A 71063-nucleotide genomic window follows, 5' to 3' on the forward strand; every position below is an offset into this window, starting at 1 on the left:
TTTGTTTTCTGGGTATGTCAAAGCAAGGCAATCCGAGCCTGTATTTGCACTTTTTAGTGATTTTATGGCTAAGGGAGCAATGGTTTTCGAACCTCCGATTCTTTTCAGTGTGCTTGGCGCCTGTGCGCTACAAGCTGCCCTGAATCCTGGAATGGAGATACATGCTTATATGTTGAGAATGGGTCTTGAGATGGATGAGAAATTGATTAGCACGGTAGTTGACATGTATTCCAAATGTGGGAATCTGACATATGCAGAAACAGTTTTCCAAAGTGTTGCTGAACGTGACACAATCCTGTACAATGTAATGATATCTGGTTATGCTCACCATGGGCATGAAATCAAAGCTATTCAGTTGTTTGAGGAAATGTTAGGAAACAGAATCAAACCTAATATGGTTACATTTCTTGCAATCCTATCGGCTTGTCGTCACTGTGGTTTGGTAGAATTGGGTGAAAAGTATTTTAATTCCATGACAGTAGATTACAACATTTTGCCCGAGATAGACCATTATGCATGTATGATTGATCTGTATGGAAGGGCAAATCAGCTGGAGAAGGCCATGGGGTTCATGAAAAGGATTCCCATAGAACAGGATCCAGTAATCTCGGGGGTAATTTTGAATGCGTGTAGGCTAAGTAAGAATGCAAAACTTGCTAGAGAGGTAGAGGAGAAAATTCTCAGGAGTGAAGGAGGTGATGGGGCTCGTTTATGTGCAGTTGGCTAATGTCTATGCAGCAGAGGGAAACTGAGCTGATATGGGGAGGGTAAGGAAGCAAATGAGAGGGAAGGTGAAGAAATTTCCTGGTTGCAGCTGGATGTTTGTGGAAAATGGAGTTCATATGTTTACCTCTTGTGATAGATCCCACTCCAAAACAGAAGCGATAGAATTGTGCTTGATAATAATTTTATTCACTTGAGCTTTTGACCCTGTTCTCTGCAATTCTACATTATTGACATGATATTACTAGCTGAATAACACTATGGGGGTGTTTGGTTGGGGGCTATGTAGGATTACTGTGGTTAAGTCATCTTATATTACTTGATTATCATGTTTGGTTATCAAATAATATAAGATACCGGTAATCTTCAAATACCAATAGTGGTTACTATTGGTAATTTTGGAGGTAATCTGATTATCTCCATTTTCTTAGGTATTCTAAGATTATTAGGGTTATCTTTTTTTGTAATAATTTTATCCCTTATTAATAAAATTTTTGACAATAGTGCCCCTATTTTAAAATAAATTTACATTAGTATCCTATTTCAATTTTACCCTTGTTTAATTAAATTTTTTGACAATAATGCCTTAATATTTAAAACAATTTACAGACCACCAGCTGCCACCCAACCACCACCATCGACAGCAAGCCAACCACCACGGACCGCCGTCGGAAAGTTGTCGGAGTCCTAAAAAAGAACGAGATTCGGTGGGAGGCTCCGAGAGGCTTCGATATGGTCGGAATAGATTTAGCCGTCTCGCCCAGATCTGGCAGATAATGGCCAGATCTGGCCGTTAACGGCCAGATCTAGCCTGATATGGCCGTTTTCGACCATCAAATGGCCAGAAACGGCATATCGAAGCCTCTTGGTCACGGTGAGATACTCACAGGGACTTTCGGAGACTTTTTGCGGCAGTTTGCAGTGGCTGCAGGGGGTGAGGGTGATTTCGTCATAAATTAAAGTTTATAAAGCGGGGTGTTTTAGTTAAATCTGAAATATGGGGGTTAAAAGAGATTATTCAAAATAATAATAAATAATATTATATAGTATTTAAAAGGGGACAATTTATGTTTAAATAACATACCTACCAATTTATTCCCCATAAACCAAACATAATATAACATACCAATCACTAACCAAACACATTTCCTAAAGATTTCCAGTAATTTCAAGATAATCTATCTTTTCAGCAATCCAACATTCCCAATAATCTAACATTCCTTGAACTAAACGCTCTCTATGAATGCGTTATTTCAAGGAATGTTGGATTATTGAAATCTTATATTACCTTGAAAATTAGAGAATCTTAAGAAAAAATGTTTGGTTAGTTGGAATAAATGGGTGGGTATGTTATGCTCTAAAGGAGGACTGAACTCCATGAAGATCGGTGTGGAGAGAACCATCAATATGGATTCAGTAGAAAGTTATATGATATTGTAAATTCAGGCTCTCCTTCAAGTTGGTATTCTGATGCTATGCACCTAAAAGGAGGCTCTCAGTTTTTTGCCATGCATATTCCTGCACTTCCTGCTTCGGTTGTGAGGCTTACTGGAGTCTGTATTCTTGGTTGGTGGGACACTTGCTTCTGTTTGTGCAGGTTTAGATGTTATTCAGAGTGTGGCGGAATTGCAGCAGCCAATGCTGCTGTTGAGGCAGAGACCAATGTGCCTTCTGAATTTAGTTTGACAGCAATTGCAGGTATGCCTGAGTTTATTGACAGTTTACATGAATGTATAACAGCTCCAGAGTAAAAACTCACTGAAAGAGAAACAGATTAGAGGGTATGGGATGCCTATGAATAGAGATATAATATTGTTAATTATAGCATTTGGAGGGTACAAACTTTTGGATAGCATTGAGACCTTGTTTTTTCCCATAGGATCACTGTAGTCGGTTGAACTCAACCCTTGAACAAAGAAGAGTATACCAACTCAGTGGCTTTTGTAATGGAGGTCCCATTTGATGTGTAATTTGGAGTAGAACAAAACTGAGTTGATCTATCTCAAAATAACTGTGTCATCACCAAAATGTTACCTTGTCAGTAATTGGGCACTTAGCATATAATCATCAAAATAAGTGTTAATTACACTGGCAAACCCTTGATCCAAATGGAAGAGAAACGGCACAGACATTTCACATGCTATGAATTGCGCATTTACGCCTGATAATAGTTTTGACCCAATTCTCTGCAATTCTACATTACTGACATATATTACTAGCTGACTAACATATATTATTTTGTGAATCCTTTGTGCGATGATGCAAGGACGGGTATGCCGGTGAACAAGGTGAACTGGACTAGTATATTGTTCCAATTATTAGACTTGACAGGAGAATGAAAAAACCCTCCAAGGCTCGTCTTTGTTTTCTGGTCATCATTTTTCAGATTGGAGTTGTAGAACATGCATGGTAGTTTTATCTGCTTCGTGCATAAATTGATACACCCTTTTGTGCTTGAACTACGTAGAATTATACAGCAATATTTTCTCAACTTTTCTGAAACTGATTTGTCTCCTTGAGTTCCATTCTTATTCATGACCATGGCTTACATTTGCCTAAAAAAAATGAGCTTCTCTAATGTGAAGCCTAATAGATTAACTAGTAGAGTCTTCTTACTAGTATTATGTTTATATTGTGTTATTATTTAGAGTTCATTTGTTTCATTATCTGATACTTTTTAGAATAATATTTTGAAAAAAGTTAAATTGGATAGGTATTATGATGTAAGATTTAAAAATTAACAAAAATATCTCCTATGTTTGTTTATTTCTAAACACTCCTATAATAAATATTAAAGTTAACAAAAAACACCATATCCACCATTATACAGACAGCCGGCCACCACCGCAGGAGGGTGGCGAGAAGCCGTATCAACGCATGATTGGTGGATCTTGTGGTCGTAGTCGATATGGCCTTTTTGGCCAGATCCACGGTGGATCTAGCCGAAAAAGTCCAGATCTACAGCTAGATCTAGCCATTGAGATCAGATCTGGCCGCATTGGTCGTCAACACGACCAAAGATACGCCGTTGTTGATGGTCAACGATAACCATATCTTGACCATTGTTGAGACTGGCTACGGCTAGATCGGTGCACTATCTGCCAGATTCAGTCGGTAGTGTCAATTATACCAGATTCCAGCCAGCTTCCGGTAGTGGTGGCCGGAATCTGGTAAATGTGGGTTGTTGTGGTTTTTTGCAATTCTAAAAAAAAATCGGATGTTTAGTTAAATTAACAATTAGGGGGTTTTAAAAATAAAATTGAATAATATTTTGAGAATAAGCCATTTTACTGTTTAACTTTATTAGAAAACAGAATAATTTTGGAAGAGTGTATCAAACGGAGCCTTATATTTTGAGATATTATTGTATGAAGTTTTGATACAACCTCATTTTACAATAAAAAAATGAGCTTCTCCATGTGAAGCCAGTAGATAACAAGTAGAGTCTTCTTACTTAGTTATTATGTTTATAGTGTGTTATCATTTATATTTGGTGATATATATGAGAAGTTTTGGTACAAACTCATTATACAAACTGATTTCATTATACATAATGAACACTCTTCATTATAACATATTTGAATAATTTAAAGTAAAGTAAATTGTCAAATATTGTCGGAATAGTTTCTATATTCTTATATTCATTATCAATTCAACAATACACTAAATATTTTTGTTTTCTTATACTTTTAAATCACTTTTTTTTTTTTTTTTTTTAAAACCAAGCTGTTTGAGTCAATTTACGTGCATCTCGACTAATCTTGAGGGATATGGTGTAATAACTACTCTCACAATCCCCCACTTAAATCGCTAATAGTGATATAGGGAATCAACTTGGATAGTGCATCTACCAACACTATCTTCAATTCGTCTTAACCATCTAGACTACTCAGATGAGTCTTTTGTTTTTTTATAATACTACAAATTTGTTTTATAATTACAATAAGAGCTTGAATTATATAATTTTATTATAGGGAGATATTATATTAATGGAATAAAAATTACCTTAATATACTAGAATGTGAGAAATGTGTTTGATTGGTTCGAAAAATTGGTGAATAATATGTTTGGTTGGGAGGATAAATGGGTGGTATGTTATGTCGATTACTAAATTGCCCTCTTTTTGAATATTATATAAATATTATTTTTATTATTATTTTTTGAATAATTTTTAACCCCTACTTTTCAGATTTAGCAAAAACACGTAGCAACCAAAAACTTTAACTTAACAAAAGCACCCTACCCACCCCAAGCCACTGCCGACAACCAGCCACCACCGTCAAGCCCACTATATGCCACAGATCTGCTGTGAAACAACCATAGATCTAGTCGTTTTCGACCATGGTAATCCATGGTCGGAAAAGGCCTCACCGCACAACCGGTCATACGCCATTATAGCAACTTTTATGCCTCCGACGACGTTGACGGTGGCTGGCGATGGTGGCTAGTTCTGGGTAAATGAGATTTTTTAAATAATGAAATAACAAGGGCAATTCGTCCCAACTTTAAAAAGTGAAGACAAAAGATCTGCATGAGTGAATTGGTGTTTTAAATCTTAATAAATATAACTAATTTGAACAAAATGCTTAACTATTAGAGCAATATGACACAAAATTGGATTACCTTGAGTAAGTTTTAATACAGCACCCCAAGGTTAATATTTCATGCAACTTACCTTCCAAATGCCACTATTTTCATAAAAGATTTCGAGAATAATTTTTATAAATCAACCAACATCTTTGTCTACTCAATTTATTAAAAATATTACCCCAATTACCAATATTAATCTCATCCAAACGGCAATAGACTTAAAAGAGTATCAGTGATTAAACATTACTTGAATAGAAATTTACCGTACTTCACGTCTTGTGTATTCTCTCTTTTGCGCTGCGGACTTGGGTTTCGAAGCTAAAGCTTTATTAATACAAGCATATATGAATATGAGGTCGTTGAGAGATGCTCTAGGGTACCATGTACAGCCATTAAAGCCGGTTTCACGCTACCCACTTTCACCACAACCAGCTCATGCATGTCTACTCGAACCACAACTTTTTACATGAATCTCAAAAACTGTTCGATGATGCCTGAACGAGATGTCTCCTCATGGAACGCAATGATTTCAGCCCATGTAAAAACCCAGAACTTAAAACAAGCCGCGGAATTATTTGACTCCGCTCCTCACAGGGATTTGGTAACTTATAATTCAATGTTATCTGGTTATGCGAGTGCGATGGGTATGAAGCTGATGCCTTAATTTGTTTCGAGAAATGCAAAATGAGTGTGAAGTATGAAAATTGATGAGTTACTGTTACTAAATGCTTATTTGTGTGCCAAGTTGTTGAATGTAGGTTATGGAAGACAGTTGCAGTTTTATGGTGAAGACGGGCGCTGATGTTAGTGGGATTACCGTGGGTTCTCTTATTATAGTATTCAAAGTGTGCATGTTTTGAGGACGCGTATAGGGTTTTCAATCGGAGTTATGAAGTGGTTATTTGGTACCAAAAACTCAATGGTGGCAGCAGTTTGTAGAGCAGTGGATGGAAATGGCTTTGAAGATCTTTTGGAGGGTCCTGAGTTGAATGATGTGTTTTCTTGATACTTTGATTTCGGGTTATGTACAGAATGTTATATGGAAGAGGGTTTAAAGTTGTTTTTTGTATGGAGAGGTGGAGTTAGATGGAATGAGCGTACTTGCAGTGTTTTGAAAGCTTGTTCTGGTTTGAGAAGTTTGAAGGTGGGAAGAAGTTCATGCGTGTGTCTTGAGAATGGATTGATTCAAATAATTCTTAATATGGCATTTTTAATGTGTACTACAAATGTGAAATATGAAGTTCTGGTTGATTATTGATGAGAGAGTTGAGAACTCATTTTCAATTATAATTAATTCTGGGGTATTCATCCAAGGCAACATGGTGGAAGCTAGGAGTTTTTTGATTCATTAGCAAGAGGATGGGTTGTTTGGACAGCTTGTTTTCTGGGTATGTCAAAGCAAGGCAATACGAGGCTGTATTGAACTTTTAGTGATTTGTCTAAGGAAGCAATGGTTTCTGAACCTCTGATTCTTGTCAGTGTGTTGGCGCCTGTGCGCTACAGGCTGCCCTGAATCCTGGAATGGAGATACATGCTTACATGTTGAAATGGGTCTTGATATAGAAATTGATTAGCCGTGTTATATGTATCACAATGTGGAAATCTACATATGCAGAAACAGTTTTCCAAAGTGTTGTTACGTGACACAATCCTGTACAATGTAATGATATCGGGTTAGCTCACCATGGGCATGAAATCAAAGCTATTCAGTTGTTTGAGGAAATGTTGAGAAACAAAAAAACCTAATATGGTTACGTTTCTTGAAATCCTATCGGCATGTCGTCACTGTGGTTTGGTAGAATTGGGTGAAAAGTATTTTAATTCCTGACAGTAGATTACAACATTTTGCCCGAGAGACCATTATGCATGTATGATTGATCTGTAGGAAGGCAAATCAGCTGGAGAAGGCCATGGGTTCATGAAAAGGATTCCCATAGAACAGGATCCAGTAATCTCGGGGGTAATTTTGAATGCGTGTAGGCTAAGTAAGAATGCAAACTTGCTAGAGAGGTAGAGGAGAAAATCTTAGGAGTGAAGGAGGTGATGGGGCTCGTTTATGTGCATGTGGCTATGTGTCATGCAGCAGAGGGAAACTGAGCTGACATGGGAGGGTAGGAAGCAAATGAGGGAAGGTGAAGAAATTTCCTGGTTGCAGTGGATGTTTGTGGAAAATGGAGTTCATATGTTTACCCTGGTGGTAGATCCCACTCCAAACAGAAGCGATATTTCCTGAATTGGCTTGAATAATTTTATTCACTTCACTTTGACCTGTTCTCTGCAATTCTACATTATTGACATGATATTACTAGCTGAATAACACATGAGGCGTTTGGATTCTCGAATGTTAATTATTGAAATATTTATTACATTAAAAATTGCTGGAAATCTTTAAGAAAAATGTTTGGTTGTTTTAATAAATGGGTGGGTATGTTAATAATATGTTTGGTTAGGAGAACAAATTAGTGGGTAGTTATTTAAAGAGAAATGCTGTATTATCGAAGAATGCACACCGATTCATGCACCGAATGATGTAACTCATCTTGTTTCTTAAAAAAGAAATTCAAATTAATGACTGTAGGATGTGTGCGTCATTCGTGCATGAATTCGTACGTATTCTTCGGTAACTGTTATTTCCTTGTTGACTACAAATTGCTCTCTTTTAAATATTATATATATTATTTTTATTATTATTTTTGAATTTTTTTTAACCCCAATTTTCAGATTTAGCTAAAACACCCCTGCTTATATAAACTTTGATTTTAAACAAAATCACCCCCACCACTGCAAACCACCATCGAAATTGCCTTGAGTAGTCCACTGTGATCGGAGGCTCCGTATGGTTGTTTCTGGCCATATTGATGGTCGAAAACGGTCATATCAGACTAGATCTTGTCGGAAATGGCCAGATCTAGTTTGATATGGCCGTTTCGGCCATCAATATGGCTAGAAAGGTCATATCAAAGCCTCCCGAAGCCTCCAGCGACTCGTCATTTTTAGCGACTCACGACTTTCGGACGACGGTCTGCAGTGTTTGGCCTGCTGTTGGCATGGAGGTTTGTAATCGGGATAATGGAATAGATGCACAGTCTCAAGTTCGATTTCTCTGAGTCTATGTAGTCTCCCATAAGAATTAATCAAGATGGCATAAATTGGTTAGTTAAAAAAAAAAAAAAAAACAAAAACAAAAAACAAAAACAGATCTAAGGATTTTTTATACAAACTAATTTTATTATAACATAATAAAACTCAATTAACATATTTGAATAATTTAAAAGTAATGATAAACGAAATAAAAGGGAATATATTTCAAATATTGTCGGAATAATTTATATACTCTATATTCTATTCAATTCAACAATACACTAAAATACAATTTTTTTCTTATATAGTTTAAATCTAGTTTGTTTTTTATTTAACACCGTGATTAGAACGTTAAAACTGAGGTACAAATTTACGGTCTCTTGTGTGCTTCGGATTTGGGTCTTGAAGCCAAGCTTTTAATACCACAGCATATTGTATGATGAGTCGTTAGAGAGATGCTCTAGTGTACCATGTACAACCATTAAAGCCGGTTTCACGCTACCCACTTTCCCACAAACCAGCTCATTCATGTCTACTCGAAACACAACTTTTTATGTGAATCTCAAAAACTGTTCGATGAAATGCTGAGAGAAATGTCGTCTCATGGAACACGATGATTTCAGCCCATATAAATCCCAGAACTTAAAACAAGCGCGGGCATTATTGACTCCGCTCCTCCCAAGGATTTGGTAACTTATAATTCAATGTTATCTGGTTTAGTGAGTGCAGATGGGTATAAGCTGAGTCGCTAATTTGTTTCAAGAAATGCAAAATGATGTGAAAATATAAAGATGATGAGTTTACTGCTACATAATGCTTAACTTGTGTGCCAATTTATTGAATGTAGGTTATGGAAGACAGTTGCATACGTTTATGGTGAGACGAGCGAGGATGTTAGTGGTTCGCTGTGAGTTCTCTTATTGATATGTATTCAAAGTGTGCAGTTTTTGAGGATGCGTATGGTTTTCAATAGGAGTGATGGCGTGGGTTAATTTGGTTTGCAAAAACCATGGTGGCAGCATGTTGAGAGAAGGCGAGATGGAAATGGCTTTGAAGATCTTTCAGACGGCACCTGAGTTGAATAATGTGGTTTCTTGGAATACTTTGATTTGGGTTATGTACAGAATGGTTAAGGAAGAGGGTTTAAGTTGTTTGTTAGTATGACAGAGAATGGGGTTGGATGGAATGAGCATACATTTGCAAGTGTTTGTGAGTGTTCTGGTTTGAGAAGTTTGAAGTGTGGAAGAGTTCATGCCTGGGCCTTGAAGAATCGATTTATTTCAAATCCATTCATTACTAGTGGCATTGTTGATGTGTACTGCAAGTGTGAAAACATGAAGTATGCGTGATTGATACATTTGATGAGTGGAGTTGAGAACCCATTTTCAATCACTTCATTAATTCTGGGGTATTCATCGCAAGGCAACATGGTGGAAGCTAGGAGGTTTTTTGATTCATTAGCAGAGAAAATGTGGTTGTTTGGACAGCTTGTTTTTCTGGGTATGTCAAGCAAGGCAATCCGAGCCTGTATTTGCACTTTTTAGTGATTTATGTCTAGGAGCAATGGTTTTCGAACCTCCGATTCTTTTCGTGTGCTGGGCCCTGTGCGCTACAAGCTGCCCTGAATCCTGGAATGGAGATACATGCTTATAGTTGAGAATGGGTCTTGAGATGATGAGAAATTGATTAGCACGGTGTTGACATTTATTCAAATGGGGAATCTGACATATGCAGAAACAGTTTTCCAAAGTGTTGCTGAACTGACACAATCCTGTACAATGTAATGATATCTGGTTATGCTCACCATGGGCATGAAATCAAAGCTATTCAGTTGTTTGAGGAAATGTTAGGAACGGAATCAAACCTATATGGTTACATTTCTTGCAATCCTATCGGCTTGTCGTCACTGTGGTTTGGTAGAATTGGGTGAAAAGTATTTAATTCCATGACAGTAGATTACAACATTTTGCCCAGATAGACCATTATGCATGTTTGATCTGTTATGGAAGGGCAAATCAGCTGAGAGGCCTAGAATTCATAAAGATACCCATAGAACAGGATCCAGTAATCTTGGGGTAATTTTGAATGTGTGTAGCTAAATAAGAATGCAAAACCTGCTAGAGAGTAGAGGAAAATTCTTAGGATGGAAGGGGGTAATGGGGCTCGGTATGCAGTTGGCTAATGCCATGCGGCAGAGAAAATTGGGCTGACATGAAGGATAAGGAAGCAAATGAGGGAAGGGAAGAAATTTCCTGGTTGCAGCTGGATGTTTGTGGAAAATGTAATTCATATATTTACCTCTGGTGATAGATCTCACTCCAAAACAGACAATATTTTCAATGTTAGCCAGTTGACTGCAGAACTATATGAAACTGTTGAACATTATTTATGAACAACTTGGCATGTAACACCTGTGACAGTCACATTTGCTTGGGAAGTTTGTGTGATTTGTACTGCAGTGAGGTTGGATCTGCCATCAATATTATGTTGTTTATTCAAGTTAGGATGTAACAACTGCTGAAAACTAATAAAATGCATGCACATTTCAATAGAAAATTGGGCCCAAAGTTTTCTTTTCATTATAATTCATATGTCTTTTATACACAAAGAGTACTGTTTACAAAAGATTCATTTTTAAAAGACAAAACAGGGGAAACAGTGTAGCTATTGCTCCTCGCTTGCCGATGCCCCTCCGACTGCATCAACACCAGACCTGCATCCACAAAGGAAAATAACGGGGTGAGCACAAATAATGTCAGTAAGTAAAACCCTCTATCTGTCTTCCCCGATGTAAACGCTTAATTCTTTCTTATACTATTTCGTTTCTATTTCGTTTCCACTAAACATCATGGCCTCATCTTACCGGAGGTACGGCCGGATGGTGTTCACACAGCACCATCTCACTCTCCATGACTATCGGGTGGAATTCACACTACCAACCCGTTCTTAGTGACTACCGAATGAGGATCACAAAGCACCACTCAGTTTTCTTAACTATCGGGTGGAGACCACCTAGCATCTACCCGCTTCTCATGACTTGGCGTAACGATCACCAAGCATTAACCCTCTCTAGTCACTGTCGGGTGCTGATCCAAAGCATCAACCCACTCTACTAAATGTCGGATGATGATCACAAAGCATCAACCTACTTATCTAATAACTAACCGGTGGTGGTCACAAAGCATCCATCCGTTTCTATTACTTATCGGGTGACGCACAAAGCATCAACCCCATCTCTAATGGCTATTCGGGGGGTGATCACAGAGCATCAACCCGATTCCCATGACTGTCGGGTGATGATCACAAAGCATCAACCCAACTATACTACTCTTCTAATTCACTCATTCTAACATTTTTCAATTCTCTCTACCCTTAGAGTAGTTGTACCCACCAAGCTCTCTACTCATGGGGGATTGCATACAAAATTTTCCTACACTTTCTTAGGTCACTTTTAATGCACAATTAGTGCCTATGGATGGTTCATCACTACTAATGCACTTATGAAATGCCAACAGCAATGTTGCAAGAATTAAGGTTCACTACTCATACTCAAACCTCTACTAGGCATTTCTCAAACAACTCAAGTGCATCATAAAACTCTACTATAGCAATGATTTAAGTCTTTCTCTAACCATCCAAAATGGGAAAAAAACCCCTCACATAACCATAAAACCTGTCAAAGAAAGCACTTCCAAAAAGGGATCCATGACACCCCTTCAATTCCCTCAAACTACCTTTCCAACCCAACAACTCATTCCTCATATTGCAAGATATGAACAATCACAAGGCATAGGAACTCTATTTAAACCTCCTACATGGCATATCACATGTAATCACATACATACATCATTTCTATCAAAACCCTAATCAAGAAAATTCTTAAATCCAACTTGGTTGGGGTTTACTTACCTTGTTATGGAGAGACTTCACCAATCTTCTCTTTCACTTGGTTTGCTTGACTTTTCTCTACTCACCAAAGAACAAAAACCCTTAACTTCAATATAGCTAAAACTCACAAAGTTACACAACCAAAGTAAGAATCCTTACCTTAGGAAGCCTTAGGTTGATTTTCTACCCCAAATCACTTCAAAAACCCCTTGGAACTCCTTGATCAAAGAAAAGAGAAGTTGAGAGGAACAAGAATAGAGAGCTGCGTTTTAGAAGAAGAATGAGGGGTTTGCTAACTCTTAATTCCTTTTAATGAAATTTATACCAAAGCATTCCCATTTTGCCCTTACTCTTCTTTAGGAATTCCATCTATATTCTTTGATTCATTACAAACTCACCCCATATCAACATAATCTCCATGAAAAATCCTACAATTAACTCCCCTTTTCCTGCTAATTAGGGTAGAATGGTCAATAGCCCTTAGGAAGAAAATATCTAAAACTTACAAACATTTTAATCGGCCTGTCGCCGCGCGAGAGAACTTCTGTCGCGCGGCAAAACTGTCCAGCAGCTTCCCCGTGCTTCAACACCTCTTCGCCGCGGCGAGATTCTTCTTCGCCCCGGCGAAGACTGAAACACTAAACTTCTTCTATTTTCAACCAATTTCAGGGCAAGCATTCGACACACCTCAATCAAACAATATTACCAAAACCAACTCAAATAAGAGCGAAAGAGGAAACAATAACTACGTACCTCAGGTGGGGCGTTACATAGGATACAGAAAGTAATCATATCTTCCTAAGTAGGCCCTTGTATCCCCCTTTATTTGTGCTTCAATATATTTTCAATTTTAAGGTCAAGCCTTCAAGGCATTGATATTTGTTTTTTTTTTTTGTTGCCAATGGTTTCGTGTGCAATAATTCAAGCATGCAGTTTAGGAATTTAGACTTTGCATTTGGCGGTACTGAGTGCCAGGTCAGGATGGGGATTTTCTTTTTCTACATAAATACGATTTCTTGAAGCAACAATGTCTTTGGGACAAACTCTCTAGCAGATGTATTTGCCCACTATATGTATCAAAGGCATCAGCATTTCCTGGCATATATGGATTTTTATCTTTCTTCTCCTTTTAATATTTTACTTGAAAACCATAGACTTCAGCAATCAATACACTTTCTACAGAAATTTTTAATCTATATTTATATTCTCTGTACATATCCTTCCTAATGTATTCATTTGTGCTGCTTTCATTAGAAGCTTGGAGGAGACAATCAACATGTAAAAGCAGCAAAATGAGACAAAGATAACTCAATGAGGCTGCAATATCTACATCCTGCTTCTGCTGTTGGAGACAGAGGACATACACATAGGATGTCCCTCCACTGTAAGTACATGTCTCATTTCTGGAACACTTTCTCTTTTCATGGCGCACACCACATGCACAAAAATGTCCTAGTTTCTGACTGTGCTCTGTCTAACAACGTTTTCTATTCTCAAAATGAGACCAAGATAACTCAATGAGGCTGCAATATCTACATCCTGCTTCTGCTGTTGGAGAGAGAGGACATACACATAGGATGTCCCTCCACTACTTCTCTTTGCATGGCGCACAACACATGCACAAAAATGTCCTAGCTTCTGACTGTGCTCTGTCTAACAAAGTTTTCTATTCTCAATTGTGATCTCTGATCATCATACTATTATTTATTTAGTCATGACAAAATATATCTCAAATGACTATTAGATATATCAATAAAAGGAGTGTATTTTTCATGATGAAACAGGAGGCGAGACTGGCAAGAGTTTCGGTAAGAAAGGCTGTTGAAGGCCTAGCAAACACTTAACAACAACACAAGGGTACTACCAAACTCCCTGTCTCCTAAGAAGATGCTAGTGCTTCCACTGGAATTCGGATTGGTTTGGAATGACAACTCCTTCAGAAAACAGATTGCTTTTCTTGCTTGGAATATATGCACCCAATGCCCAGGTTCAGCTCTCCCAAACAGTCAGCATTTTGCTCCACTTTCCCAGTTATACTGATATGTGGCTATGGATTGAGGAACAAACCAAGACTTATCCAGACATAGTAAAACATGCTACATCGAGGAGCTCGATTCCCAGATTCCATAAGTTGTAATTTATTTTCATAACTTCAACAATTGTTTAACACTTGATTCTGTGGCTATGCATCTCTGTCAAGGTCTTAAAGACCCTTATGAATGATGAAAAATGATACAACTGGGTATTGTTATTGTTTTCATTATGCTTTTTTACCTTTACATTTGACAATACTAATCACTTAAATTAGTTTAACACACCAACCATCTACAAGACTCAGCCATGCTGAAATTTGACAGGTTTAATTGGTGATAATAACTTGATTTCCCCTAAAGATTTTAATAACCTACCCACCCCAGACATTTCATAAACTTTTCAAAATACACCCTGTTAGAGTGTTAGTTAATTTTCTTTAACAAGAAGTAAACAATATTATTATCAGAAAAAAAAATAAAAACCCTGAACTAAGACAGTCAAAGGCATGACATAAACAAAAAAACACATTAAAAAACAAACCCCAACTTGCCTGCAGCCAGAGTTAACTTAAGCTTGAAAGTTGGTGTGTGGTTTTGTTCATTGGGTTTTATTGTTGTGATGTTTGTTACTGTTTCATGAGGTTGCTATTCTGAATAAGACTCAAATTAACATCTTTAATTTTATGGTTAGTGTTGTTTGCATTTGTTGATGCAGTTTTTACATTAACGAGAAATACGTAAATTTCTTGGCGAAATCTATGTAAAGGGTTTGTAGTAAACTAGTATTTTAATGTTAAATCAGTCTAAAAATAAAAAATAAAATAACCTTTAAAATGGTTCGGATACAAAATGCAAATCATACGTCCACTATTATTGTATTACTTTTCTTATGTGTTTTTCGTGTACAAGAAAAGTTCTTTCTCAATCTGAATCAGACAGTTTAGAATAGGGTAAGAAGATCCCCCAATTAAGGTGAGAGATCAATATATATATTATTGCACAAATAAACTTACTAGTGAAGTAAACCTCTGATAGAATGACACATGGCATAATAGATTTTCAAAACCTCTGATAGAGTGATACATGACATGAGTACACTTATAGTCTTGGGACACGTGACGTGAATTCATGCTGCATGGATTTACTGCCTAACAGCATTGTTATTGTTTGTGTTCATTTGTTAATGTTCTTATTGAAGTGACGTTTGTGTTCATTTGTTAATGTTCTTATTGAAGTTTGCTGACGTCTGTATCTCTATGTATGTGGGTTATGGAATAGTTTGTATTTGCCGAATGTATGTGTGTTAAAGAATAATGCTATACATTCTAAGTGATATCCCAAGATTATCGTCTTCGAATATGTGGTATTGACGTACAAATGAAAGTGATATGTTAACGTGACTTGAGACGAGGCAATATTTAAGATGAGAAATTTATTTTTTCAGTTTGGATGTGTAACATTACGTTAATTACACTGTCATGATCATCCACTTATGTTAGCTCATTTAACACATTTGATATACAGGGCCATGGGCAATGAAATGGATTGTATTAGCTTCGAGGGTGGTCTTTTAACAAGTTTTTAAAACATGGGGTGACTAAATGACATCCCAATTTAATTTATGTATGTGATTGATATTTTCTGAAAACTCAGGATTGGTTGTTGAAAGGAACCCTCTCTGTTGTCACCTTGTTATCTCCTTCTTATTTGAAAAAAAGGGACTCTCTCTCAGTCTCTGGGTCCAATTCCAGTTATTACGTGCAAATGGAACTGCCAAGAGAGGTCAGTAATTCTTATTCTATCTCTAATGCTTAATTTTCTTTTAATCTCGGATTAGGGTTTTACTATTGTTTTGTTTGCAATGAATCATTTTAAAGCATGATTGAAATAGAAATCCTGAGTTATTGATAGTTCTTTTAATCCAAACAGGTGGGTTTGGGATTGCTTCTAAGTCCAATTAGCTCCAATATTGTTATGCGTACAGCATGGTAAGAAGTAAAATGTTGTTAGTTAAATGAAATGGAGATGGGTTTATGAATTGAAAGCGTTTATAATAAATGGATTTTGTTGGTGCAGTTGTGGTGTGGGGACTGTTTTACCCGCTTATTCAACGTTTAAAGCTATTGAGAACGATAATCGCGATGAACAACGAAGGTGGCTACTTTATTGGACTGGTATATACCCATTACTGTCACTTTTTTTTTTCCTTTTTTTTCTTTTTTTCATTCTCTTTTTTAAAGTTCCTTTGGTACTTATATCACTAATTTAGTTATATGTGGAGAGCGAAGACTATAAAACTAAGCACGGTGAGAATCACTTTATAATTTAAAAGTATAGTGTTGCAGTGAGCTTTTTGGTTTTTTTTTTTTTTTTTTTGTTTAAATTCTTCTTCTAAATGTATTGCTTTGTGCAGCACTTTTAAGCTGTTTAAATGGTTTGCTAACTTGCTTTATCTTAAATTTGTTTATCTTATAAGTAGGATGGGGTAATACATTTTTTAATGGATGTAGTTGCAGAAATTAAGATTTAGAGTGACTGGGTAAGGGTTTGAGAGGAAGGATCTAATAAATAATTCATTATGTGTTTGATTGATTGTTATGCTCCATGTTCGTTGGAGTGCATGAGCTTCTTTATTATTTTTTTTTACTTAACATTGGACCTTGGACTACTTGCAGTATATGGATCTTTTAGGGCTGCAGAAGTGTTTGCAGACAAGATTCTATACTGGTAAAGTTTTTTGTCCCCCTTTTTTTCTGTCATTTTTATACTGGAAAATAAGGTTTTAATGATTTTGCAAATTAAACCAGCTGTACCTCTATGTCATTGTTAGATGATTAAAACAAATTATAGCACAAAGAGATGAGTATTGGTTTTTCATAGAACTTGAGAAATTTAAAGAAGCAAATGACAAAAACAGGGTTGTGCATTCTTATGAAGATTATTGTGCCATATGGACCAACATCCTGCTTAGGGCTAAGGTCTTAAAGATTTTACATAAATGAAATTGTTGAGTTAAACTCGTTTCTGTTTCTGTAATCTCTGTGAATTTAATGTGGTAAAATATTTGTCCTTCATTGTTTGAAGATCTGCTGTAAATTGTATGACATTTATAATTTCTTTAATTTCTCTGTGTTCAGTTTGAATTCAACTTGCCAGTTGGGTTTCATGATCTGTGTAGCCTTTTCCATTTAAAGCTTTGGGAAACTGAATTCTACTTTAGATTCCAGGATATGATGTAAAGTTCTATTTGCTTACTTATCTCATGTGTACTATTATTTTTAGAATGTTGAGCTTGATCGTTCGTCGAGAGAGAAGTCCCATCCTTAATTCTAGGTTTTACATCTTTATGCATTTAGTGTGTAATTGCAATCTAAACGAGCTACTGTTGAACTGTTTCATCAGGTTTCCACTCTACTATCATGTGAAGTTTGCATTTCTAGTTTGGCTACAACTTCCACCTGGCAATGTAAGTTTGACTTGGTTTTTAATATGCAGAGGATTTTTACTTGTTACTTAATCTTGCATAATTTACCATTTGGAGGATCTTTATGATTGCTTGGACTGAACATATACACTTTTGCCATCATATGAAATTGATTTTTGTTAAAAGTTGGCTAGTACCCCTAGTTTGGCTGATTTTTTTTCTTCTTTTACATATATTTAGATTAGCAAATGCTAGCATTTCCCCAAATAGCCGAAATAAACTAAGTTTGATAAATTCTGACTACTGCTTTTTGATTGATTACCGCTTGATGACTGCTTGGCATTTAACAGGGAGCAAGGCATATGTATATGAGCCATCTCCGCCCATTTCTGTTGAGACACCAAGCTAGACTTGATCAGATTGTGAACTTTATATATCGTCAAATGGTAAGAATTTGTGCAATTTCATATCATGGTGGAAGAAATGGATCTTTCATGCCACTCAATTGCTAATTCAGATTTGAGTTCAAATATATAAATCTGATAGATTACTGAACCTGCAGAGTAACTTTGTCAGTGCGCACCAACCAGAATTTCAATTTGTGGGGGCAGTATTTATGGAAATTATGTCACTAGGTGAGAATTCAGACCAACGTGGGTTTTCTCCAGATTTAATACCGAACTTCAACATTGCATTTTACAAGGAGTTTTGTCGTACATCTATCATTTTTGGCATTTTTATGATCGATTTAAATTCTAATTACAATATTCATTTTCTATGACTGCATGATCCCATCTAATAGCCATATAAATATGATACGCTGAAGGCTATTTAGTGAATATTTGTAACTTGTGAAACAACTAAGCTCAAGTGTGCTCACATTTTCTTTTTGTGTCTGCATTTATACAGAAACTGCATTTAATTTAGATTCCATTATCTCCTTAATTGTTTGAATTTAATATACCTAATTTATTTTCTTTCCTTTCCAGTGAACCAAACATTTAAGGATGTCATTCATCCCATGCCAAGGCAGGGGAATCATGCTATTGAAGGCCCAACTGCACAAATTCCGGATCCACATCCAGATCAAGGCACTGAACGTCTAACTGCCCAAATTCCAGATCCCCAACCAAACGATGAAGATTGACATTTTCCTACTGACAAGTCAATCTTTCACTCATCAGGTCAAACTTTTGTCTCATCTCAGATTAGGCAGTGGTAGCCTTTGTTTTTGCACCAGAAATGGCCTAAAAAGTATAAACAAATTTTCTACTGTAAATGTGCTGTTGGTATATAGAAGTTTTGGATTGCAAACTGAACTAGAGATCTTAATGGAAAGTGAATGGAAGATCCCAGCTGTAAATTTTAAACAGTTCATATATTAGTAGTTTCTTATAGCTTTAATTTCTTTTTCCATTTTATGAGCATTGAACATATTACCAGAATGCTTCATAAAAACTCAAGAGTGAATTTCCCAGGCCTTAAGAACACTTACTAAAACTTGCACAATGTTTCTGCCAATGGTATATATCGTATAAGAACCAATTTTGTTTTTCAGTTACATTATATAAAATTTAAGATCTGCATAAAGTGACTTTTTCTTTTATTTACAACTATGAATCAAGAATTAGCATAGGCCTTCGGAAAAATTTTAGTCTGGAGTTGCTTCAATCTTTCGAGTTTGACGGCGATGAATCTGAACTCTGATGAGGTGTTGAGTATTCTAGGCTTGGAATAAGTTTGCTTATATTGATTTCACCATTCAGTAACTGTAGGAACTGTGAAAATGCATCTGGCTTATCCATCTGTTTTATCTCTACCTGTCACGTAGCCAAAAGAAACAAAATTCAACGGCAGAGACAAAATTAACAGTAAAGAATAAAGGGTTTAGGGAACAAACCATTAAGGATTTGTTTTCATCTTTGAGTTTTTCACATTCCTCAGCAAGACTCAATAGCTTATCCTTGAGCATGGAACTCTGAGCTTTAACCTCCTGCATTTGTGCTTCTAATATTTTGATTTCTTCCTGGAATCCGAAACTTGAATTAGAGTCGAGCCATGAATGAATCGACTGAACCTTTTTTACCGATATTTTGACAACTTTACAACATCCAAGCATTATAAAAAACACAGCTCTCTTAATAGGGAATGGTTTGTTCCTAATAACTATAAGAGTAATACTACACTAACAACTTTTTCTCACAAATTTTTTTTCACAACACTGACGTGGCAACTCACAATTAGTCAGTTCGCAATTAATTAGTTGGATTTATGCAAGACTCATGTGAGACCCGTTGTGAACTGACTAATTGCGAGCTGTCACATCAAGGTTGTGAGAGAAAGTTTGTGAGAGAGGGTTGTTGGTGTAGTAGTATTCCAACTATAAAACAAGAAATATGATCAGAAATGGAGAAAGTTATATTTCCCAATTAACATCATTTTTCAGAATATAGCAAGATAAGCTGTTACCGGCAAGAAGTTTAGCAGAAACTGTTACACGAAGGAATGCAAATATTTTATGAACATACCTGTTTGCGCATTCTTGACCTCTTTGCTGACTCCCTATTAGATTGCCTCTTCCTTTCTTTTCTCAATTCAAGTATCTCCTGTCCAAGGAACGGAAAGAAAGTCAGCAGATACAATCGAAAGTAAATTCAGAGAACAACCAACCAATAGAGCAGGACTTTCACCACTGCATGGATAAGCTCACACTAACCCGTCAATTTGGGATCCAATTCGGGATTTTTCTTGAGAGGTATTGGGAAGGAATTGGAATAGAATAATATCGATTGATATAGATATAGAAGAAAAGGTTCTTTATTGATTCAAATGTTGTATTTATGGGATAGAGAGAGGAAAAAAGGCAAACTTGGAGTTGTTTTTACCTTTTTTTCTGCAGATTCCGGCAACTGCAAATCCGGATTTGCGATACTATGCTGGACAGTGAAATTTTTCTGTGAAAAACAAAAGAGAGAGACCTGGAATATGAGTAAAACCACCATATTTCACACAATATTAGAAGCATTAAAGTAGTTTGCTAAACTGTTCAACAAGAAGATCAAAGACTATTACATACTTGGTCATTGTCTTCACTTTCATCTAAGAAACCCTGATCACTTACATTTGCAGCACTATATAGAAACAAAATCAAATACAAAATGCTTCAAGTTCAACAATTGAACAAAGCAATTCAAAAATGTACCCCAAAGGAATATGACATGAAAGAAGATCATCATAAAGAAGGGAAAAAGCAGTACCCTTTAAAATCTGAAGCTGCCTTTATAATTTCACCTGTTGTATTAGCATTACTCAACAACATTTCTCAGAGTTGTTCTTGCAGTTTCTCACCAAATTGATGCTCTTTTCGTGAGGAACCCTTTCTTCTCTCCTGGAATGTCAATGGGGCATCCTGAGCATAACCCATTAATCTTCAATTCAAAACTCGCACGTTCAAAAACCACAAATTCAGTAATTGAAATCGAAAAACGAATTACCCCAACAAATTAGGAGACGCATCAACCGCTCGGATGACACTGATCAGGACTCTCAAATGGCTGCTGCTGCTGCTGCATTGCTTCAAACTAACGCTACAATGAACAAGATGATTTTGTGAGAATGCTTAATGGGAATTTATTATCATAATTTATAATAATCGTTCTTAATTAGTACAATAAAAATATTAAGAAACCAATTGTAGTCAATTCTGAGTTGCTTTCCCATGTTGCAGCAGGATCAAGCAAAACTACTTTAGCAATAATAAACTTACATTGAATCGATTTATTACCTAATCAAGATTCTAATTTGAAGCATACCCAAACTCTTACTCTGTTTGTTTTATCGACAACCTCGGGTCTAAAGTTTAATCGAGTAAATCTTCTAATGATCACTTTTATTAGGCTACTAACAATTCAGAAGAATCAAACCAAGATTTCTTGAATAATACATCAAAATCTTTAACGCTCTACTCGTCCAGTAAGAGATAATGGTTCCAAGCTCTTTCGATAACCTCAATAGTATTCTAATTGCTTTTAAGAGAAAATGTGGTCAACAGGGAAAATGGTGAACTGTAATAAAGAAACAGTGAATTCATGCTTACATGGCATGGGTGTTTGGCATTCATGAAACTTTTGAGAAGAAAAAATTATTAAAATCATCACGCTTCTCCAGATTCGAGGACCAAACTTTTTTGTATTTCTTTATGCATATAAGATCAGAGAAGAAGATCTCCATGCTTTCTCTCTTCACGACATTTGCATATGCTGACAAACACTCCACTCATACTCAAATAATACAATTCATTTCAATTATTTCCCCCTCTTCCATCCAAAACTCATTTAATCATAGCCTTAAAAAATACCAATCAGTATATAGAATTATCATATCCCCATTATATTTATATAAATTCATATTGAATCAAACAGAATTGGGTATCCTGATTTAATTATACATTATCTATTTTAGAGGGTTTTTTGTATAATGATGTGTCAATAAAATATGCATGATAAACTTCATCAGGTGATCGATGATAAATGAGCAATAGAGTCCAGCATGAATTCTTAAATTCGAGTCTTTATAAGCCCTAATAAGAGTGATCATCGAAAAATTTATCCGATCGTTAATTGAGATACGTATAAATTGACCCGAACATCTCATGCCTACAAAATATATATATATATATTATGAGTTAATGTATATTTATGAGTTTCTTGCATTTAATAGAGTATAAAATTATAAGTAATAAATGTAAACTCATTATTGTTTCTTAACAGTAATCATAAATTTTCCACAAGCAAGTCAGTCAATGGGATTACTTTTTCACCTTTAGGTAGATACTAATTTCAGAGAAAGATTTTTTATGTTTATTCTTTAAGTTTTCATTTCTCTTTATTTATTCTTCTCTTTCCTTATTGGACTCTCAGAAAAGGACAGTAATTTCAGCACTCCTTCCAGCTTTAATTTTTTGTTTTTGTTTTTGTTTTCTTTATTTTTTGGTACCAGACAAGACCAAACCAACAGAAACATAACTTAACATACATGCCATAAGCAAAATCAATGTGAGTTTCAGTTTCAGACAAGGCAACTCAAACACTTTCCTCCACTTTCAGGTGCTCTTATTTTGCTTTACTAATGGCTGCCTTGCATTTTTGGTGTTGACATTATCTTCTTCCTGCTGTAATGAAGTCTTGTCTTGAATCTCCTCTTTAACAAGGTAAGTGGATCTCTTTGATTCTCATTTTTTTCGTAATGGGTTTGTTTTATTTTTGCATTTTCCCTTTGATTTGCTGCTTTTCTTTGATGGGTTTAGCTTGTTTTCCCATTTTCTGGATTTCTTGATTTGTTTTTTCATGCTTCTCTACTTTATTTATGTTGCTTATCATGGTTTGGATAATTTTAGTATGAGATGGTCTCTCTTTACAATTTTTGTCCTTTTGTTTCTGGATTTACCTATGAATTTGATTTGCTTCATTGAGTGGTTCATTTTGTCATTGTGTGTAATGTTTTCTCATTTTCTCATACATCTTTTTTTTCTTTTTTCTTTCTTTTCTTTGTTCAATTTTACTGTTGACTGTGAGTCTGTGGCCTTGTTTTCTAATCTAAACAATAGATGCTGAAAATCCAATTACTCCACAGACAAAAAATCTCGACTCTGGCTGCTTTTATAGTTTTATGCTATCCTAACATCTATTAACTCAAAAAAAAAAAAAAGCAATTTTGCTATGGGATCTGGAGCTTACTGTGATGAATTGTGAATCTCTTCATCTTTGCCTCGTGGGTTAACCATATTTAGGATCAGGACTCAACATGTTTTTAGGATTGTGAATCTCAAATATCTTGTTTCCCCAATTATGAACATTATCGTTACTGTTCCCAGTTTACCTATTGGCTATTGGCAAAACGAGGAGGGAAATATGGGCATATGGCAAATTGGCAATTTGCATCCTAATTAAGTTATTTTGTGTAGACTTTTAAGTCTCTGGTATTTGTGCCTACTGTTTATCTGAGCAATGTATCATTTCACTTACCATTGAAAAGGATGCCCACCACATTGATATAATTGAAGTTGATGCATGTCCCAATAGAAAAATGCTATCCTTACAAAGACCTATACAAAGAGGGCTACAAAGAGAAGAAAAAAACAAAGAAAGAACGGAAAAAGAGGGAGAGAGAGAGAGAGAGAGAAATCATGAAGATCAAGGGTAACAATTGTCTTTGTATGCCTCCTTTGTATTTGTCTTTGTAAGACTAGCACTTCTCGTCCCAATATGGTAGAGGTGGTTCCCTGAGCTACTGACCTAGGGAAAGTCAGCTGATATGAACTATTCATCTGGCTCTAAATCCAATAATTAGAAAAATTTGCAAAGAAGAATGTGAGGCAAAAAGAGGTTTGTGATTGAACAGGAGATGTGGCCCTGCAATATAGTGAATCAGTGAAATAGAAAATTGAGATGTTATGTTGTGAAAATTAACTTGACAACTTGAAGTTTTTGCATTAGGAAGTTTTTGACTGTGCAAAGACAAGGTGGCTCCCACTGTATGTGATAGATTGTACCTTTAATTTCAAAAGGTAGGAATACAAGGTGAGGTTGAAATGCTGTCTAATATATTATTACTTGGCAATAATGATAGTGGTGGTGAATTGTTGACGAAAATAGTTTAGGTTTATTGATAATTCTTATTAAATTTATTCCTTTTGGATTTTATTTCATGAGTGCTCCTTGTCATGGTTTTTGTGCCTGCAACCAAATTTTTTTTTTTTTTTTTTTTTTTTTAGCTTTTCATAGTTATACTTTCTTGCAGGTTGGAACTGGTATCGATTGATTCCTGGTTTCACTCACAAACATGAAGTTGGCACTCAAGAATGGATGGAACTCTGTTGCACCTCTCCGTTTACGAGGCAGTTCGGCCACCCGTTTTTGCATGTTCCCAAAAGTGAAGTCAGCAGGCTTTAGTCCAGGAAACACGCCTGTCTATTTGAATGTTTATGACTTGACACCAATCAATGGCTATGTCTACTGGGCAGGCGTTGGTATTTTTCACACTGGGGTAGAAGGTTAGCTTACACTCTTTTCTAGACCTCAAAGTTGGTTTCAAAATTGTTTTGTTGTAATTAGAATATTCTCTTGTTAGTCCAAGATCATCCATCATTAGATGCTTCACATTATCACTGGGTTTGTACTGGTAATTGTGTGAATCATGTCTTTCCATTTTCCCTTTACATGAGGCTGTCTCTTGTCATTCCCTCACTACTCATTCACGGATATGTTCTATCTGAATCACATCACTCCTGAGTTTACACTGGTAGTCAAATCATCTCTGAATCCGATTGTTCCGTTTCACACAGTAGTCATGAAAGACATTTATTAGGAAAGCATCCTTACTTTTTTCTCTCTAAAGTGGATGCTCCACATCCCTAAGGAAAAATTATGGGCTCTCCGGCAGGCATGCATGTATCACATGCAACACACGCACACACATCTAGACCTATGTTCTTCACAAAAAGTATGGCATGGAATCCAGATTAATCTTCTTACCATATAATTCTAAGTATGGAATCCAGATTAATCTTCTCATCAGTAATCTATTTATCTTAGAAGTGTTTAATCTGCTCTCTGTGTTTTCTTCTTTAATCATGCAATCTCAAAATTTTGTGGGTTCTGACTGTTTCTACTCATTTTCTCAGTCCATGGTGTAGAATATGCCTTTGGAGCACATGATTACCAAACAAGTGGTGTCTTTGATGTTGAACCACGACAGTGCCCTGGCTTCAGGTTTAGAAAGTCAGTATTCATGGGAACAACATGCTTGGATCCTGTTGAGCTTAGAGAGTTCATGGAGCGCCAGTCTGCAAACTACAATGGTGATACATATCATTTGATTGCTAAGAACTGCAACCATTTCTGTGAGGATATATGTTATAAGCTAACAGGGAACCCAATTCCAAAATGGGTAAATCGTCTTGCAAGAATAGGTATTTGACATGTATCTTTTCTTCATTTCACAACATATTTGGACCATGCATTTGTTGGATCAATGTCGCTTAGACATTTCAGGACTTAAGAAATGAATGATTGAAACCCTGTCATTGCTACATGTTACCTCTCCAGTTTGTGACAGAATTTATCCTGTACTCTGAATAGTATTCTACCTAATTTTCTCAAGGAAAATGAAGCTTGCACTTAGGGTAGTTCATCAACCATGGAAATTCATGAGCCTGCAGAAGTACTCGAGGCCACCCATACATCATGCTTTGGTCTATTAACTATTACCAGATTTAGTAATATATATAACTTCAAAGTGAATGTGATTATAAGTATCTCAGCACCTACTTAGGAAAGTTTAGTTTTGGGTATTGATGAGATATATTGTTGTTACATGCCCCAACTATGGTTTTACAGACCTCGTAATTTTGCATCTTCTAAATGCCGTTATCTTGGATCATTAATTTTTTTTTTTTTTTTTTGTGTCTTCCTTGTAGGTTCACTATGCAACTGCATACTTCCCGAAGGCCTTAAATCTACCACTGTGCAACATGACCCTAATTTCCAAGGATGTGAAAGTGAGAAGAAGAGACTAAGAACTGCCTTTAGTTGCTGGTCATCAATCTCAATGCCTCATAAGGAAGTCTCAATATCTTCATTGTTTCTGCACTCTCACTACAAAGGCTGCCTGCCGCCGTGGGAGTTGAAGAGGTCTGAAAGTGGCTCAATGAAGAAATTATCTAAAAATGCCTCATTGAAGAAACTATGACACTTGCATTTCAATGCATATCAATTGTAAAAGTACCAATTTCAGCATCTGCTCTGAAATTCGGATCCGGTCGATGATATCACCTCCTGTCCTATGTGAGCCTCTGAAATGTAAAATCTGTCAAGTTTGTGATTCAAACTGTGAAAACAGAGTGCTGTACTCGTGTTTTTTCCTGTTTTTACTAGCATGTGTGGAGTTTGCTAGTTCTCTTTATAATGTGTAACAAACAGAGTCATGTACTCATTCTTCATCCTGTAATGTATCACCATTTATTACTGGAATATTTTCATGAGATTTCTCATCTACATTCCCACATGTCAATGTGATTTCTAAACTGTTGCATTGAAAACATAATACGAGTCAATTTAATAAATATTATTACCTTCGGATTGTGACAAATCCGATAATATTATAAAATTCTAAGTTGACAATGGAAAAATTGATCATGGTTTTCGGATTTTGTAAAGAGTTGATTATTTTTTCCCATCCAAATAACGGTTTAATGACACTTTCTCATTTACAGACTTTTAAATACTATTTTATTACCTAAATTTATATTCTGGTTGCGAATAGAGAACAAATTTGGTCCAGACTGTTGGGGCTTTTGAAGAGAGAAGGTCGATGAGTCTTTTGATGATAGAATGTTGGATTTTGGTGGTGAGAATTGATCTGAATTTAACTTAGGATGGACGGTTGCGTAAATCTTAATCGCTTGATTGTCGGCGATTGGTGACGAGAGTAAGATTTGAGAGGTTTTGGTGAGTGATGATCAAAAAATAGAATAATAGTGATATAGGATCGTAACGATATCGAAATCGAAAATGGAACATAATTGTAATACTTGTATATCTTGTGAAGTGCTAGTGCGATACACAACACCAAGTAGCCAAAGACAAAACTCTGATAGAGATGGCGCCATTTAGTTTAAACAACACGGTGCGGTTTGTAAAGATTTTTGTTGTCAACAGGTGATACGACAACGTTTAGTGGAACAAAACAACACACGATTCTTCAGACATGCCAGCCATTTTCAAACTAACTACAGCTCAAAAGCAAAGCCAGGTCAACTCAGGCTTCTTAGAGACACCCAACATCCATTTACCATTTCCATTTCACCTTCTATTGTTTTTCTTGTTTATAGCATAGCTTAGAACATTCACACGAACTTGTACAAAATTCACTATCTCTTTTTCTTTTTTAAATCCTTTCACACCATTTTTTCGTAATTCTACTTCCTTTGTGTTTTTTTTTTTTTTTTTTCTTTTTTGAAGTAGAGCTCTGAATTCGAGAATCCTTACTCAATTCTATTACTTTCCCATATTGATAATTTGTTCTAAAAGAAAATTTCCCTTTCAAGATTGAATTTTTATGGGTAAAGGAGGTGGGTGTGTACCAAGTAAGAAAAAGTTACCAGATGATCAAGATCATCCAAACCCAGATAGGGATGGTCCTAATCTTGTTCAAGAGCAACTTCCAGCAACAAACACAACAACCCCACTTCAAAACAACGACATACAAGCAATCAAGAAGCTGAAAATTTTCATTGTTTTTTACTCAATGTATGGCCATGTAGAGTTGTTGGCGAGAAGGATAAAGAAAGGAGTTGACTCCATAGATGGAGTTGAAGGGGTTTTGTATAGAGTCCCTGAGACTTTGCCAGTGGAGATTTTGGAGCAGATGAGAGTACCTCAGAAGGGTGATGATTTGCCTGTGATTAGTGTTGATGAGTTGATTCTGGCTGATGGGTTGTTGTTTGGGTTCCCAACTAGGTTTGGCTCGATGGCGGCTCAAATGAAGACCTTTTTTGACTCTACATTTCCGTTGTGGGAGAATCAACGACTTTCAGGCGTGCCTGCTGGCTTCTTTGTGAGTACTGGAACTCAGGGTGGTGGACAAGAAACTACTGCGTAAGTACATTGTTTACTTTTTATTTATTTATTTAATTTTTTGTTAGTGATATTAGATAGCTGATGTTTGATTATGGTACTTTTTTTTCCCAAAGATATATTTGTTTGAGTATTCTGTTCTTGATGGCTTTGATTCATTTTGGTTGAATTAGGTGAATTGGAAGTTAACATGGAAAAAGATTAGATTTATATTCATATATCCCATATTTTTAAGTTGCAAGGTTACCATGTCTTTATTGGATGATTTTGATGTTGTGGTTAGATGTTGATGACTGTCAGTGAATATCAAACAAGAAAAATGAGATAGAATCTTTATATATGAATATTATGTATTGCTCATGAAATTATTTAAATAGTTGAAAAATCTTTTGCCGATTATTCTACTTAGGTCTTTGAATTACTTGTATGGAGAGAGGAGAATAAATTGACAGAAATTTCGACTTGTCTAAGAACTATTGAGGTTGTAAAGTCTTAAAGTTAGCCTCTTGGTTACATCTCAGATTCCTTTGTAGTATTTAGATGAAAACAATGTGGATTTCTTGAGGTTATAAATGGTTATTACTGAGTTCTCTTCCTGGCAAAGCAGGGTCTTGAGGTACTCCTAAAAATATTTGATAGTTAGTTAAATGAAAATTAGGTGAAAACTGTTTATCCTATTGAGTATAATGAATTACAACACTTCTCGATCAGTATCCAGATGTTGTGGCTTAGGATTCATTCCCTGTTTGTCTGTTTTCTGTGCTCAATGTCTCAAACTTGGTTAGTGTCTAGGTAAAGACAATGTTAAGTGAAGCTTGACAATGCAATTTTTTCTTATAAGCTTTCTTTCATGCGACACAACCGGACAAATATGACTCTTTCAGGTCACAAGAAATATTATACTATCAGTAGTTACTGTTAACAGCATTGTAAATACGGAGTTGGGTTGGAAACAGATTTATTAACATCTACCAAAAGTTCCTTAGTGTTGTAGACTCTTATTTTTATGCACAGCCTTAAAATCTTCTCATTAATGGGACTTATCATAATTGTTTATTTGAGGATTTCAACTTGAGGAATGTAAGCTTTACTCAGGTCATCACTGGTGTGGTCTGTTTATTTGTCTAAGAATGCTATGGTTGTCTTCCAGACCTAATAAAATTTGTACTCTAGGTTTTTGTTCTAACAACTTTTTGATTTTTTGCAAGTGATTAAAGTATTCATAATCATGCCACTTTTGCATGCCTGAATTCAGTAAGTTGAGAAATCTGCAGACAGACTTGATGATTGATGGACCTCCACCATAGACTATAAACCAGTATACCAGTGAAAGTGTTAAAAAATGAGTGACCTGTTTGGGGAACTTTCCTTTTTATGCTATGGCTGTTTCGACATTTCAATCCAAATAATTTGTCATGTTCATATTGCAGCTGGACAGCAATCACTCAGTTAGCCCACCACGGGATGCTCTATGTTCCCATCGGTTACACCTTTGGTGCTGGAATGTTCAAAATGGACTCACTAAGAGGAGGGTCTCCATATGGTGCAGGAGTTTTTTCTGGTGATGGCTCAAGAGAACCAAGTGAAACAGAGTTGGCTTTAGCTGAGCATCAGGGAAAGTACATGGCAGCAATTGTCAAGAGGTTTGGCCATCCTAGTGACAGCCTCAAGTAGCCCTTCCAAGTCCACATTTATGTTCCATCTCACCATTGTTCTTTGTTGATTGCACATACACATGTTCAGTTTGTTCCGCCACGATCATCTTCTGTTATCGTCTGTTAATAGATTTTAGATAGTTGAGGGAGAGCCTAGCATTTTTCAGTTTGTACCTTCTAATATAAATGTAATTCCCATTTTGAGTTGCTTATGAAGGTCTTTGAATTTATTTCTGTACATACCTTCAAAATTTTTGTGTGGTAGTATTTACTATTTACTTCATTATCAATAAAATTGTGGGTTGTGTTCTATGTTAACTCATGTTGAAGCTCGGATGCTATAAGCTAAGATTGTGTTTGGAAGAAATGTCATACTTCATACTCAGAACAGGAAAAAGAAAGAAAAAGAGAGGAGAGATGCACAAAACCAGAAACATATAATATTTTCTTGGCATCAATATATAAAGGAAAGCATGCTTCTTCACCCCATAAAAATAAAAGGAAATACACTGAATAGAGTTCCCCAGTCTAGAGCTTCTCCCAATTGATTCACATCAAAATAAAGAAAAATAATGTTGTCCCCGGCCAATATCACAAACATGTCACAAAGTTACAGCAGCATTACAAACATCTTCTGTGTGCTTTTGCATGATTCTGAGAATTTGTCACAACAGCACACAAGAAATGGAAGAAGAACCCTTGCGACCAAATATACAGCCCCCGAATTTAAAGTAAATTAAGTGTTTTTCAACACAAGAAGCATCTACATGCATCTAGTGAAGAAGGTTTGCCCCACATATCCACCAGCCATTGCCCTTCTAACATTGGATTCAAACAGTTTCGGGTTATCCCTTAAAACAGCAGCCGCTTCGTGATTGAGGGGATCCTCACAGTTGGGTTGCTGCACACAAATACTAAGTCTTAAGTAGAATGCAAACAAATTAGTTACAGGAACTAGTTGTGAATGAAGAATCAATACCGTAAAAAGATGAAACAGTCCATATATAATAGTGTTTATGTTCAGAACAGGTTTCCAATCTTCTCTTAGAATGTTGAGGCAAACATTTCCCTCCAAGTCGATATTAGGGTGGTACACCTGCAAATTCAATCCACAATTATAAGTGCCTTTCACATGTGCCTAGCAAACAGGCAACATTGTTGAAACAAATAAAGAATGAACAGGAACTAAAAAGATTAGATTAGTTACCTTTGTCTTGCACTTCACCTTTGGTGCTTCATGAGGGTAGATGGGGGACACTTGAAAAGAGAACAAAAATGTACCACCTCTGCAACAAAAATAAAAAACTAGGTAAGTATCTGTCACTTGCAAAGTTGGACTCAACTTATAACAATATAAAGCAAGATAATTCAGACCAAGAGAATTTTCCTAGGAGATAAAGATTGTGCTCATAGTGGAGGAAAAATCTGGTTTTTAGGCCCCTGAATGCACTCTCCAGCACCATTATTTGACACAAGACATACCTGATTGTCAAAACCTACAGCACATTTAAAGTAATTGTGCTCCCAAAATATAAAATTCTTATAGGTTCTCAATCCTGATATAGAAGTTTTGCTTCAAATAACAAATCCTTTATGATCAGACAGTAGATATCTGAAGAAAAAAAATAATGAAAGGAAGACTGAATGGGCAAGGTATACTTACAGATAATATCCTTCATCGGGTCTAATAGTAACCTCAAAGTTCATTAAGTCATCCTTGCCATTGGGAAATACAATGCCACAAGTTTTTGGCAGGTTCAATTCACTGATGTCTACAGAAGATGAGAAACACAAAAAATTAAGACAGTTAACACAGTGCAAACTTCAAATTGACAATTAAAATAAGGTTAAACAAGTAAAACTTAGGTACAAGTAGGTGGATATCAATTCATACATATGGCAGGTTATATTAGGTTTTAGGAATTGAAGGAAAATGTATAAATAATTTCAACACTGCCACAGAACAACTTCTCCAGAAAAAACAATAGCCAGGAATACTAGTCTATAAGAGTTTAATGAAGTAGGATCAAACTGCGACTATTAACAGATTTTACAGAAGTTGAAAAGGATCAGTTTTCGCCCCCCAAGCTCGCTGATATTAGAGGATGCATCAACAAAACAAACTGGCATATATGAATTAATATAAAAAATAAAAATAAAAATAAAAAAGCCTCAAATAATATAAAAGTCATTCAAACGTATTTGACAGACAACCTTTATGAAGTCGTAACTCTCCAGCACTCTGCTTCTTGATCGGTGACTTCCCATTGGCATTGGCATTTTCAGCAATTTCCCTCTGCTTTTCCTTGACTTTGAATAGCTTAATCATTTTTCCTACAGATCAAAACCACAGAGAGTCAAAGACATGCCTATTATATGCATATAATACACTTACACATACACACTCCCTTAGTAGCAAAGACATTAAAGCCACAGACAACCAACATAAACTTCAGCAACATACAACCATTAATTACTAAGGGCAGCAGAGCACACACAAAAAACAAACTAGTCTAGCACAATGCCCATAATTTTCAAAGTCCACTGCCAAACAGGCCATGATTAGGCTAAAAATATTCCCAGTAAACTGGTGAGTAACAAACTGTGATCATACATTGCAAGTCTTTGTTTTATGTCAAACTGGTATTGTAAAAAGGCAAAAGAAATATTTTTTGAAAAATTCAGCTCCAACAACATTCCAGAGCAAAGCACGAAAAAGAACTACCAAATCCAACGAGTAAAGTTCAAGAGTAAAACTGAAGTAAACACGAAGGTTAACTTCGAAGTGAACTCAACTGGAAAAACAAAATTCTTGTTAATGAAAAATAAAGAAACCTAAATTGAACATCCAAACACAAAAAAAAATTCACTGAACAATAATAAAAACTGTTTCCCATCACGAGCTAACAAGATCAAACAACAAAAACACAGTTTTCATCACTTAAAACAATTCCATCTCCACAAAAAAACTCAACTCACAGAGATCATAAAAACTCCAAAAGGCTAACAACTTTAACCCTTCAATCATCACTAAAACAAAACATACAAATCAACCCAAAAACTCAAGTAAGCAAAAACCCCAGATCAAAATCATCAAACAACCCACAACCTAAAACTGAGAACCCAATCAAGAAACAACAACAAAATAAATCAAAATTCACAAAAGAAATCAGCCGCGCACGCTAAGAGCTGGATCAGGTTAGCTCGCTACAGCACGTGAAATTAAACAGCAAATAAATCAATTAAAACGCCAAGATCGGAGATTAACGTGAAAGGTTTACCTGCTGAAGATAAACGGTAAAGCGCTCTCTCTGGTAACAACTGTGTCTGGTTTAGATAAGCACAGCACGAGACGAGAGAGAGAAAAGAGTCGATACACCCAACATCCATTTACCATTTCCATTTCACCTTCTATGTTTTTCTTGTTTAAGCATAGCTTAGAACATTCACACGAACTTGTACAAAATTCACTCTCTTTTCTTTTTTAAATCCTTTCACACCATTTTTTCGTAATTCTACTTCCTTTGTGTTTTTTTTTTTTTTTTTCTTTTTGAAGTAGAGCTCTGAATTCGAGAATCCTTACTCAATTCTGTTTTTCCAGATTGATAATTTGTTCTAAAGGAAAATTTCAGTTTCAGAGTGAATTTTTATGGGTAAAGGAGGTGGGTGTACCAAGTAAGAAAAAGTACCAGATGATCAAGATCATCCAAACCCAGATAGGGATGGTCCTAATCTTGTTCAGAGCAACTTCTAGCAACAAACACAACAACCCCACTTCAAAAACACGACATACAAGCAATCAAGCTGAAATTTTCATTGTTTTTACTCAATGTATGGCCATGTGAGTTTTGGCGAGAAGGATAAAGAAAGGAGTTGACTCCATAGATGGAGTTGAAGGGGTTTTGTATAGAGTCCCTGAGACTTTGCCAGTGGAGATTTTGGAGCGATGAGAGTACCTCAGAAGGGTGATGATTTGCCTGTGATAAGTGTTGATGAGTTGGTTCTGGCTGATGGTTGTTGTTTGGGTTCCCAACTAGGTTTGGCTCCATGGCGGCTCAAATGAAGACCTTTTTTGACTCTACATTTCCGTTGTGGAGAATCAACGACTTGCAGGCGTGCCTGCTGGCTTCTTTGTGAGTACTGGGACTCAGGGTGGTGGACAAGAAACTACTGCGTAAGTACATTGTTTACTTTTTATTTATTTATTTAATTTTTTGTTGGTGATATTAGATAGCTGATGTTTGATTATGGTACTTTTTTTCCCAAAGATATATTTGTTTGAGTTTCTGTTCTTGATGGCTTTGATTCATTTTGGTTGAATTAGGTGAATTGGAATTTAACATGGAAAAGATTAGATTTATATTCATATATCCCTATTTTTTAAGTTGCAAGGTTACCATGTCTTTATTGGATGATTTTGATGTTGTGGTTAGAGTTGATGACTGTCAGTGAATATCAAACAAGAAAAATGAGATAGAATCTTTATATATGAATATTATGTATTGCTCATGAAATTATTTAAATAGTTGAAAAATCTTTTGCCGATTATTCTACTTAGGTCTTTGAATTACTTGTATGAGAGAGGAGATAAATTGACAGAATTTCGACTTGTCTAAGAACATTGAGGTTGTAAAGTCTTAAAGTTAGCCTCTTGGTTACATCCAGATTCCTTTGTAGTATTTAGATGAAACAATGTGGATTTCTTGAGGTTATAAATGGTTATTACTGAGTTCTCTTCCTGGCAAAGCAGGGTCTTGAGGTACTCCTAAAAGTATTTGATAGTTAGTTAAATGAAAATTAGGTGAAAACTGTTTATCCTATTGAGTAATATGAATTATAACACTTCTCGATCAGTATCCAGATGTTGTGGCTTAGGTTTCATTCCCTGTTTGTTTGTTTTCTGTGCTCAATTCTCAAACTTGTTAGTGTCTAGATAAAGACAATGTTTAGTGAAGCTTGAGAATGCAATTCTTTCTTTAAGCTTTATTTCATGCGACACACGAACCACATATGACTCTTTCAGGTAAGAAGAAATATTATACTATCAGTAGTTACTGTTAACAGCATTGTAAATACGGAGTTGGGTTGGAAACATTTTATTAACATCTACCAAAAGTTCCTTAGTGTTGTAGACTCTTATTTTTATCCACACCTTAAAATCTTCTCATTAATGGGACTTATCATAATTGTTTATTTGAGGATTTCAACTTGAGGAATGTAAGCTTCCTCAGGTCATCACTGGTGTGGTCTTTTTATTTGTCTAAGATGCTATGGTTGTCATCCAGACCTATAAAAATTGTATAGGTTTATTGTTCTAAACTTTTTGATTTTTTGCAAGTGCTTAAAGTTGCATTCATAATCATGCCACTTTTGCATGCCCGAATTCAGTAAGTTGAGAAATCTGCAGACAGACTTGATGATTGATGGGACCTCCCACCATAGACTATAAACCAGTATACCAGTGAAGTGTTAAAAATGAGTTGACCTGTTTGGAACTTTCCTTTTTATGCTATGGCTGTTTCGACATTTCAATCCAAATAATTTGTCATGTTCATATTGCAGCTGGACAGCAATCATCAGTTAGCCCCCACGGGATGCTCTATGTTCCCATCGGTTACACCTTTGGTGCTGGAATGTTCAAAATGGACTCACTAAGAGGAGGGTCTCCATATGGTGCAGGAGTTTTTTCTGGTGATGGCTCAAGAGAACCAAGTGAAACAGAGTTGGCTCTAGCTGAGCATCAGGGAAAGTACATGGCAGCAATTGTCAAGAGGTTTGCCATCCTAGTGACAGCCTCAAGTAGCCCTTCAAGTCCACATTTATGTTCCATCTCACCATTGTTCTTTGTTGATTGCACATACACATGTTCAGTTTGTTCTGCCGCGATCATCTTCTGTTATCATCTGTTTATAGATTTTAGATAGTTGAGGAGAGCCTAGCATTTTTCAGTTTGTACCTTTTAATATAAATGTAATTCCATTTTGAGTTGATTATGAAGGTCTTCTCAGTTCAAATCTTTGATTTATTTCTGTACATACCTTCAAAATTTTTGTGTGGTAGTATTTACTATTTACTTCATTATCATAAATTGTGGGTTGTGTTCTATGTTAACTCATGTTGAAGCTCGGATGCTATAAGCTAAGATTGTGTTTGGAAGAAATGTCATATACTTCATAGTCGAACAGGAAAAAAGAAAGAAAGGAGAGTGCACAAAACCAGAAACATATATTTTCTTGGCATCAATATAAAAGGAAAGCATGCTTCTTCACCCCATAAAAATAAAAGGAAATACACTGACTAGAGTTCCCCAGCTAGAGCTTCTCCCAATTGATTCACATCAAAATAAAGAAAAATAATGTTGTCCCCGGCCAATACACAAACATGTCACAAAGTTACAGCAGCATTACAAACATCTTCTGTTTGCTTTTGCATGATTCTGAGAATTTGTCACAACAGCACACAAGAAATGGAAGAAGAACCCTTGCGACCAAATATACAGCCCCCGAATTAAAGTAAATTTAGTGTTTTTCAACACAAGAAGCATCTACATGCATCTAGTAGAGTTTGCCCCACATATCCACCAGCCATTGCCCTTCTAACATTGGATTCAAACAGTTTCGGTTATCCTTAAACAGCAGCCGCTTCTGTTCCGCTTCACACAGTAGTCATGAAAGACATTTATTAGGAAAGCATCCTTACTTTTTTCTCTCTAAAGTGGATGCTCCCCATCCCTAAGGAAAAATTATGGGCTCTCCGGCAGGCATGCATGTATCACATGCAACACACGCACACACATCTAGACCTATGTTCTTCACAAAAAGTATGGCATGGAATCCAGATTAATCTTCTTACCATATAATTCTAAGTATGGAATCCAGATTAATCTTCTCATCAGTAATCTATTTATCTTAGAAGTGTTTAATCTGCTCTCTGTGTTTTCTTCTTTAATCATGCAATCTCAAAATTTTGTGGGTTCTGACTGTTTCTACTCATTTTCTCAGTCCATGGTGTAGAATATGCCTTTGGAGCACATGATTACCAAACAAGTGGTGTCTTTGATGTTGAACCACGACAGTGCCCTGGCTTCAGGTTTAGAAAGTCAGTATTCATGGGAACAACATGCTTGGATCCTGTTGAGCTTAGAGAGTTCATGGAGCGCCAGTCTGCAAACTACAATGGTGATACATATCATTTGATTGCTAAGAACTGCAACCATTTCTGTGAGGATATATGTTATAAGCTAACAGGGAACCCAATTCCAAAATGGGTAAATCGTCTTGCAAGAATAGGTATTTGACATGTATCTTTTCTTCATTTCACAACATATTTGGACCATGCATTTGTTGGATCAATGTCGCTTAGACATTTCAGGACTTAAGAAATGAATGATTGAAACCCTGTCATTGCTACATGTTACCTCTCCAGTTTGTGACAGAATTTATCCTGTACTCTGAATAGTATTCTACCTAATTTTCTCAAGGAAAATGAAGCTTGCACTTAGGGTAGTTCATCAACCATGGAAATTCATGAGCCTGCAGAAGTACTCGAGGCCACCCATACATCATGCTTTGGTCTATTAACTATTACCAGATTTAGTAATATATATAACTTCAAAGTGAATGTGATTATAAGTATCTCAGCACCTACTTAGGAAAGTTTAGTTTTGGGTATTGATGAGATATATTGTTGTTACATGCCCCAACTATGGTTTTACAGACCTCGTAATTTTGCATCTTCTAAATGCCGTTATCTTGGATCATTAATTTTTTTTTTTTTTTTGTGTCTTCCTTGTAGGTTCACTATGCAACTGCATACTTCCCGAAGCCCTTAAATCTACCACTGTGCAACATGACCCTAATTTCCAAGGATGTGAAAGTGAGAAGAAGAGACTAAGAACTGCCTTTAGTTGCTGGTCATCAATCTCAATGCCTCATAAGGAAGTCTCAATATCTTCATTGTTTCTGCACTCTCACTACAAAGGCTGCCTACCGCCGTGGGAGTTGAAGAGGTCTGAAAGTGGCTCAATGAAGAAATTATCTAAAAATGCCTCATTGAAGAAACTATAACACTTGCATTTCAATGCATATCAATTGTAAAAGTACCAATTTCAGCATCTGCTCTGAAATTCGGATCCGGTCGATGATATCACCTCCTGTCCTATGTGAGCCTCTGAAATGTAAAATCTGTCAAGTTTGTGATTCAAACTGTGAAAACAGAGTGCTGTACTCGTGTTTTTTCCTGTTTTTACTAGCATGTGTGGAGTTTGCTAGTTCTCTTTATAATGTGTAACAAACAGAGTCATGTACTCATTCTTCATCCTGTAATGTATCACCATTTATTACTGGAATATTTTCATGAGATTTCTCATCTACATTCCCACATGTCAATGTGATTTCTAAACTGTTGCATTGAAAACATAATACGAGTCAATTTAATAAATATTATTACCTTCGGATTGTGACAAATCCGATAATATTATAAAATTCTAAGTTGACAATGGAAAAATTGATCATGGTTTTCGGATTTTGTAAAGAGTTGATTATTTTTTCCCATCCAAATAACGGTTTAATGACACTTTCTCATTTACAGACTTTTAAATACTATTTTATTACCTAAATTTATATTCTGGTTGCGAATAGAGAACAAATTTGGTCCAGACTGTTGGGGCTTTTGAAGAGAGAAGGTCGATGAGTCTTTTGATGATAGAATGTTGGATTTTGGTGGTGAGAATTGATCTGAATTTAACTTAGGATGGACGGTTGCGTAAATCTTAATCGCTTGATTGTCGGCGATTGGTGACGAGAGTAAGATTTGAGAGGTTTTGGTGAGTGATGATCAAAAAATAGAATAATAGTGATATAGGATCGTAACGATATCGAAATCGAAAATGGAACATAATTGTAATACTTGTATATCTTGTGAAGTGCTAGTGCGATACACAACACCAAGTAGCCAAAGACAAAACTCTGATAGAGATGGCGCCATTTAGTTTAAACAACACGGTGCGGTTTGTAAAGATTTTTGTTGTCAACAGGTGATACGACAACGTTTAGTGGAACAAAACAACACACGATTCTTCAGACATGCCAGCCATTTTCAAACTAACTACAGCTCAAAAGCAAAGCCAGGTCAACTCAGGCTTCTTAGAGACACCCAACATCCATTTACCATTTCCATTTCACCTTTTTTTGTTTTTCTTGTTTATAGCATAGCTTAGAACATTCATACAAACTTGTACAAAATTCACAATCTCTTTTTCTTTTTTAAATCCTTTCACACCATTTTTTCATAATTCTACTTTCTTTGTGTTTTTTTTTTTTTTTCTTTTTTGAAGTAGAGCTTTGAATTCGAGAATCCTTACTCAATTCTATTACTTTCCCATATTGATAATTTGTTCTAAAAGAAAATTTCCCTTTCAAGATTGAATTTTTATGGGTAAAGGAGGTGGGTGTGTACCAAGTAAGAAAAAGTTACCAGATGATCAAGATCTCCAAACCCAGATAGGGATGGTCCTAATCTTGTTCAAGAGCAACTTCTAGCAACAAACACAACAACCCCACTTCAAAACAACGACATACAAGCAATCAAGAAGCTGAAAATTTTCATTGTTTTTACTCATGTATGGCCATGTAGAGTTGTTGGCGAGAAGGAATAAGAAAGGAGTTGACTCCATAGATGGAGTTAAGGGGTTTTGTATAGATCCCTGAGACTTTGCCAGTGGAGATTTTGGGCGATGAGAGTACCTCAGAAGGGTGATGATTGCCTGTGATAAGTGTTGATGAGTTGGTTCTGGCTGATGGGTTGTTGTTTGGGTTCCCAACTAGGTTTGGCTCCATGGCGGCTCAAATGAACCTTTTTTGACTCTACATTTCCGTTGTGGGAGAATCAACGACTTGCAGGCGTGCCTGCTGGCTTCTTTGTGGTATGGGACTCAGGGTGGTGGACAAGAAACTACTCGCTAAGTACATTGTTTACTTTTTATTTATTTATTTAATTTTTTGTTGGTGATATTAGATAGCTGATGTTTGATTAGGTACTTTTTTTCCAAAAGATATATTTGTTTGAGTATTCTGTTCTTGATGGCTTTGATTCATTTTGGTTGAATTAGGTGAATTGGAATTAACATGGAAAAAGATTAGATTTATATTCATATATCCCATATTTTTAAGTTGCAAGGTTACCTGTCTTATTGTGATTTTGATGTTGTGGTTAGATGTTGATACTGTCATGAATATCAAACAAAAAAAATGAGATAGAATCTTTATATATGAATATTATGTATTGCTCCATGAAATTATTTAAATAGTTAAAAATCTTTTGCCGATTATTCTACTTAGGTCTTTGAATTACTTGTATGGAGAGAGGAGAATAAATTGACAGAAATTTCGACTTGTCTAAGAACTATTGAGGTTGTAAAGTCTTAAAGTTAGCTCTTGGTTACATCTCATGATCCTTTGTAGTATTTAGATGAAAACATGTGGATTTCTTGAGGTTATAAATGGTTATTATGTTTCTCTCCTGGCAAAGCAGGGTCTTGAGGTCTCCTAAAAGTTTTGATAGTTAGTTAAATGAAAATTAGGTGAAAACTGTTTATCCTATTGAGTATAATTTTATAACACTTCTCGATCAGTATCCAGATGTTGTGGCTAGGTTTCATTCCCTGTTTGTTTGTTTTCTGTGCTCAATGTCTCAAACTTGTTAGTGTCTAGATAAAGACAATGTTAGTGAAGCTTGAGAATGCAATTCTTTCTTTTAAGCTTTATTCTGCGACACGACCGGACAAATATGACTCTTTCAGGTAAGAAGAATATTATACTATCAGTAGTTACTGTTAACAGCATTGTAATACGAGTTGGTTGGAAACAGATTTATTAACATCTACCAAAAGTTCCTTAGTGTTGTAGACTCTTATTTTTATGCACAGCCTTAAAATCTTCTCATTAATGGGACTTATCATAATTGTTTTTTGAGGATTTCAACTTGAGGAATGTAAGCTTTACTCAGGTCATCACTGGTGTGGTCTGTTTATTTGTCTAAGAATGCTATGGTTGTCATCCAGACCTAATAAAAATTGTATAGGTTATTGTTCTAACTTTTTGATTTTTTGCAGTGCTTAAAGTTGCATTCATAATCATGCCACTTTTGCATGCCCGAATTCAGTAAGTTGAGAAATCTGCAGACAGACTTGATGATTGATGGACCCCCACCATAGACTATAAACCAGTATACCAGTGAAAGTGTTAAAAAATGAGTGACCTGTTTGGGGAACTTTCCTTTTATGCTATGGCTGTTTCGACATTTCAATCCAAATAATTTGTCATGTTCATATTGCAGCTGGACAGCAATCACTCAGTTAGCCCACCACGGGATGCTCTATGTTCCCATCGGTTACACCTTGGTGCTGGATGTTCAAAATGGACTCACTAAAGAAGGGTCTCCATATGGTCAGGAGTTTTTTCTGGTGATGGCTCAAGAGAACCAAGTGAAACAGAGTTGGCTCTAGCTGAGCATCAGGGAAGTACATGGCAGCAATTGTCAAGAGGTTTGCCCATCCTAGTGACAGCCTCAGTAGCCCTTCCAAGTCCACATTTATGTTCCATCTCACCATTGTTCTTTTGTGATTGCACATACACAGTTCAGTTTTGTTCTGCCGCGATCATCTTCTGTTACATCTGTTTATAGATTTTAGATAGTTGAGGGAGAGCCTAGCATTTTTCAGTTTGTACCTTTAATATAAATGTTAATTCCCATTTTGAGTTGATTATGAAGGTCTTCTCAGTTCAAATCTTTGAATTTATTTCGTACATACCTTCAAATTTTTGTGGTAGTATTTCTATTTACTTCATTATCAATAAATTGTGGTTGTGTTCTATGTTAACTCATGTTGAAGCTCGGATGCTATAAGCTAAGATTGTGTTTGGAAGAAATGTCATATACTCATAGTCAGAACAGGAAAAGAAAGAAAGAGAGAGATGCCACAAAACCAGAAACATATATTTTCTTGGCATCAATATAGAAAGGAAAGCATGCTTCTTCACCCCATAAAAATAAAAGGAAATACACTGACTAGAGTTCCCCAGTCTAGAGCTTCTCCCATTGATTCACATCAAAATAAAGAAAAATAATGTTGTCCCCGGCCAATATCACAACATGTCACAAAGTTACAGCACATTACAAACATCTTCTGTGTGCTTTGCATGATTCTGAGAATTTGTCACAACAGCACACAAGAATGGAAGAAGAACCCTTGCGACCAAATATACAGCCCCAATTTAAAGTAAATTTAGTGTTTTTCAACACAAGAAGCATCTACATGCATCTAGTGAAGAAGGTTTGCCCCACATATCCACCAGCCATTGCCCTTCTAACATTGGATTCAAACAGTTTCGGGTTATCCCTTAAAACAGCAGCCGCTTCGTGATTGAGGGGATCCTCACAGTTGGGTTGCTGCACACAAATCTATCTTAAGTAGAATGCAAACAAATTAGTTACAGGAACTAGTTGTGAATAGAATCAATACCGTAAAAAGATGAAACAGTCCATATTAATAGTGTTTATGTTCAACAGGTTTCCAATCTTCTCTTAGAATGTTAGGCAAACATTTCCCTCCAAGTCGATATTAGGTGGTACACCTGCAAATTCAATCCACAATTATAAGTGCCTTTCACATGTGCCTAGCAAACAGGCAACATTGTTGAAACAATAAAGAATGAACAGGAACTAAAAGATTAGATTAGTTACCTTTGTCTTGCACTTCACCTTTGGTGCTCATGGGTAGATGGGGGACACTTGAAAAGAGAACAAAAATGTACCACCTCTGCAACAAAATAAAAAAACTAGGTAAGTATCTGTCACTTGCAAAGTTGGACTCAACTTATAACAATATAGCAAGATAATTCAGACCAAGAATTTTCCTAGGAGATAAAGATTGTGCTCATATGGAGGAAAAATCTGGTTTTTAGGCCCCTGAATGCACTCTCCAGCACCGTTATTTGACACAAGACATACCTGATTGTCAAAACCTACAGCACATTAAAAACTAATTGTGCCCACAATATAAAATTCTTATAGGTTCTCAATCCTGATATAGAAGTTCTGCTTCAAATAACAAATCCTTTATGATCAGACAGTAGATATCTGAAGAAAAAAATAATGAAAGGAAGACTGATGGGCAAGGTATACTTACAGATAATATCCTTCATCGGGTCTAATAGTAACCTCAAGTTCATTAAGTCATCCTTGCCATTGGGAAATACAATGCCACAAGTTTTTGGCAGGTTCAATTCGCTGATGTCTACAGAAATGAGAAACACAAAAAAATTAAGACAGTTAACACAGTGCAAACTTCAAATTGACAATTAAAATAAGGTTAAACAAGTAAAACTTAGGTACAAGTAGGTGAATATCAATTCATACATATGGCAGGTTATATTAGGTTTTAGGAATTGAAGGAAAATGTATAAATAATTTCAACACTGCCACAGACAACTCTCCAGAAAAACAATAGCCAGGAATACTAGTCTATAGAGTTAATGAAGTAGGATCAAACTGCGACTATTAACAGATTTTACAGAAGTTGAAAAGGATCAGTTTTTGCCCCCCAAGCTCGCTGATATTAGAGGATGCGTCAACAAACCAAACTGGCATTATGAATTAATATAAAAAATAAAATAGAAATAGAAAAGCCTCAATAATAAAAAGTCATTCAAACGTATTTGACAGACAACCTTTATGAAGTCGTAACTCTCCAGCACTCTGCTTCTTGATCGGTGACTTCCCATTGGCATTGGCATTTTCAGCAATTTCCCTCTGCTTTTCCTTGACTTTGAATAGCTTAATCATTTTTCCTACAGTCAAAACCACAGAGAGTCAAAGCATGCCTATTATATGCATATAATACACTTACACATACACACTCCCTTAGTAGCAAAGACATTAAAGCCACAACAACCATCATAAACTTCAGCAACATACAACCATTAATTACTAAGGGCAGCAGAGCACACACAAAAAACAAACTAGTCTGGCCAATGCCCAAAATTTTCAAAGTCCACTGCCAAATAGGCCATGATTTAGGCTAAAAATATTCCCAGTAAACTGGAGTAACAAACTGTGATCATACATTGCAGTCTTTGTTTTATGTCAAATTGGTATGTAAAAGGGCAAAAGAAATATTTTTTGAAAAATTCAGCTCCAACAACATTCCAGAGCAAAGCACGAAAAGAACTACCAAATCCAACGAGTAAAGTTCAAGAGTAAAACTGAAGTAAACACGAAGGTTAACTTCGAAGTGAACTCAACTGGAAAAACAAATTCTTGTTAATGAAAAATAAAGAAACCTAAATTGAACATCCAAACACAAAAAAAAATTCACTGAAACATAATAAAACTGTTTCCCATCACGAACTAACAAGATCAAACAACAAAAACACAGTTTTCATCACTTAAAACAATTCCATCTCCACAAAAAACCAACTCACGAGATCATAAAAACTCCAAAAGGCTAACAACTTTAACCCTTCAATCACTAAAACAAACATACAAATCAACCCAAAACTCAAGTAAGCAAAAACCCCAGATCAAATCATCAACAAACCCACAACCTAAACTGAGAACCCAATCAAGAAACAACAACAAAATAATCAAAATTCACAAAGAAATCGCACGCGCACCGCTAAGAGCTGGATCAGTTAGCTCGCTACAGCACGTGAAATTAAACAGCAAATAAATCAATTAAACGCCAAGATCGGAGATTAACGTGAAGGTTTACCTGCTGAAGATAAACGGTAAAGCGCTCTCTCTGGTAACAACTGTGTCTGGTTTAGATAAGCACAGCACGAGACAGAAAGAGAAAAGAGTTGGCGTAGAATCTGAAACGAAAGCGTGTTGCAAGTGTTTGTGTTTTTCTCTTCGTTCTGCGTTTCTATAATTTAATATATTTAATAATATATAAGAAAAAACGTAGAAACCCAATCGAATCGTTTTCCGGTTATACTTTCGATTCAAAGAAATATGCAAATGTGAATATAGAAACGGGTTAATCGAATTGATTTATTAAAAATATTAAAGTAAAAATAAAATTGTATCTGATTATAAAAAATATAAATTAAAAATATATAGTAATATAAAATTGAACTGGTATAATTTCGGTTCAATATTAACTAATTAACCGATTTAGTTTTGATTTAAAAAAATTATTGATACAGAACTGGTTCGATCGGGGCTAATAATAAGCCACTGCTTTTTACTTGCTTTTGTCTCTCTCTCTCTCTCAATTATCGTCATCCACATTTGGACAAAAGGACGTCTCCCTTTTATTCCCTACCCCGTGACGGTTTTGTTTTTGTGTGCTCACTAATAGGAGATTGCCACGTGTGTTGAAAAGGTTGGATCTTGTTGAAAAGAGGATGATCCGTTGATTGGACGCGTGTAGAGTATTGAACGTTGGATGAGATAGATACATGTGATCGGACACACCTTTGGCGTGGCGAATTCCCGATGTGACAGAGAGATTACCGGGAACTGGAAGTAAAGGTTACTCCTCTTTAATAATGAATCCGGTGAATAACACATTTTGAAAAACCAAATGACGTGGCAATTTAGTGTACTAAGAAAGTATTTACTTATCTCAATTTCCTAAATTTAAGAAAACCTTAGACAAATAAACAGCCACATCACTTGGTATATGCTTATTTGGTCGAGCTTATAAAAATTAGTTTATAAAGTAATTTAAATAATTACATATTTGATTAAAATATTTATAAGTGATTGATAAATAGTTGATACATTTGATCAAATATGGTTTATAAGTATATTTTATTATTAAAATGACTAAAAAAGATACAATATTATTTCATATGAATGAATTTTAAAACTAAATAGGGATAATATGGTAATATATCTTATTAAAGTAGTTTATAAGCAGAGTGTTTATAAGTTAAAAAAAAATAAAAATGATTCCCCTTAATTTATTATTATTTTTGGCTTATAAGCCCAAAAAAATTATAAATTGATCAGGACAAACAAGCAAAGTGGTTGACTAAAGTACTTATAAGTAGGGGTGCTTAACGGGCCGAGCCGCTCGCGAGCCGGCTCGACTAGGCTCGAGTCTGACTCGGCTCGGTTCGTGAGACAAAACGAGCCAAGTTCGAGCCTGGCTCGAAAAAACGGGGGGTTTTTTGGGGTTTTCTAAAGTACAGGGGATTAAATAGAAAATTTAACAACAAAAGTTTTAAAAAATGACAAAATCCCCCCTCCCCATTTTTTAATCCCTAAAGCCACAACACTTTCTCATTTGCCATAAATTTCATCGATTCCTAGCACGGTTTGTCGGTAGCACCAGCACACCTCCCAGTCGTCGTCAACTCTTCGTCGTCAACAACGTCTTCTTTATCGAATTTGCGTCGTAGAGTTGTCGCTGTCAAACCCATTAAAGTCTCGCCGACGCTTGGCCGCGATTCTTGTCAGTTTCTTTGTTCGCCGTGAAATAGATTTGCGACGCCGTCGACCGTCGACTCCACATGTAATCAAGTATTCCACAAGTAATATTATGTGTTGTGTTGCTGAGTTTTGAATCAAGTATTGGTAGGTTACCTAGATTATGTGTTGTTTATCAACTAATGCACAATATAATTTTCCAGTTGTTATATATATGATTTGTCCAAATGTTTGCAGGTTGCATGCTTCCCTTTTGATTTTTTAAGCTGTTTGTCATGATTGAATCGTTTTCATGAATTGTTTGTCTGTAATAGGGGGCTTTTTCCGGTGAAACAATGTATTAGGGTCTTGTTGTGGTCGTGGTGTTGCTGTGATTCCTGTGAAACCCATACAAGAACCGTTTGTGTACTATCTATGAGGAGTTGTCTGTGAAAACTGAAGAGCAGTCTGTTGTAGCCTGTAGGGTAGTTTGTTTCATTGTTTGTTTAAATTGCTTTACTAAATTTGTTTGTGGTTGTGTTGTGGACTTGTGGGACATTTGTTTACATGAAAATTGAAATTGCAAAGTAGTTTGTTAATTTGTTTGTGGACTATGGTTGTGGTTGTAGTTGTGGACTTGTACTTGTAGGGATGTGTTTTACAGAAAATAGCAGAAGGGCAATTTATACATTTGTTTGTGGTTGTGCATTTGGTGGTGGGGATTAGGGTCTTTGTTATATATTAAATTGCAAAAGGGTGAAGGACAGTGAAGAGTAAATTGCAAAAGGTTAAAGGGCAATGAAGAGTAAATTGTAAAAGGGTAAAGGGGCTTTGTTATATATTAAATTGCAAAAGGGTAAAAGGTAGTGAAGACTAAATTGCGTTTGGCGGTGGGGACTAGGGGCTTTATGTGTTTTGAGACTAAATTGCGTTTGGTGGTAGGGACCAAGGGCCTTGTGCGTTTTGAAGGAATCTTTAATTTGGTAGAATAAATAGCATAAGACATATAATTCTACAAAGTCGGTTTGAATGAATAAATAGAGCATTTAATTCTTCAACCAACATTTCTAATTAAAGAATAAATTATATTGGTGACAATCAATATTGGTGTACAATGTATAATGTATTGGTTTGATGTGTGTGCAATGTAATAGTTTTACATTATTTCATATTGGTTTTGCATTAAATTGCTGAATTTTTTTTTCCATTTGTAGGTTTGTAAATGGACGGTAATTCCTCAAGTACCCTTACAATACAAGATACAATTACTGATACACTTGGCGGCAACCTTAACTTGAATGCAACCACAATAAATATGGAGCAAAGTATTAGTAGCCCGAATAATGGTGATGAAAATGAAAATCCAATTCAGAAGAAAAAAAGAGCGAAGACATCAGTGGTATGAACGGAGTTCAAGGAGGTGGTACTCCCTAATGGTACCAAAAAGGCATAGTGTATCCATTGCAAAGTAAAGTTGTGTATTAATGCCACCGGAAGCACCACCCAGTTTAATAGACATTTAAGCCGGTGTTTAAGGAGAAAAGCTTCCATGAGGCAACAACATATTACTTTTCCAAGTGCCGGTAATGATGTTGCAACTACTATTTTGCCAGCTTTAAGTGGGAAGTTTGACATGTTGAAAATGAGGGAATTGATAGCCTATTGGGTGCTCGTGCATGAGCATCCATTTACAGTTGTGGAGGAAAAGAGCTTGAACAATATGATGAAGTATGGGATTCCTGGATGGACTCCTGTTTCCCGCCATACTTGTAAAAAAGATTGTATGAAGGTATATAAAATTGAGAAGACAAAATTGAAGACTTTGTTGAAGAGTGTGACAAAAATCAGTTTGACTACAGACTTATGGAATTCAGGGAATCAAAAGATGGAGTATATGGTATTGATCGGGCATTGGATAGATAGACTTCGTTTGTTTCAGTTTTAAGAATATTACTTTTAGTATTCCCAAAAAAGTTAAACAGTAAAATACCCAAAAACTCTGATTTTTGGAAATACTACTTTCAATATTATTCAACTTTTTTTAAACCCTCTAAATTTGTTAATTTAATTAAATACCCCTAAATATTTTTTTAAAAATTACAAAAACACCCTAGCAATCCACATTTACCAGATTCCGGCCACCAGCCGAAAAATGGTCGGAATCTGGTAGGATGGCTCACTATCGGCTGAATCTGGCTGGTGGTGCGTCACTCTAGCCTTTTTCGGCCAAATCCAGCCGATGGTGCACCGCTCTAGCCTCTTTCGCTAGATCTACAGTGGATCTGGCCAAAAAAGGCCAGATCTAAGGCCAAAGATCTGGCCGTTGACGGCCAGATCTTTGGCCGTAACAGTTGGTAACGACGGCCAACAAACGGTCGTCGTCGTTGTTGACCATCAACAACGACCGTTTGTTGGCCGTCATTGACCAGCAAATACGGCCAGATCTGGCCTTTTCCGGCCAGATCCACCATGGATCTGGTCGAAAAAGGCCATATCGGTGCACGACCGGCAAGATCCAGCCGGTTATGCGTCGATACGGCGACTCTAGCAACCCTCCGGCGGTGGTGATCAGCTGTCCGTATTTGAGGGTAGGTTGGGGGTGTTTTTGTTAAATTTTAATATTTTAATATAGGGGTGTTTTTGTAAATAAATAAATATAGGGGGTATTTTATTAATTTATAAATCCTATATCGTAATACCTGCCCAATTTAACTTTTTTTTACCTTTTTTCAAAAAACTTTTCCCAAAAACCTAAAATTTTGAACCAAACAGAGCCATAGTACTTGGAGGCTAAATAGACATATCCTCAACTTTATTCGTCTACTTCCTCCCCGGACAAGTATTGTGATTGCGGACGGCATTTTCAACTGCCTAATGGGATGGGAAATTGCAAATAAGGCATATACTACTTTTGTGCATAATGCTTCAAGTAATGATGTTGCGATTAAGATTTTGAAGGAAAATTTTGAAGTTTCGGGGAAACCCCTTTGTAGAGGTAAACTATTTCATGTGAGATGTAGTGCACACATCTTGAACCTGATTGTTCAAGATGAACTTTATCAAATTAGGCACACCATTGACGACATCCATGAGAGTGTGTTGTATATCAACAGTTCAGAAAGTAGGCTTAAAGTATTTTCTAAGATTGTTCAATAACTTAAATTGCCGTATCAGAAACTTATTCTCCATTGTAAAATAAGGTGGAATTCTACCTATGAAATGTTGGCAACGGCAATTAAGTTCAAAAACGTTTTTCCAAGATTGAAAGGGAGGGATATCAATTATCATAATAATCCGAGTGACGAGGATTGGGAGAAAGTGGAGAAAATCTGTGAAATTTTAAAAGTATTCAGTGGTTCAACCAAACTCATTTAAGGAAGTGATTATCCGACGTCTAATTTATTCTTGAAGGAGGTGTGTGTAGTGAAATGTATGTTGGATAATAAAAGTGAATCTAAAGATGATTTTATTAGAGTAATGGTTAGGAGAATGAAAGAGAAGTTTGATAAATATTGGGGGGAATGTAATGTATTGATGTCTGTGGCTGCTGTATTGGATCCTCAGTTGAAAATGAGGGTTATTCAGTGGGCATTCTAAGATGTATTTTGAGACAGAAGCACGGGCAAATATGATGACAGTCTGGGATGTATTATATGAGTTATATGGGGAGTATGTTCAAGCTAATCAAGGTGTGACTATCGTTTGTGCTTCTACATCACAAGGGGATGGACATGGAGCCATTGGTGAGGGACCCGAGGCCTGGGATGATTTTAGCAGTTTTCTGGACATGGTTGAAACTGTTGAGCCTAGTAAGTCTTAGTTGGATTGTTATTTGGGAGACTGATGCCATAAGTGTGTGGGGGATCATGACTCATTCGATGCCTTACAGTGGTGGAAGGCAAATTCAACCAAGTATCCTATATTATCTACAATGGCTCGTGAGATAATAGCCATCCCGATCACTACGATTGCTTTAGAGTCTGCATTCAGTGCTGGGAGTAGGGTTATTGATAGCTATCGAGCTTCTTTGTCACCAACTACAGTGGAGATGTTGTTATGTGGATATGACTGGTGTCGCACTTTAAATGGAGTGAAGAAATGGTGCAAAGTAAGTTCCATTGATTACATGTTTTGTTTAATTCAATATTTAAAATTACTTTATTCTAAACTACAGATTATTTTTATCCCTTTTTCAGTTTAGAAAGAGGAGGATCACTTGGAGATTCAGCTTCCTGTTCTGTCAAGTGATGGGAGTCAGCAGATTGGTTGATTCACTCGTGAGTTATTGGCCGTGGCAATAGGATTTTGCAGGTCTATATTTATTAGTTTTGTGTTGAGGTTTGAATTTTCATGTTTACGGTTTATATGAAATGACAATTGTACTTAATGTGTTTCACATTAATTTGTTTGTAGGAGGAATGGGGCTACAATGGACATACAACCAATTATCTTTTGCTGTTATATATATTTTGTGATGGATGGGGATGTCACTTGATGTATAGTTATGCTAACCCTCCATTTTGTTTTGATGAAAACTTAATTAAGTCAAGTGAACTAAACAAAAAACCTTTAGTTTACTTAACTTAATTTGTGGTACATATAGTATGTTGAATGATAAATTGTTAATAGTAGTAGCATTTGATTTAATGTTTATTTTAAGTAGGTTTAATTGTTAGGTGATGTATGAGGACATGAGAAGAAAAAAATTACAATTTGTAGAATTGAAAATTTGTTTGAGGATGGCCAAAAATGAAAATGAAAATTTTACAAAAAGCTTCAAAGTATCAGACTTGCACGCTACCCGGGCAATTAAAAAAAAAATGAATTTTTGAGAGTCGGCTCGCGAGCCAGCTCGATAAGCCAGCTCGAAATATTCCCAACTCTTGTTCGAGCTGAGCCGAGCCATAAAATCTGCGGCTCGACTCGACTCGATTATTAATCCTCTCTCACGAGCTGAGCTCGTTAAGCCAAAAACTCGGATCGGCTCGTTAACACCCCTACTTATAAGTGATAAGTAATTGACGCATTTGGTAAAATGTAGCTTATAAATATACTTTATTATTAAAATGACTCAAAAGGGCACTGCATTATTTTATCAAATAATAAATTATATTAACTCAAATTTTTACTACAATATTATTAAAATATATTTCAATCATATTACAATATAATTTACTTTTAAAATTAAGTAAACCAATACTTTATAGACAACTATTTTATTAAAAATTTATATGAAATTTTTAGATTCTTTATACAAAATAAACTAACGAACAAATATAATGAATTATATGATGAAACTTTAAAATTAAATAGGGGTAATGTGGTAATATGTTTGGTCAAAGTAGCTTAGTTAGCTTGATTTTAGAGCTTATATGTTCGGACAAACGCCCCAGTTTTCAATTTTGTATGTTTACAATTATTGTAAAAATAGAAAAAAGATTTATTTCAGTAAACCCTATAGGTATGGATGATTACAAGAAACACCCATAAGTTCGGAAAATAGGCGCTTAACCCCATTCTGTCCAAATCCGTCAATTAAAATCTGTTAAATCTAAAATGACAATTTAACCCTTTCAATAAATTATAGTATAGGCCAAACTCATAAATTTTTCACTCATTATGCACTCATTTTGCAACAAACTTCATATGTTTCTCACGTACAAAGTTTATAAACCTCTCACAAATCACCCAAAAATACTATCAAATTTTCTTGTCTAATATAAATTTTTATCAATTTTTTTTCTCAAAGTTCAACTTCAAACTAAATTTCATTAGTTCTTTCTCATCATTCAACCCAAATTTTAACACAAGTAATTCTCATAATACATCCTAAATAATCAAATTTAATGCTTTTGAAAAAATAACAAAAAGAAAAAAATATAAAGAGATAGTGCACATGGTTGCCACGTAAGATGGCATCGTAGAGGCCAGATCTAGCTGCTACAAGGCCGTCACTGATCACTCAAGGGTCTTGTAGCTGTTGGATTGGCTGCTGTATAGCCATCGCAGATGTTCAAATCATCAATCATGGCCATCTTGAGAAAAAAAGTGGTGAAAAAAAAAAGATGGTAAAGAAGGAAAGTCAATATTACCCTTAGTAGTCATTTTATCTGTTAAAGTTAACGGGGACATGGAATCGAAATGGGAAAGGGAAAAGAAAAAGGTAAAATTGTAAGGGGAATGAGAAAGGGAATGGGAATGGGAATGCGAAAGGGAATGTGAACGGAAAAGGGAAATAGAATGGGAAAGTGAATGAAATGGGAAAGGGAAAGTGAACGGGAACGGGAACGGGAACGGGAACGGGAACGAGAACGGAAACAGGAAAGGGAATCGAAATAGGAATGGGAATGGGAATGGGAATGGGAATGGGAATGGGAATGGGAATGGGAAAGGGAACGGGAAAGGGAATGGGAATGGGAATGGGAAAGGGAATGGGAAAGGGAACGGGAACGAGAACGGGAACGGGAGTGGGAATGGGAATGGGAATGGGAATGGGAAAGGGGAACGAGAATGGGAATGGGAAAGGGGAACGGGAATAGGAACGGGAACGAGAACGGGAACGAGAGTGGGAATGGGAATGGGAATGGGAATGGGAATGGGAAAGGGACAGGGAAAGGGAACAAGAACGGGAATGGGAATGGGAAAGCGAATGGGAATGGGAATAGGAATAAAAATGGAAAAGGGAATGGAGATGGGAATGCGAATGGGAATAGAAATGAGAATTGGAAAGGGAGTACAAATAGTAATGGGAATGGGAAAGGGAAAGGGAAAGGGAAAGCGAATGGGAAAGGGAAAGGGAACGAGAACGGGAAGGGGAATGGGAATGGGAATGAGAAAGTGAATGGGGATGGGAATGGGAATAAAAATGGGAAAGGGAATGGAGATGGGAATGCGAATGCGAATGGGAATAGAAATGGGAATTGGAAAGAGAGTATGAATAGTAATGGGAATGGAAAAAGGAAAGGGAATGCCAATAGGAATGGGAAAGGGAAAGGAAATGCGAATGGGAATGGGAATGGGAAAGGGAAAGGGTATGCGAATGGAAATAGGAAAGGAAATGTCAATGGCAATGGGAACGAAAATGTGAATGGGAACTAAAACTGGGATGGGAATGGAATGGAAAAGGATTTAAAATAAGAATAATAATTGGAATAGGAATACGAACCCAAATAGGGAATAGGAACCGGAATAGGAACCGGAACCGGAACATGAATAGGAATTGATACCGAAACAAGAACATGAACAGAAACCAAAAACCAAAATAGAAACTGGAACAGATGCTGGAACACAGAATGAGGGTTAAATCATATTTTCTAATAGACCATGATGGTTTTCTATAATAAACCAAAGAAAAAAAAAATGATTTTTGATTTATTGTTATAATTGAATTAATTATTTTTATAAATCATTCTAATAACCTAATCTCAAAAACTTTCTCTCATAACCCTGACGTGACAACTCGTAATTGTTTAGGTAGGAAAATTCATCATAAACCAATCGTGAGCTACCACGTCGAGGTTGTGAGAGAAAGTTTGTGAGATTAGGTTATAAATGTAGTATTGCTCATCATTATAATTTCAATAATACTACACCCACAACCTATTCTCACAAACTTCTCTTACAACCTTGATGTGGTAGCTGAGTTGACACTGTCACGTCAGCTCTATCACACCAAAGACACAAAATGATTTTAACTAGATCAAAGAAACAATCGTTCCTACATAGGGAACGACTGTTCCTTATAAAGGAATTGTCGTTCCTCACGAAAGGAATGATCGTTCTTTATGAAGGAACAATATTGTGACTGTTTCTTCTAAATGAATGATCGTTCGCTTCTCGTAGTGCCGTGGGTGCCTTGGGTGTGGTGGAAGCTGACGTGACAACGCCAATCTGCTGACATGTTAGGATTGTAAGAGAAGGTTGTGAGATTGAATTGTAAACGTAACATTTTTCTTATAATTTATAAGATAAGGATTAAAACCATTTTCCTCCCGTAAAGTATCCAAAATTTAATTTGGTCCAAAATTATGACATATTACACAAACTCCTCCATTGCCGTCAATTTCCACCGTTAAATATAACTGTTGACCAATATGACAATAAAAAGACAAAAATACCCCTGGCTAAAGAACAAATGTTAAGGATGTTGATGAAAAGACTAAAATATCCCTAGTTTAATAAAAGGAATTTAGGCGAATGATTGAAAGATTAAAATATCNTCACAGAAGGCGGCGTGCATGTGGGGCTATTCTCTTCTGTCACTCACGGGTTCCCCATCGCAACAACCTGTTCTTTTCTTCTTTTAAGGCATTCTTTAATAGTTTTTCTTTCTTTCTCTTTATTGTTTAAGTTCTCATACATATGTATATGTATGCATGTAGATGACTCATGCTTGTTATTCTTTCTAAATGCAAATGTTTAAATGCAAGAATGCCATGTAGCATAAAAATAAGTCATTCTCTACCATCTACAAGCTCATATCAAGATCACAAGTGGATAAACTCATGCATACATTTCTCTTGGATATTTCATCAAACATATTGCATGCACACTCAAACTCTAATTTGGCTACACTTCTACTTCTTTCTCAAGCTACTAATATTTGGAGTAAAACTCACTTAAATCAATACTAAACCTGGACAGGAAATACACTCCATAAATTCTTCTCAAACTCTTTCTAAATTCAACCAAACTTCTATCAATCACCATACAACAAATTCCTCTTCTCATGGCTGAATTCTATTCCTCAATAAACATCAATCTCATCAACAATTCTCAAAATCATAGGCACATATATACATGTAAAAATTCTCTACTCAATTGATTTCTCAAATCATAACTTGGGTTGGATTTACTTAACTTGAAAGTGAGCAACTCAACACTCTAGTCTTCTCTTGACACAACTTTCTTTCTCTTACTCCCTATTAACAACAACCATAAGAATTCACCACTTAACAAAAATTAAAACTCATATTTGGGTGCATGAGTCTTACCGTGAGGCTTAGGATTGAAAATCTACCTAACTTAGACCAAAATCTATAAATTTCCTTTGAAAATTGATTGAAGGAACTTGAGAGAATTTGGGTAGAGAGTGGCGTGAAAGGCAAAGAAGAATGGCTAGGGTTTTATCTTAATCTCTTAATATAACAAAAAGTTACTCATAGCTTCCCATTTTACCCTTATACTTTCCATGAAATTTTATCTATGTCCCTTAGTTAATTACCAAAAAGTCCTCATTCCAGTGCATTCTCCATGACATTCTATCTCTTTTCACTTCCCACACTTTCAACTAATTATGGGTGGAATGACCATTTTGCCCCTGAGTAAGATTTTCCCCAAAATCACTAAAATTTCCATGGACTTCTTCGCCCCGGCGAAGCTACCTGTTTCTGCCACGAGTTTGGGCAGAATGTACAATGCTGCGGCGACAAACTTCCTTTGCCGTGGCAAAGTCTGCAAAATTTTCTTCAACAAATTTTCATGCATTCAGCTTGAAATAAAGGCATAAAGACTTTAAGACATGAATAAAATTTCATACCTCACTGTGAGTGTTATAGAGCTGACATGACAATGCCAATCTGCTGATATGTTGGGATTGTAAGAGAAAGTTGTGAGATTGAGTTGTAAACGTAACATTTTTCTTATAATTTATAGGATAAGGATGAAAACCATTTTCCTCCCGTAAAGTATCCAAAATTTTGTTTGGTCCAAAATTATGACATATTACACAAACACCTCCATTGCCGTCAATTTCCACCGTTAAATATAACTGTTGACCAATATGACAATAAAAAGACAAAAATACCCCTGGTTAAAGAACAAATGTTAAGGATATTGATGAAAAGACTAAAATATCCCTAGTTTAATAAAAGGAATTTAGGCGAATGATTAAAAGATTATGGGTCTATTTGGTTTGTTATTTTGGATAGGATTTTGGAAATAGTATTTGGTAGTTGAGTAGGGTGATTATTACGAGGTAAAATTTAAAAATTAACAAAAAAACCCCATAGGTTTGCTAATTTAACTAAACACCCCAATATATAAATTTTTTTGTAAAATGACAAAAACACCCCCACCCATCCACAGTGCCAGATTCTAGCCACTACCGCTGGAATCTAGATGGAATCTAGCGTTACGACGTAGACTGGTCGGATCTGGCTGGTCGTACGTCGATCTGGCCTTTTCTGACCAGATCCACCATGGATTTGGCCGGAAACGGCCAGATCTGGTCGTCGACGGCTGCAAAAGGCCAGATTTGGCCGTCAGTGATAGCCAAAGATATGGCCGTCGTTGTCGGTCAACGATGGCCAAGAGTTAGCCATCGCTGACGGCTAGATCCACTATGGACCTGGCCGAAAAAAGTCTAGATCGACGAATTACTGGCCAGTTCCGGTCGTTTGTACACCGTTATGACAGATTCCGGCTACCACCGACGTTGGTTGCCAGAATCTAGCAACTATGGGTGGGTGGGGGTATTTTTGTTAATTTATAAATTTTTTTGTTGGGGGTGTTTTTGTTAATTAGCAAACTTAGGGGAGTTTAAAAGTTTTTTTAATTTATGATTGGATTTTGAAAATAAGGAAACAAACATGCATTTGTATTTGGAATAGGGATAGAATATGGATAAATAATAAACCAAACGGACCCTAAAATATCATTGGCTTGAAATAAAAGATTTTAAGGAGTCAGACTTTATTTGACATTTTATTATTAAAAAAATAGGTAATAATATACAGATTTTGTCTCAAATGCCCTTTGTACTATGATGTGCTTATTTAGGAAAAGTATGAAATAACTTTACTCTTCATAAAACCAAAAAAATAAAAAATATTTTACTAATTAAAAAATGTACAATAATATTTCATTTACACCATTTTTTTAACAAAACCAAAAAATCAATTTACTAACTAAAAAATGTGCAATAACAATATGTAATTTACAATCCTTTTTTCTTAAAAATAAAAAATAATAATAAAGTTTATCTTAATTTTTTAAACATATAATTTATATTTTTTTCCACTTTACTATAAAAAAGTCATCTGTAAAATATTTTTCTTACAGATTCATCATGTAATACAAAAATGCAAAAAAAATTTTCTCAAACCAAGGATATTTTAGTATTTTCATCAATCTCCTCGATCACTTTAAATTAAGGGTATTTTAACCTTTATATCAGTCTTTTCAAACTCTTTTTTCTTAAACTAAGGGTATTTTTTGTCTTTTCATCATTCCTCTTGCATGAAATCTTTCATACGTTTTATTTGAAAATAAGAAATTATAGTTTTTTGAAAAAAATTTATTTCCTATCATTTTCTTTCTTTTCATCATTCTTTCCCAAATTCTTCCTTGCTTTCTTTTTCCTCCTTATTCCTCGTCACGAAACCCTCGTCATTTGCCCTCCAACAACATGACGAGATGAGACCTAGCCTATAACAAAACCCTAAAGCCAATTAGCCTCTAAGGATGTTACGAGGTTGGATCCAATATCCGACAACATTGTAAGTTGGATTTAGCCACTAACACATATCGTGAGAACAAATTTTGTCCTCCGATGGCATTGTTCATGCATTTCGATCTCTCGTATCAGAGAAATGTCCTCTCGATATTCTAACGCTCCCATCGATATAGATTGAGCTATCTCACAACATTTTGAACCCATACAATAAATAAAACTCACGTAAGATAAGAAAAAAAATGTTATACAAATGTGATGTAATTTATCGTTAAACAATATTTTACTAAATCATTAATTTAATTAAAAAAATTTTACGGGTCAAGAGATTACCCACCCGAGTCCGATTGACTTAATCCATCCATCCCCGTTTACCACTACCATCACCACTAAAACTGCTTAAACCAGATCAAATCCTTCTCTAAACCCTAACACATCTCAGAAGAAGAAGGAGAACAAAAATGGCGAAACTTTTGCTTTGCCTGATTCTACTAACTGCACTCCTTCCATTTATCTCCTTCGCTTTCTCCCCCGAGGAGCCGACGGATCGGCGCGTCCTCGTTTTGCTCGATGACTTCGCGATCAAATCCTCCCACTCCCTCTTCTTCGGCTCCCTGAAATCCCGTGGGTTCCAGCTGGAATTCAAGCTAGCTGACGACCCCAACATCGGGTTGCAACGTTACGGCCAGTACTTGTACGACGCATTGGTCCTCTTCTGCCCCTCCGTCGACCGTACGTCACTCCACATTTTTAAATTATATCATCGAATTAGTAAATTGGATGAAGCTGATTATAATTGATATTTTGTTTAATTAGGTTTTGGAGGTTCGATCAATGTTGCTTCGATTGTGGAGTTTGTTGATTCGGGTCATGATTTGATAATTGCGGCCGATACTAATGCGTCCGATTTGATTCGGGAGATAGCCACCGAGTGCGGCGTTGATTTTGACGAGGTAGCTTGATGATTTGGAAGGGCTTAATTGATTTGCTTTTTGGCTTAGATTTGGCGGTTATTATCGTTGAATTATGTTACTTATGGATACAGGATGCCACTGCAATGGTCATTGATCACACCAGCTATGCAGTCTCGAATACGGATGGAGATCATACATTGATTGCTAGTGATGATTTTATCAAGTCTGATGTGATCCTCGGAAGCAAGAAAATTGAGGCAAGTGCACGATTCGGAAACATTTTTAATGTTAGATGTGCAGTTAGATTTTGTGATTATGCTTGATGGCTAGTCATTTTCAATACTATTGGCATTAAGTTACTAGTATATGCAACGCCTTTTGCATTTTAAAACTAATTTTAGTCAATGTAGAGTGATGTTAGGAATTCTGTGTAAGGGCATATAGTTTTAGATGTTCTTTGTTCTTTGTTTCTGGTTTGTTTTGCAGCCTCTAGCATAGCAATTGGGTCGTCTTTTTTTTTTTTTTTTTTTTTCTATCTCTTTATGATACAAGTAGTCTTTGCACATGTTTTATGATGAATGCAACCACTGGTTTGCATCCCAAAGTTTGTGCTATTATCATACTTGTGACAAAAAAGGTATTTCGTCTGATTATTATTAATATTAATTCTTTGTTGAACTGTTATAGGCTCCTGTACTCTTCCAGGGGATTGGGCATTCTCTAAATCCTGCCAATAGTTTGGTAAGCTGACTGCATCACTGTGCAGTAAAAGCTTTTTTGTTTTCTTATCTGCTTAGTTTTGCGATCATTCAGTATCTTCCATTTCTTTTTAATTTTGGCTAATAAATGTACTATATCTAGGTTTTAAAAGTTCTATCAGCTTCTCCATCAGCCTATTCTGCAAATCCAAAGTCCAAGTTGTCAAGTTCTCCAGCGCTCACTGGATCTTCTATCTCTTTAGTTTCAGTTGTGCAGGTAAGTTTTGGTGGGAGTTGATTTAGCTTCACTCTTGGTTATTCATGAAAATGATAATCAGGTTTACTTGGGTGGAAACATATTTTTAGTAAATGAGTTTGGATATTTGGCCTTTTCAAGTACCATTTTCTATGTTAACTAACCATTTATGGTACCATTATAGCTATATGTTGCTTCAATAGTATTTTGTTGACTATTGTGAGTGCTATTGAAGTCTAGAAAATATGAACATGATCAGAAGCTTTTTGGTTACAGGCGAGAAACAATGCTCGGGTTATGATCACAGGCTCATTAAGCTTGTTTAGCAATCGGTATGTAGTAGTCATTAGTTGACTTGTGTTTTCCACTAATTTATACTTATTATATTCATGGAATTTGGCTCTATTTTGCAGATTCTTTAGATCTGGAGTACAGAAGGCTGGGAGCTCAACTAAGTGAGTGACGTTTTGACTTACCTTTCTTATTTTGTCTCAATGATATCCAAGTCATCGGACAGTCTATGCTATTGATTGGTCAAGTTATTAAGCCTATTATTGCAGTTGTGCTGAGCCTGAATGTTAGAGATTACTGCTTTGTCCAACATGGTTGTTGCTTTAATAAATTACTAGAATTTATATACCTGCATCATGATTGAAGAATTTGAATCAAGGAAACTTAATCTTCTTCTGTCTGAAATGTCACCTGGTCTATTGTTGATTAAGTTTAAGTTTGTTCCTGGATATGTTTGTTGCATTTGTTCGTTAGATTGTACTGTAAAACTATAAGAGTTCTGTAAAGGAATCATAACAATGTTTGTGAAATGTATTCCTGTTAAACAACATAGAAATAGTATTTTATGGTTCTGAATTGGTCAAGGATTTGGGACCGTACATTAGTTGATAAGAAATACTGTGCATGGCTAAATATGATTTTCATGCCAACTTGAAATTTTAATGGAAGCATTGGTAATATATTACATAACTACAAAGATGAGATTTGGATTCAATGTTATATTTTATACATTTTAATAACCAGAAACAAATGAATACTTGGAAGGATGAACTTATGTGAGGCCTTTTCTTTTGCTGTTAGCAGACATGAGAAATCAGGTAATGAGCAGTTTTTGACCGAGCTTAGCAAATGGGTTTTCCATGAGAGAGGTCATCTTAAGGTGAGAGACATTTATTTTCTGTCTTGTGAATTCGGTTTTTTGTAGTTTTTGATTCTCTTGTTTATGTTGATTGTTTCAAAAATTAAACATGGAGGTCATTGGTTACTGACAATACTGTATGCTTCAACTCATTATTACTACATATAAGTTTGTTTTCTGCTGCATTTTATTAACTTGTTTTTTGATCTATAGGCTGTGAACGTCAGACACCACAAAGTTGGAGAATCAGATGAACCTGCAATTTATAGGATCAATGATGACTTGGTAATAAGTCTCTTTTTCCTCTTTTCTCCCTATTTAATCATAATTTCACTGAAAAGCATATGCTAGGTTTCCGCTGCTGCTAACATCTTTACTTGGTTGAAGGAATATTCGGTTGAGATTTATGAATGGTCTGGAACAAGCTGGGAACCGTATGTAGCAAATGATGTTCAAGTGCAGTTTTACATGATGAGCCCCTATGTTTTGAAAACCTTATCAAATGACAAGAAGGTATCTTATTTGATTACTGTGCTTATATGTTCATTAGATATGACCCTACTCTTTATGAAGTCGTATATCTCTAATCACATGTTCTGCAGGGTCTTTATTCTACATCATTTAAGGTTCCAGATGTTTATGGAGTTTTCCAGTTCAAGGTTGAGTACCAAAGACTAGGGTACACCAGTTTATCTCTGTCAAAACAGGTATTTCATTCTGTTGCTTATACATTATGGATATCATGCATATCAATTACTTCTGGTCAATCAGTTTACTAACTTGAAGGATCAACTTTTTAAGTATATCTTGATTCAGTTTGACCAGCAATTTAAGTAAATAATGTCACCATCTTCTTATACATCCATGATGAGATAAAGCAATTAAAAGAACTATATTTCATGCAAAATATTCCTATTCTTTTTTTTCCACTGCTTTCAGCATCATTTTATGAAAGATGCCCCAAATAAAGAAATAGCTTCTGGAGTAAAATATCTTACTTAGCACATTCCTGCAATGTGATTGCGTTCCCATCTTTATTTAATGTTCCAATTAGCAATTAAAAGTGCTTCTTGCTTTCTATTGTTGCACGTCCGCTTTTGTTCCTGTTCCATACAAAGCCTTTCTTAGTAATCTGCAACTCTTGAAACAAAACCCACTATTGATAAGGGATATATTAAGTTGAATATCCAAGGGTGCATGATATCTTTAAGTTGAATGAGTGAATGTTCCACTTTTTTGGGAACTCGAAACAAATCGAAGTTCATCTATTGATATGGGAGTTATTTAACTAGGGTAACAATGTTGGCAACTGTTGCTTAATCTGAATATTTATTTCTTTTCTGGCATATTTACATTATTTAAAAATAAATTTGCCACTAACATAGTTCCTTAGTTGGGTTTTGTACAACTGAATTGCAGATTCCGGTAAGGCCCTACCGACACAATGAATATGAAAGATTTATACCAACAGCTTATCCCTATTATGGAGCAGCATTCTCCATGGTATGGCACTTACTTTTCCCCCATCTCATCCTCTTATTCTTTCTTGACAAGAGATATCCATGGCATTTCTAATGCATTTTTTTTCTGTGGTTTCTAATGCAGATGGCTGGTTTCTTTGTCTTCACCTTTGTTCATCTTTATAGCAAGTAGAGCTTAAACTTTTTGATGGAAGAGAAAAGACACTGGACAAGGGATTAGATAATTTTGATTTAATTTAGACAGATCTTTATAACGTTATAAATACTTATCATTAAGTAGTATGAGAAATTCCTTTACTATAAGCTGTTTGATTTTTTTTTTTTTTTTTTTTTTTCGTATTAGTGATAATCACCCTCTTCAATCTCTTGCTTTCTACTTTAATATATGCAAAAATCTTTTCACAACTCTTGGTCTCTAAGCATTGGATGGTAAAAACCCAACCATCTACTGTTTCTGGGTCGATTAAATAGTAATTACAACTTCAAAATTACCCCAAATTTTAAAACCACCCAGATTGATTTTCCTTATTTTTCATAGGTGGGATTGAATGATTTTTCTTATTTCTTTATTCGAACCAATTTAGGTATATCTCAATTAATCTTTCGAGATTTTAAAGTTAACAACGATTAGGTAAACTGTAAACCTTATCGACCATCCCTATTAAAGTTAACAACGATTAGGTAAACTGTAAACCTTATCGACCATCCCTATTAACAGTTGAAAGGAATTGAATTCAAGACGTAATAGGCTAATACTCTCAACAATCTTTATCGTCCCGTCCGGCCACCCATGACCATCTCTCTTAACAACCCTCAGTTAATGATTGGTAACTCTTATTTAAGTTTTGTCCAGGCACCCAAAATTCAACCAACTTTATAGAACGCTGATACTAAACTCCTGGAAAAAATTTACCAATTCTAATAAACTTAAAATAACATTAGTGGTCATATTTGTGGTTGGCTTTTACAACTTCTAGTGTTGAAGTTTCCAGTTTCGAAATCATCAGATTTACTAAACAAGATCAGTTGACTAAAAACATTCTTAAAATTAGAACAATGAAGTTCAAGCAATCGATTGCTCATGCCGCATTTAATGGGGATTCATGGAAGTTAAAAGAAACACCCTTTCATCACCTGTAATATTAACCTCTATAAACGCAGAAGATTAAACCTGGTAATGGCGGTGACTTTCCAGAATCGAAGGGAAGCTATGAAGAAAGAAATCTGGCTTTTCAAACTCAACGGAATACCCATATTTATGTTGTATATTGTATGGTAAAGTTACTAATGAATGCCTTCAAGCGAGAATAGAAAAAAGGCATTATCAGCGAAACTTCCAGATTTACTCTTGGCCTCCCATGAATCAAATAAGCACTAACACTCAGCTTATTTGGGATTATGAAGGCCTCAACCCACCACCACGGCACCAGCACCCACCAAAAAAGGAAGAAAAAAAGTACATTAAAAATGAGAAAACTGAGCTCAAATTTGAACCAAACGGAGCATTTAAAGAAACATTTAACAATCAAAAACAGAAAAAAAAAAAAAAAAAAATACACAGATCTTGAAACTTCTTCTCAGTGACCCGTCTAGGGTTTCAATTTTAAGTCTACTGGACTTGCTTCCATCCTGTGATAAATAGTTCAGTTGAGAGTTGAGACGAAACAAAACCCTAGAGCGCGTTGAAGTAGCGCCCACTGTTACGAAACTCCGCTTCTTTAGAGATTAAATTTTTGGTCCTTCAGGTTTGGCCTAATCTTAAAGTAATGCTTAAGTCCTTGTTAAATGTAATGTTAATTGTCATTGTAGGGATTGGCACAAAGCCCGGCCCGTGGGGATCCACACCCGACCCGAATGGGGTGGATTTAATTAATTTTAATAATTAAATATTAATTTTAATATTTGAAAATCAATCATATATACTTATAATAATTTTAATATTTGAAAATCAATTTACATTATACAATGACAAATATAATTGACAAGTATTTTTGAAACTATATACAAATAGGTAATAAATAAAACTAGATTAAATATAATAATAATTATAAATATTTGTAATATATAATATATATATATATATATAATAATAATTTATTATATATATATATATATATATCTAATATATATATATATAATATGATAATGCTATGAAACTAAAGTTATACATTTGACATTATATATTATACATTATATATGGTATACATTTGACATTATATACATTATAAATTTTATATTATATATTATATATGGTATTTACCATATAAGTATAATGAATATAACATTATGAAACTATATACAAATAGTTAATAAATAAAACTAAATTAAATATAATAAATCATTATATATATATAATGTTATGAAACAAAAATTATACATTCGATGTTATATATTATACATTATATATGATATACATTTGACATTATACATTATACATTTTACATTGTATATTATATATGGTATACACTATATAAGTATGATGTATATAACATATATATGTTGTACATTATAATTTATACATAATATGCTATTATCTATAATCTTACGTTAATACAAAATATATATGTAATATATTATTTGTTGTTTTGATTGATTATAATGAATCAATAAATCATTATAATTTTTTTTTTTATCCCTCATTGAATCATTATTTCAATTCTATTACCTAATTGCCTTTGTTATATTGTGATAGCTATTTATTTAGAATTTATTATAATATATATGATAGTTATTTATTTAAAATTTATTATAATATATATGTATAATGTATCATATATAATACATTATATATTAAAGAGACATTATATATGTTAATACTTATTACTTAATACAATAATACATAATATTTTACTGTTAATATATAATATATTTATATATATGTATAATGTATTATAATTATCATTTTGATATTTGGATTCATTATAATCATTAATCATGGGCGGATCCAACATTTGTTGAGGGTGGGCATTTTAACAAAAAAATACTAATATGTATAGGTTCTGGATTTTGGCCTACCTTAACAGAATTGTTAATTGAAAAAAAAATATTAATGTGTAATTAGTTTTTATTTTGGCCTACCCTAACAGAAATTTTTGGATTCTCTATTAATTATAACAAATGTAAAAATCATTATAATTCTTTTTAATCATTATAATTTATAAATAAAATCCGTGACACCTTGTGGGTGTATGGACCAGGACCTTGTCCTTCGTTTTCAATGAATTTCAAATTTTCAATTCCATCTTTTCATTTCATAATTACCATTTTCCCTTGTTATGTTTTCATAATAACAATTTTGCCCTTCTTTATAAACACAAATTATGCCCAAATTCATTCAACTCACGAGGGACCCAGGTAATCAAAGTTTGAAAGTGAAACCCTAAATACCCAATCTTGAAAAAAGTTGCTGCCTGGTGTGCCTCTTCTCTTCATCGTCAAACCTTCACCGAAAATCCTGAATATCAGAATATCACCGCCTCTTCGCCGATTCCGGCCTCCACATTTCATCGGTGGCTCGTCACCTCTTCACCTCTTCTTTCTCCATACCCTTTGCATTAAGAAATCAAGATTCAAGAAAAATAGATTTGTTTTCCTTTAAAGTTTCAGGCTTTCATCAGTTTTGGTTCGTCTGAGTGAAGATTTTATGTGCCATTTAGATTGTTTGATTGAGTTATGCACTGTAGTTATACAGGAAAATTTTGTGTGGGGTTTAAGGGTTTAGATTAATTGAGTTAAGATTAAAGATTTTATGTGGGGTTTAAGGGTTTAGATTGGTTCATGTGATGTGATTAAAGATTTTATGTGCTTGAAAATTTAGTAATTGCAATTTATGTTTGCACCTGCTGTGCAGTGTGCAAAGTGCAAACTAAAGTGGAGTTTGCACAAGCAAATTGCAGTGCAGTTTATGTTTGCATGTAACGCCCCACTTGAGGTACGTTGCTAATGTTTCTTATTTCGCTCTTATTTGAGTCAGTTTTTATGAATAGTGGTTGGTTGGTCTTTGGTTGTATTGATATGTTGAGTATTTGCCTTGAATTGAGTCAAAATTAGAAGGTTTTTGTTGTTACAGGGTTCACCGGGGCGAAGAATAATCTTCGCCACGGCGAAGAGGTGTTAAGGCCACGGGGAAGCTGCTGGACAGTTTCGCCGCGACGAAGGAAGCTTCTTCGTCGCGGCGACGTGCCGGTTGAAAAGTTTATTGAGTTTTAGATATTTTTTTCCCTTAGGTAATATTTGACCATTTTACCCCTAATTAGCAGGAAAAGTGGGGAGTAAAATGTAAGGAAATTTCATGGAGAATATGTTAGTATGGGGGTGTGGTTGTAAAGAATCAAAGGATATGGATAGAATTTCTAAGAAAGAGCAAGGGCAAAATGGGAAGAATGAGTTTGTTAGGAGATATTTAGGGGGGTTTAGTCTTTGAGAACTTTTCATTTTCCCATTCCACCGCCTCCTCCATTCTCCAAATTCTCTCAAATTCCTTCAATCTTCCAATGATTTCCAAGAGCTTTTTGAGTAACTTTTAGTAGGGTTTTAATCTAAAGCATCCTAAGGTAAGGATTCTTGCTTTAGATGAGAGTTTTATTATGTTTTGATTAGAGTCTCATGTTGTTGGTTAAAGTTGTAGAGAGAAGGCAAGCTCCCAAAGGAAAGAAGAAGTGTTAAAGAAGCTATTTCTTCATAAAGTAAGTAAATTCAACCTAAGTTGAGATTTAAGAACTCTTTTGAGTAGAGTTATATATATAAATGTGTATTCATAAGGTTTGTTGAAATGAGATGAAAGAGATTAGTAGTTATGAATGAGTAATACACATAAATTGAGTTATGAGAAGTGTTTTATTTGCTTGATGTTGGGTTGAGTTTGATTGAAGTTGGAGGAAGTTTTGAGCAAGCTTATGGAAGTGTTTCTTCTTTTGACAGGAAATTTAGAGTTTGTGAGGGAGTTTCCTCCCATTTGGATGATTAAAGAAAAGAGAAAAGTTAGAGTTAGAGTAGAGTTTATATGCACATGAGTTGTTCGATGAAATGCTCAAGAGAAGCATAAGTAAGAGTAGAAAGCCTTAATTTTTACTACATGGCATAATTGTATTTCATAAATGCATTAATGAGTATGAGTCATTTATGTGCATTAACTATGCATTATTTATGCACTAGAGAAGAGAGTAGAGAAAGAGTAGAGACTTTTGAGTTTAAGCTACTCTAAGAGTAAAGAGAAAGAGAGAATAAGCACTATAGAGTAAAAGATAGAGTAGTGCTAAACAAGAGAATAGAGTGAGTTGTGCGATGGGGAACCTGTGAGTACGGGTAGAGTATTCCCACATGTACGCCGCTTTGAGAGAGCGGCATGAGTATCAGAGAGAGAAGTGGTGTAGCCCGTAGAGTACATGTGGATGAGGGCTATACCCGAGTTTACCCGAGAGATTCTATGCACTCACATGGCTAAAGGTTCCGAATCCATGCATAACCAAGTCCGGCCGGTTAGAATGAGTAAAAGTCACTGGGAGTGGGAGCGAGTCCCAGCCGTGCCTCCGGTCAGATGGGGCCGTGACTTACTAGAAAGAGAGTTAGTAGGAAATAGTTATGAGAAAGAGAAAACAGAGAGTTGTATAAGAGAAAGAGTAAATAAAAAAATTGTAGGGAAAGAATTAGAGAGAGAGTTATAGGGATAATTGAGTAGAGGGTTTACTTACTGAGCATTGTTTTGTGCTCATCCCGTTGTTCCTTATGTTTTTGTAGGTTCTAGATGAGGACACGGTCGGATGGACATTGGCACACGAAAAGAATTGGCTACACTGTCCACCCTATTTTGATAGTTTTGCATATGATACAAATCTTGTATATATTTGTATAAAGAATACATATGTTTAATAAAAGAAAATTTTGGGCCCAACTTTTTATGTTATTTTACATGTACTTTTACTATGCATATTTTTATGAGAAGGAGTCGTTACATTGCACCTGCACTGCAGTTTGCTTTTTCATTTGGCAAAGTGCAAACTGCATTGCAGTTTGCTTATGCAAAGCGTGAACTGCAATACACATTGCCAAGCAAACCGCATTGCAGTTTGCTTTTGCATCTGTTGTGCAGTTTGCACGTGCAAAGAGCAAATTGCACTATAGTTCGCACTTGTTTTAAAATGTTTATTATTATTATTTTTTTTTGTAATTGCAATTTTTTTTAACAAATTTGTAAACTGCTATAGGGGTTTTTTTGTAGTTATTTTTTAACATGTTTATTCTTTTGTGGGTGTTATCTGCAGGTTATTAATAGGTTACATTACACAATGTCAACATCGACCAAAAGAAGGGGTTTAGAAGAGGATGTGAACCGATCTTTTGAAGCATCCAAAAAAGTATCTATTGCAAGTTCCCACATGAATATTCCACCCGATGGGAATGACGAAGAACAATCTCCAGCTCAAGGAAATAACATACCAATCACGACCAATACACCTGGTTCAACCCTTCCCCCGCTTCCCCTAGAGGAAACTCATGTCACTGGAATTGGAAGGCCTAGGTAAGTTGTATGACAACATTTCAAAAAAGTCTTAGTTGATGGGAAGGAAAAGGCGAAGTGTAATTACTGTCATTGGCAGCTCGTCGGTGGTTCTAAAAATGGAACAAGACATTTGTATGATCATTATAAAATTTGTGCAAGGCGAAAGAATCAAGATGTATCACAAATGATGCTTGCGGGGATGCAAAAAAAAGATTCCATGAAGACATTAAGCAATTACCATTTAGATCAACAGGCACAGAGAGATGATCTTGCTAATATGATTATTCTTCATGAGTATATATCTATTGAGCATGGTTGACGATCTGGGGTTTAGAAAATTCTGCAACACTATTTCACCCTCCTTCAATATTGTCTCTAGGAGAACTATTAGGAGGGACATTATGAAGATGTATGAAGTTGAGAAGGAGAAGTCCATGAAAATGTTAAGCAAGAACTGGAGTAGAGTTGCCATTACTATTGATTTGTGGACTGCCAGCAACTAGAACAAAGGATATATGACTATCACAGCGTACTTTATCGATGATAATTGGGTATTGCATAATTAACTTTTAAGGTATTATGTTTTTTAATTTTTATGTTTCATTATTTTTATTTCTTTGTAAAATTTTAAGATAAATTAAAATATTAATTATCTACAATTTATATTGTAGATACATATGCGTTGCCCACATACTAGAGATGTGCTTTCTACGGCGTTGATGGACTGCTTTTATGAGTGGAGTATTGATTCAAAGCTGTCCGCATTGACGGTTGACAATTGCTCCACCAATGATGTGGTTGTCCAAGATATTTTAGGTGAGCTTCAACGTTGCACCCTTATGTTACATGGCGAATTTTTTCATATGCGTTGTTGTGCACATATTCTCAATTTAGCTGTTCAAGATGGATTATCGATTATTGGGGTAGTAATATCCAAAATCCGTGAAACTGTTTCCTATTGGATGACATCGCCTAAAAGGGAGCAAAAATTTGTGGAAATGGCACGTTGTGAAGCTAGGTCAAGACACGTTGGAATTCAACGTATTTGATGCTTCAAACAGCTTTCATTTATAATGGGTATTTAGGCATTTAAAGTTTCAAGATCCAAATTATAGATGTTAACCAAGTGATGAAGAATGGGAGTTTGCAGAAAATATAAGTGAGAAGCTAAAAATATTTTATGATACCACACTTGTATTCTCTACAACGGAAAAACTCTCTGCCAATTCTTATTTTCCAAAGATTTGTGAAATTAGACTTCATGTGACTAAAATGCTAACAGATGAGGATGATTTGGTGAGGAAGATGGCAACTCAGATGGATGAAAAGTTAAAAAAAATATTAGAGTGTGATTCATGGTGTCATGGGGATTGCAATGGTTTTAGGCCCTAGGTTTAAAACGAAGTTGTTAGATTTCTTTTTTCCTTTGCTCTATTGAGAGGATGGTGTAGATGAGATTATGAGGATCTGGAGATTATGTAATGATTTGTATGTTCAGTATTAGAGTAACCACCGAGGCTACCAAACACATCAATCTTATAGTTTCACTGTATCCTCTAGTAGTTCTTCTTAGACAGATTTTGAAAAGATGGGGGTAATGGCTAGTTTAGATAAATTTTTGCAAAAAGAATCTAGTATTGGCCAAGAAAAGTCTGAGTTGGATTCTTACTTAGAGGAGAAAATTATTCCTAGAACTCTAGGCTTTAATTTATTGACTTGGTGGTGACATTTGGGTCCAAATATCCTATCCTACAAAGGATTGCTCGAGATATTCTAGCTGTTCCGATGTCCACCATTGCTTCTAAGTCTGCATTAGCATTGCTGGCAACATGGTGAGTCTACATCGTAATAGGTTTCATTCTGATACAATAGAGGCATTGATGTGTCTAAGGAATTAGATATGGGCAGACAACAAAGGTAAAGAAAAAGAAATTTTTGTTTCTTCTACATTAAAAATTGAAAAAACCTATTAACATATGCTAGTTGTTAATGTTTATTTTCATTGTTATGTTAGGCCCGGGGCTAGGATATGGTTCATCAATTTATGATGATAGTGATGCAGACGATTTGGTATTATAGATTTGTATTTTGTAATATATTCTTTTCCGTTCCTCTTCTTTAATCATTTGTATGATAGTTAAAATTTGTGTACATGTTACTTAAATATCA

The 71063-nt window shown here is 35.5% G+C and overlaps 7 protein-coding genes, 1 non-coding gene and 4 pseudogenes across 9 annotated transcripts in view; 9 read left to right on the forward strand and 3 right to left on the reverse strand.

The window, feature by feature from the left end:
* Positions 1 to 1019, forward strand: part of LOC116125487 — a 2190-nt pseudogene extending 1171 nt beyond the window's left edge.
* A 14986-nt stretch (positions 1020 to 16005) lies between these two features.
* LOC116125478 (HVA22-like protein k) lies at positions 16006 to 19143 on the forward strand. Its single transcript, XM_031411189.1, has 8 exons — positions 16006 to 16097; positions 16245 to 16303; positions 16392 to 16489; positions 16991 to 17042; positions 17718 to 17781; positions 18090 to 18185; positions 18302 to 18374; positions 18729 to 19143. Exons 1-8 carry the CDS (start codon positions 16080 to 16082, stop codon positions 18884 to 18886), a joined length of 618 nt encoding a protein of 205 aa, XP_031267049.1. The 5' UTR covers positions 16006 to 16079; the 3' UTR covers positions 18887 to 19143.
* Positions 19144 to 22714: 3571 nt separating this feature from the next.
* LOC116125477 (deSI-like protein At4g17486) lies at positions 22715 to 26794 on the forward strand. Its single transcript, XM_031411188.1, has 4 exons — positions 22715 to 22948; positions 24538 to 24790; positions 25421 to 25708; positions 26216 to 26794. The coding sequence occupies exons 2-4, from the start codon at positions 24580 to 24582 to the stop codon at positions 26485 to 26487; spliced, it is 771 nt and encodes a 256-aa protein (XP_031267048.1). The 5' UTR covers positions 22715 to 22948; positions 24538 to 24579; the 3' UTR covers positions 26488 to 26794.
* Positions 26795 to 27528: 734 nt separating this feature from the next.
* On the forward strand, positions 27529 to 30244 carry LOC116125476 (probable NAD(P)H dehydrogenase (quinone) FQR1-like 2). The gene is made up of 2 exons (XM_031411187.1): positions 27529 to 28394; positions 29804 to 30244. The coding sequence occupies exons 1-2, from the start codon at positions 27856 to 27858 to the stop codon at positions 30045 to 30047; spliced, it is 783 nt and encodes a 260-aa protein (XP_031267047.1). The 5' UTR covers positions 27529 to 27855; the 3' UTR covers positions 30048 to 30244.
* A 247-nt stretch (positions 30245 to 30491) lies between these two features.
* On the reverse strand, positions 30492 to 33395 carry LOC116125480 (NEDD8-conjugating enzyme Ubc12). The gene is made up of 6 exons (XM_031411191.1): positions 33310 to 33395; positions 32243 to 32362; positions 31692 to 31800; positions 31236 to 31314; positions 31008 to 31124; positions 30492 to 30929 (listed from the first exon to the last, which is right to left on the reverse strand). The coding sequence occupies exons 2-6, from the start codon at positions 32355 to 32357 to the stop codon at positions 30792 to 30794; spliced, it is 558 nt and encodes a 185-aa protein (XP_031267051.1). The 5' UTR covers positions 32358 to 32362; positions 33310 to 33395; the 3' UTR covers positions 30492 to 30791.
* Positions 33396 to 33854: 459 nt separating this feature from the next.
* On the forward strand, positions 33855 to 36133 carry LOC116125479 (annotated as a pseudogene).
* Positions 36134 to 36772: 639 nt separating this feature from the next.
* LOC116125458 (deSI-like protein At4g17486) lies at positions 36773 to 38404 on the forward strand. The gene is made up of 3 exons (XM_031411172.1): positions 36773 to 36788; positions 37030 to 37317; positions 37823 to 38404. The coding sequence occupies exons 1-3, from the start codon at positions 36773 to 36775 to the stop codon at positions 38092 to 38094; spliced, it is 576 nt and encodes a 191-aa protein (XP_031267032.1). The 3' UTR covers positions 38095 to 38404.
* A 1008-nt stretch (positions 38405 to 39412) lies between these two features.
* Positions 39413 to 41649, forward strand: LOC116125459 (annotated as a pseudogene).
* A 626-nt stretch (positions 41650 to 42275) lies between these two features.
* Positions 42276 to 44939, reverse strand: LOC116125488 (annotated as a pseudogene).
* Positions 44940 to 58298: 13359 nt separating this feature from the next.
* LOC116125474 (dolichyl-diphosphooligosaccharide--protein glycosyltransferase 48 kDa subunit) lies at positions 58299 to 62695 on the forward strand. 2 transcript variants are annotated; one of them, XM_031411185.1, is made up of 13 exons: positions 58299 to 58628; positions 58713 to 58849; positions 58942 to 59067; positions 59498 to 59551; positions 59672 to 59785; positions 60041 to 60096; positions 60178 to 60219; positions 60857 to 60935; positions 61128 to 61199; positions 61302 to 61427; positions 61517 to 61621; positions 62334 to 62417; positions 62520 to 62695. In XM_031411185.1, exons 1-13 carry the CDS (start codon positions 58358 to 58360, stop codon positions 62565 to 62567), a joined length of 1314 nt encoding a protein of 437 aa, XP_031267045.1. In that variant the 5' UTR covers positions 58299 to 58357; the 3' UTR covers positions 62568 to 62695. The 2 variants fall into 2 exon arrangements, with proteins under 2 accessions (XP_031267045.1, XP_031267046.1); XM_031411186.1 differs by having other exon boundaries at positions 58300 to 58628; positions 60860 to 60935.
* A 966-nt stretch (positions 62696 to 63661) lies between these two features.
* On the reverse strand, positions 63662 to 63792 carry LOC116125496. Its single transcript, XR_004127350.1, has one exon. It is a non-coding gene; the product is annotated as a small nucleolar RNA snoR83 (small nucleolar RNA).
* Positions 63793 to 69571: 5779 nt separating this feature from the next.
* LOC116125460 (adenylate isopentenyltransferase 5, chloroplastic-like) overlaps positions 69572 to 71063 on the forward strand; it is a 5120-nt gene continuing 3628 nt past the window's right edge. The window contains exon 1 of the mRNA XM_031411173.1: positions 69572 to 69935. Coding sequence (XP_031267033.1) covers positions 69572 to 69935 — 364 coding nt within the window. The remainder of the gene's footprint in view (positions 69936 to 71063) is intronic.

Source organism: Pistacia vera, unplaced genomic scaffold (genome assembly GCF_008641045.1).
Source record: "Pistacia vera cultivar Batoury unplaced genomic scaffold, PisVer_v2 Contig166, whole genome shotgun sequence".
In the NCBI taxonomy this organism is placed as follows: Eukaryota; Viridiplantae; Streptophyta; class Magnoliopsida; order Sapindales; family Anacardiaceae; genus Pistacia; species Pistacia vera.

Bases quoted from the DNA above. Each gene is read 5' to 3' on its own strand.
- LOC116125478 (XM_031411189.1), top strand. The intron at 16,304-16,391 runs GTAAGAAGTAAA...TTGTTGGTGCAG, and splicing joins ATTGTTATGCGTACAGCATG to TTGTGGTGTGGGGACTGTTT. The intron at 18,375-18,728 runs GTGAGAATTCAG...TTTCCTTTCCAG, and splicing joins TATGGAAATTATGTCACTAG to TGAACCAAACATTTAAGGAT.
- LOC116125477 (XM_031411188.1), top strand. From the start codon at position 24,580: ATGAAGTTGGCACTCAAGAATGGATGGAACTCTGTTGCACCTCTCCGT. The intron at 24,791-25,420 runs GTTAGCTTACAC...TCATTTTCTCAG, and splicing joins TTTTCACACTGGGGTAGAAG to TCCATGGTGTAGAATATGCC. The intron at 25,709-26,215 runs GTATTTGACATG...TCTTCCTTGTAG, and splicing joins AAATCGTCTTGCAAGAATAG to GTTCACTATGCAACTGCATA.
- LOC116125476 (XM_031411187.1), top strand. From the start codon at position 27,856: ATGGGTAAAGGAGGTGGGTGTGTACCAAGTAAGAAAAAGTTACCAGAT. The intron at 28,395-29,803 runs GTAAGTACATTG...TTCATATTGCAG, and splicing joins GGTGGACAAGAAACTACTGC to CTGGACAGCAATCACTCAGT.
- LOC116125480 (XM_031411191.1), bottom strand. From the start codon at position 32,357: ATGATTAAGCTATTCAAAGTCAAGGAAAAGCAGAGGGAAATTGCTGAA. The intron at 31,315-31,691 runs GTAAGTATACCT...TTTTTGTTGCAG, and splicing joins CCCGATGAAGGATATTATCT to AGGTGGTACATTTTTGTTCT. The intron at 31,125-31,235 runs GTAACTAATCTA...TTGAATTTGCAG, and splicing joins AGGTGAAGTGCAAGACAAAG to GTGTACCACCCTAATATCGA.
- LOC116125458 (XM_031411172.1), top strand. The intron at 37,318-37,822 runs GTATTTGACATG...TCTTCCTTGTAG, and splicing joins AAATCGTCTTGCAAGAATAG to GTTCACTATGCAACTGCATA.
- LOC116125474 (XM_031411185.1), top strand. From the start codon at position 58,358: ATGGCGAAACTTTTGCTTTGCCTGATTCTACTAACTGCACTCCTTCCA. The intron at 60,936-61,127 runs GTGAGAGACATT...TTTGATCTATAG, and splicing joins ATGAGAGAGGTCATCTTAAG to GCTGTGAACGTCAGACACCA. The intron at 61,428-61,516 runs GTATCTTATTTG...CATGTTCTGCAG, and splicing joins CCTTATCAAATGACAAGAAG to GGTCTTTATTCTACATCATT.